The 71280-nt window shown below is 48.8% G+C and overlaps 4 protein-coding genes across 5 annotated transcripts; all 4 read right to left on the bottom strand.

The window, feature by feature from the left end:
• Window positions 1-28562: 28562 nt before the first annotated feature.
• Window positions 28563-31152, bottom strand: LOC100821524 (L10-interacting MYB domain-containing protein). Of its 2 annotated transcripts, none has more exons than XM_014900222.2 (4): window positions 30833-31152; window positions 29930-30049; window positions 29326-29623; window positions 28563-29240 (listed from the first exon to the last, which is right to left on the bottom strand). In XM_014900222.2, the coding sequence occupies exons 3-4, from the start codon at window positions 29620-29622 to the stop codon at window positions 28851-28853; spliced, it is 687 nt and encodes a 228-aa protein (XP_014755708.1). In that variant the 5' UTR covers window position 29623; window positions 29930-30049; window positions 30833-31152; the 3' UTR covers window positions 28563-28850. The 2 variants fall into 2 exon arrangements, with proteins under 2 accessions (XP_014755708.1, XP_010234721.1); XM_010236419.3 differs by having other exon boundaries at window positions 29930-30044.
• Window positions 31153-34053: 2901 nt separating this feature from the next.
• On the bottom strand, window positions 34054-46424 carry LOC100821223. The gene is made up of 18 exons (XM_024461404.1): window positions 45648-46424; window positions 44908-45052; window positions 44640-44710; window positions 43526-43587; window positions 42986-43423; window positions 42816-42908; window positions 37688-42738; window positions 37420-37517; window positions 36465-36546; window positions 36139-36218; window positions 35917-36001; window positions 35416-35575; window positions 35056-35335; window positions 34870-34969; window positions 34602-34763; window positions 34526-34532; window positions 34148-34224; window positions 34054-34075 (listed from the first exon to the last, which is right to left on the bottom strand). Exons 12-18 carry the CDS (start codon window positions 35572-35574, stop codon window positions 34054-34056), a joined length of 807 nt encoding a protein of 268 aa, XP_024317172.1. The 5' UTR covers window position 35575; window positions 35917-36001; window positions 36139-36218; window positions 36465-36546; window positions 37420-37517; window positions 37688-42738; window positions 42816-42908; window positions 42986-43423; window positions 43526-43587; window positions 44640-44710; window positions 44908-45052; window positions 45648-46424.
• Window positions 38333-39640, bottom strand: LOC112271663 (ATP-dependent DNA helicase PIF1-like). Its single transcript, XM_024461403.1, has one exon. It carries the CDS (start codon window positions 39638-39640, stop codon window positions 38333-38335), a length of 1308 nt encoding a protein of 435 aa, XP_024317171.1.
• On the bottom strand, window positions 40036-43595 carry LOC112271662. The gene is made up of 4 exons (XM_024461402.1): window positions 43526-43595; window positions 42816-42908; window positions 41821-42738; window positions 40036-41735 (listed from the first exon to the last, which is right to left on the bottom strand). Exons 1-4 carry the CDS (start codon window positions 43593-43595, stop codon window positions 40036-40038), a joined length of 2781 nt encoding a protein of 926 aa, XP_024317170.1.
• Window positions 46425-71280: the final 24856 nt, after the last annotated feature.

Below are 71280 nucleotides of genomic sequence, written 5' to 3'. Positions count from 1 at the left end.
TGCAAATCCAAATCCAACGCTCCTATTCTCCCTTAAATACACTCTCCCCCTTTGGCATCAAGACACCAAAAAGGGAGGAACATCCCAAGATTTGCAATGAAGTGAAATGAAACCAAACTCACCAAGGGCGAGGGCGGTGGCCTAGGCCACTATATTTGAGTATATATGACCATGACACCACGAATATAGATTCTTGGGCTCAAGACTCAAAACTCACATTGAAGAACAATGTATAAGATTAATGTTAGCATTGTAGAAGTAGCATTTGCTCATGGATTGAGTTATGCTCCCCCTACATTCATGCGCACATCTAAACTAGACAAATGTTAACCGTGGGTACGGGTGCAAGTTTATCAAGCCACAACACTAGAATCTAGGATATTTAGCTCATGCCTTAACTCCCGAAATCTTACTTCATCAAGTGGCTTCGTGAAAATATCCGCTAGTTGCATACCGGTGGCAACATAAGAGAGATCAATATCACCACGGGCCACGTGCTCTCGAATGAAATGATGATGAATCTCAATATGCTTCGTCTTGCTATGTTGCACGGGGTTGTGGGCTATCTTGATTGCACTCTCGTTATCACATAAAAGAGGCACACTTTCACAAGTGATTCCATAGTCCAACAATGTTTGCCTCATCCATAATAATTGTGCACAACAACTTGCGGCGGCTATGTACTCGGCTTCCAAGACCTACCAAGAAATTGGCATGTCCCGGAAGTTGACTTCCTATCCACTTTGTCTCCTGCCCAATCCGAATCCGAATACCCAATTAGCTTGAAACTTGATCCTTTAGGATACCATAAGCCAAAGTTTGGGGTATGAACCAAATACCTAAGATTCTTATGACCACTACTAAGTGTCGCACCAGTGGCACCCGGGGTACCTGAAGCGATCCTCCCCCTTACTAGGGTTCGATCTCTGTGCTTACAGTGCTAGTTCCTGGATCGACTCGCTAGCACACACAGTTTCAAGATGTAATATCAAGATACAAAGGTCAAAAGTATATTACATCGCATTGATCTAGAACCTTACATATTGCATAACCTCGTGGGTTAGCTCAGAAGAAGATAAAATCTTGTAGCGGAAAGCAGAAGATGTAGGAGCACCATAACAACTCCACAGTCGAAACATGTTGGAATGTAAACTCGTAACCCTAACAATTCGCACCTCACTCTTCACCTGGTTAACCTGCAACATTTAAACGTTGCAGCCACTAGGGGGTCAATAAATTGAATGTATTGGCAAGTTCACAAAAAGGTTATAACAGATCCTGTCAAGTATATGCAGTATTTGGCAAGGTGGGGTTTTGGCTAATTGCATAAAAGCATCAACATTTCATCCTATCATTTTATTAAATAGTTTTATCACTATTAGACACGGGGTAGAAACACCCATGCTCCTATTAACCTAGAGCACGTTGAGTAGAAACATCAAGTGCCCCTACCTTGTTCAAACCATTCATTTTATTTAAGAAATTGGAATGAGTGAGACCTTCCTTACAGCCCCAATATCTAGTTGCTCATAATTGTCCGTAACCGGGGACACGGCTAAGTACTTAGTTTGACACTCTCGAGAGGTTGTACACATTCCCCACAAGAATTTGACGTGTTAATCCCTTGCTGTCCTCCGGGTGGAGTAGCAACGGCATCGACTTCAAGAATTTTCAGAACATGTTCACCCAAACCACCTGAGGGACCCGCGCTCCCACCTACACAACTACCACAGTACAATCCCTCGGATCTGGGTAAACATTTCTTACTCCATCCAGGCAGAGCCCATATTACCATGTGGTTGTACTGGAAGCTACTAAACAGGAAACTAGTCCAGTCTCTGGTTATCCCGGGTGGCATCCCACATTGTGACGAAGGCACTCCCCGAATCCACGGGAGAGATGTCCATGGACGATCCATCTCCGAATCCACGGAGACTCGACTCAGAGGGACCCATAGAAATGGACCTAACGTCACGACATCCGAATACTCAAAGCAGCCCACCCAGGATGGTTCATTGAATTACTTGTTTTGCCATACACTAGGAAAACTATATTTGTAATTCAATAGTATCACATTGTAAAAATGCCACCCTCGTATATTATCATAGCATAGCATTTTACTACTATGATGGCAATTGGTGGTAAGGTCAAGACAAAGGGTATCCTATACTACTAGGACAGATCATAGCTAGCATAGATACAATAATAACCCTAACAATGCAACTAATAAAATCTAGTGCATAATAAAATAATGGGTAAATGATCAAAGTGAACTTGCCTTTTTCACAGTAGTTCGAGTTCAAACACTCGTCACACTCGCAAGGTTCGCTCTCTGAGAAAACTATACGAGACAAACAAACATACACATACATAAACACACAATTCACATCACGACAAATTAAGATATGTTATGATGCAATGCAACATGTGACATGATTTGGTTTATTTTATTTGGGTGATCAACTGATCCTAAGCATTGGTACTTAAAAGTAATGCAATAGGGTTTTAAACAAAAGGCAAAAACAATTGATTAAACCCTAACTTAGTTTTATTGGCAAATCCCAAATAATTTAGTTCAAAATATTTATTTCTCTATCCCAAAGGACAGAGGATGATTAAACAAAATTTTAGGCGCTGGTTTCAATTAAAAAGGATTTCTAAATAAATAGTTATGATTTAAATGGCATAAAACTCTAATCTGTAATTTTTATGTGATTAAAATATTCAAATTTGAAATTGGATTCCAAAAAGGTGTGGATCGTGAAATTTGGACAAGTGGTTTAAAAGTTATGACGGTTTGAAACATTTTTCTGCAAATGTGCACTTTTATTTCGGCCGAGCAAATAAAGAAAAAAAAAACTAAAAAAAACTGAACCTGCCACGTGGCGGCCGGGCACTGGCGGGCGCCTAGGGTTTTACCCGGGCGGCGGGGGCTCGCCGGACGGCGGGGGACGGCGGTTTGGGGCGCAGCGCAGGGCAGAGCGCAGGGGGCCGGCACGGCGCGCGGCGGCACGCGGGGGCGGCAGGCGGCGGTGCAGCGCGGGGCGCGCGGGCGGAGGCGGTTCGCGGGCGACGCGGGGGCGGTCGGCGCGGCGGCGTCGGGGCGGCTCGGACGAGGGCCGGGCTCGCGGAGGCGGGGGGACGAGCGGCGCGGGCGGGCACGATGCGGGCGGCGGCGTCGACGGCTCAGGCGGCGCGGGTCACCGGAGCTCGAGGAGGAGGTGGCGGCGGCAAGGATCTCCGTTGAGAAATTCCGGTGAGCCGAGGGTGAAATCGGGAGCGGGGAAAAGGGGAAAAGAAGGAGGAGGTCGAGGGCTTTATAGCGGTGTGCTCGGGCAGCGACGGGGATCACGGGATCGCCGGAAATCCGGCAGAGACGGCGCGGGCGGTGATTCCGGCCTCCTTCCCTGCAGGGAAGACGACCCCGACAGGTGGGGCCCACTTGTCGGTGACCCCGCGCGGGCGCGCGGTCTGGTTCAGGCGCGGTTCGCGCTGGCTGGGCCGGTTCGGTCCAAGTGGGCCGGACCGGTCCGGTTTTCCCCTTTTTTTTTCTTTTAGCCCTTTTCTTTTTCTGTTTTTTCTCATTTCTTTGATAACTTTTGATTTTGAACTCCAAATTGGTCCAAATAAATTCCAGAAAATTTGTAAAATCATGTTCTACCATGACACAACTTTTGGAAGTAGTTTCTCTTCAAAACAAAATATATAAAAATACATTTGCCCTATAAATGCCTTTAGGGCCATACATCTATTTAAATAAAATACTTTTTCAACTCCAAATAATTATCCAAAAATTATGGGATAGCTTATATATGCAATAAACCCCTTTTGTAAATAAACCTTATTGGTTTGAAAATCCAGAGCTCAAATGAGTGAAAACTCTAGGGTTTAAATTGAAATAAAAGGAGGACCCATGCCAATGGGAAAGGGGTTCCACATCTTTCTTTGGCTCAGTTCAGTAAGTTCACTCAATCTGGCTCGGCAGAAGCTTAGGGTGCTCTAGTAGACAGCCAGCAGAGAGCAGCGGGGAGTACCTAGCCACAGAGAGAAAGCCCGGGAGCTTGCCCGGCAACTTGTAAACGTTTGATCCACGATCAATATCAGCGCAGACAAGTAGAACGTAGGGTTTTACACCTCCGGGTGGCCCAAACTTGGGTAAAAAACGTGCGTATGTTTGTTCTTGGATTAGCGCGCACCACTAGTACTCCATCTCGCCGGTCCCACAAGGGCCCTATCGGCCGTGCCGATGATCGCCGACAACACAAGGCATGACACGCAAAGGCTAAGGGAACTGCCTCGCGAGGCATTCTCGGGAACAAGGGACAAAAATTGAGCGAATTAACAAGCTTCATTGACTAAGTGTCGAATGATTACATGGACTAATCAAAAGGTGATTGTTCAAACGGCGCTAAGCGCCATACTTGCAGGAAAAGCAAACAAAGCAAGATACAGAGGGAGCAACGAGCACGGCTGGGGGCTGCGGCAACTAGTTGTCGCCATCTTCGGCCGGGGGGTTGGCGGGGAGATTAGGCTCCGGCTTCATCTACATTCGCTCGACGACCTCGTCAACGAACTCGTGCACTGCTTGGGTGTGCGTGGGCTCGTCCTCACTGTTGGACCAAGCGTCCAGCAAGGACTCGAAGGGAAACTCCGGGTCCCAGAGGTGAATCCGCGGGAGGATTGTCCCGGCAACCTCCCGAGCGCAGTTGGCGACTTCGTTGGCGCCGTACTTGGCAATCCAGACATTGAGCGCCCCGAGCTTCCCCACCAAGTCGGAGAAGAAGGGGATCAGCGTCGTGACATCCGTGCCGTCCACCTCCACTGCCTGCAGCTCCAACTTGGGCAGCAGGTCGCGCAGCGACTGGGCGATCTTCGTCAGCTTCTCCGTCTCGATCTACCGCTGCCCGATCAGCGTGCCATGATGGAGTCGGGCGTCGTGCGCGGCCTTCTTGGCCTTGCTGACGAGGCCCTCCAACTTCGCTAGCTCTGCAGCCTTGGCCGCGTTGTCCTCGCCGGCCTTGACGAGCTCCTCCCGGACGGCGGCCAGCTCGGCCTCGAGCCTGGCCGCTCTGTCTTTGGCGGAGTTGAGCTCGGCCTCATGCCGAGCCGCCGCTCTCACCGCATCCTCGGCAGCCTTGACCTGCACCTCCAGCATGACGCGGAGGCCTTAGATTTCGCCGCGGTAATTGGTGATCAGGACGCTCTTCTCATCCAGCCGGGCCTGGGCCGCCGCGACCACCTCGGCGTGTTCCTTCCTGGTCGCCTCGAGGGTGGCCGACATCGAGTCGAGCTTCCCTTGGAGCTCCACGCGCTGGGCCTCAAGCTGTCGGTGGAGCTGGGCCTCCGGGACCACCGGCTCCTGGGCGTCCTCCAGGGCTTGCTGGGCCAGCCGTGCCTCCTCTTCCGTGAGGCGCGTCTCCTCGCGCAGCCGGGACAGTTCACGCTGTTCTCTCTCCATGGCCTCCCGCACTACGCCGAGTTGATTCTTGGCGGCAGTGTGGTGCTCTCTCACCTCGTTGAAGGAGGTGACGAAAGCCAATTGCTGGTCCCTGACGGCGTCTAGGAACCGGTGCCCCCGCTCAAAGACGTTCGGATCCCAGGTAAGGGGGTTCCAAGCGACCCCAGCGAGGGTGCCGAGGTCGGTGCCAGGAAGTGCCGCCGAGGACGATGAGGCCCCTGCTGCAGATGTGGGGCTGTGCGCCGGGTCGCCAGCTTGCTCCCGGGGGCCTTGCTATCCTCCCCCGGCAACCTCCCCTGCGCCTGCGGCCGGGGACCCCGGGGCTGGAGAAGCTTCCCTGCTCCGGGCGGGGGTTGCCCCCTGCTGGGTGGCAGGTGAGCCTACACCGGCCGCGCCCGTGCCTACGAGCGCGTCGCTGGGTGCAGCCGTCACGGCGGTGGCGGTGCCCTCTGCTGCCGTTGAGTCCGCCACAACGGGATTGGATGTGCGAGCCGGTTCCTGCTCCACCTCCGCCCCCACGGCCTCGACGATCGGGTCAAGATCGACCCTGGCCGCGCCCGTTCCGGGCGTGGGCGTACTTATGCCTGCAACAATGAGAAGCGTGAGGATCGGCAAAGGATGGCACCTTCAAAGGCGGCCGAGAGCAGTCAGGGCGGTTACCTTGTGCGGCCGTCGGGCTTGCCGGGGCAGCCTCCTCTGCTTCGCCTGCGCCGGCGGGAGCATCCACGAGGATTGCCGCGGGCGAGCTGCCGCTCACTACAGAAAGAAGGTATGTTCATGAGTTTGGCTAACGAAAATTGCGATTGCGGAGGAGTGATAAAGACATACCGGTTGCCGGCCCTGCCTCCGTGGGGGCTGGGTCCCCAAGGGGCGCGCCCGCGCCGCTGCTGACCCCTGCGGCGATGGGGTCAGCGGCGCCGTTGGTGTCGGCGCGCGTCCTCTTGCTGGGTGTACCGAGCGGGGAGTCGCTCCTCGCCCTTTTGCTGGTACCCGCCGGCGGGGAGGACTTCGGGGGGTTACGCCGGAGCGCGAAGCCCCGGAAGACCCCACGAGCGGGTGGCGCCGTGGGCGCCCTCGGAGTCGTCGTGACCCGGAGAGCTCCGGGTGTCAACGGCGAGGCCGCCGCGGCGCAGGGAGCTGAACTCGCGGAGGCCCCGGCTGCCGGGGCGAAGGCCGTCGCCAGGGCGCTGGTGACCGACGGGCACCCCGGGACCGGCTCCTGCCACGGGGCTGGCGGCTGCCACCAAGGCAGAGGCCGCCGCCGAGGCACCCCCGGCCCTAGTTGCCGCGGATGCCGTCGAGGTGCCGACGGGCGCCCCTGAAGCGGCCGCCGCCGCGAGATTGGTTGTCGCTGCCGGGGCAGACGTTGCCGTCGAGGAGGTAACCGCGGCCGCTGCAAACGCCGTCGATCTTCTCACGATCAAGGGCACGCTGTCGCTCCTTTCCTCGTCATCGTCCTCCACGGCGACAACCTCCGGGAACGCAGCCACCTGGCTCACCTCGTCGTCCAGCGAATGGAGGGAGGGCCAGCTGGGATCGGATCCGCCCCCGCTCTCCTTGAGCACCTGCTTCTCGCGGGGTGCTTGCGGGGGAGCGTGCGGGACCCGGGTGGGAGTGTTGTCCATCAACCCCCACTCGTTGCAAGGCAGGAAGGCGCCGACGATGTCGCTGAGCGCCTTGACGCCGGCGTGAAGAGAGGAAACCCCCGGCGGGAACTCCGTCGATTGGAAGATCTCGCCGGAGATCCCCCTCACCCATGTCCTGAGGGTCTCCAAGTCCATGCCGTCCGCCTGGAGGCATGTCCTGTCCCCGGAGCCTGTGTACATCCACGCGGCCGGGAACGTAGCTGCAGTGGGGCAATGCGCCGATGGACGAAGGTGCGTGCCACGTCCACATCGATGAGCCCCGCCAGCCGTAGCGCCTTGATCTTCTCCGCGATGGGGGAAAGGTCGGCGTCGCGGTGGTACCTGTCCTGCCAGCCGTTCTAGGGTACCGGCAACTCCGTCGGCGACTGGATGAACTCCTGGGGGTCCTCCACTCGGACCCAGCACCAGTCGCCTCGTCACTCTTTTTCAATCTTCTTCCCCGACCGGACGATGAACTCGGACTTCATCTAGTCGCGGGCGCGGAAGACCACCCCTGATGACTTCGCCTTCGCGTTGTCGATGCGCGGGTAGAAGTAGTGGCGGAAGAGCCCCACCGACGGCATCACCCCCACGAACGCCTCACAGAGGAACTGGAAGGTGGCGAGGAGGAAGAGCGAGGTGGGGTGGAGCTGCGCCACCCGCAACTGATAAGACTCCATCAGTGCGTGGAAGAACAGAGAGAAGGGCGGTACCATGCCGCAGAGGAGGAAGCGCGCGAACACCTGGAAATCGTTGTCCTTGTGCTCGACGCCCGCCGGGAAGATCTGCGTCTCCCCGTGCTCGTTGAAGCTGGAGGCGACGGCGTGCCGGAGCTTCCCCAGCGCCTCACCGTTATAACCGGGGCGGAAGAAGGCGACTGTGGCGCGCATCTCCCGCCTCTTCTGGTCCTCGGCGGCGGCCGCTTTGATCGCCGCCTCAGTCTTGCTCGTCGCGGCCTTCTTTGAGGTTTGGACCTCCCTCCCCTTTCTGGTGGTAGGAGGCGCCATGGAAAGCGAGGGGGGAAGCTAGCAGGAGCGCAGGGATGCGAGATGCGAAAGAGGATGGAGACGAGGGGGCAGAGTATTGTTTCCCCTTTTCGCAACAGTGGTGGCTTTATGACGCCTGGGTGTTGGTAACGGCCGGTTCCGTACCCTATGGGTGCGCGGGGATAACTCCTAATCACTGGGAGTAATGCGCGGAGTGGCCTTAACTTCCCTATTTAGGGGGGCAGTTAGGGCTGAAATCACGCTCACGCGTCCACCGCTCCGTTTGTAACGGCTCCGTACAGGAGGAGGCGAAGGGACGCGGGCCCGCAACTGATCGGGGCCCACGCGTCGGTTGGGGGCGTAGCCCGGTGATACGGGTGCGGGTGGCCCGATCTTTCGATGAGATTGGTAACTCTCGATTTGGGTAGGAGGTGACGTTGACGATCCGACTACGGCCTAGGAGGCAGCGCCTTAGCAATCGATACACCAACTCCAAAGGGTTATTGATCACGCGGGGGCACGATCAACCTGACCACGAAGGTCTTTGTTCCTGCAAGCAATCGAAGAACAAGCAAGAACAAGATAAATAGCGGATGCAATCTGAAATTGCGAATATACTATATCAAACCAATGTCTCAACGAGACGATAAGTTGGGGTTCCGAAAGCGGTAAAACAGGTGGTCTAACCGACACACGCGATTACACGAAGTAGTAGCGATGGCTAACTTTTAACTAAACAAAACCCAAAGCTCCTTAGGGGGGCTCATGGGGTATATAAAGGAGGAGGGAGAGATATTTTCGTCCACCTTGAATAAGGAGTCCGAAATCCAACTTTATCTCTAACTTTCCTAACAAACTACAACTCTTTAGGAAACAGAAAAACAGATCCGTCATCTTGTTTTGTCCGCCACGGTCAGCACGAGTCGAATCTCTTGATGGGGCCAGATCCGTTGGAAAGGTCTTGTAATTACCTTTCCAACAAGTACTTGTTTGCTTGATTTGGACTCCGGATGCGGCCTGGGTGATTAAAACAAATTCGGGTCTCCTGACAGCTCGGACCCGAATCGGATTCAACTTTAATTCGTGATATCTTTCTCTAGCAAGCTCCGAATCATGTGCCGTTTGATTTGTTGGAAAGTAGACTTGATAGGCTTCACTTTGAATCTCCCTTTGCAGGCTATAACACTTCATCTTCACTTTGGACTTCTAAAGTTCAATAAGATGCCTACATAATAAGATTACACAAGATAGTAGCTCCGCCTCTTTGTAAGTAACATATTGAAAACATTTTGTAATTGAATTCACCTGATTATAATTATTTGAGACACCAACAATTAGGGTTCTAATGGTCGTATCCATGGTTAGCATGTCCATATCATCCTCCCTTTCTTGAAAGGAAAGCCGTCCTCGGCGTCGTTTATGCTGAAAATATGCTAACAAAAGAGACAAGGTATGCGCATGGTATATGTATATATCGTTATTTTTAACTCTACTCCCATGTTGCACAATTAATGTTTTATAACACAATCTCATGAGATAATTAGTCACACAATCATCATGAATATCATTCCAGCAAGAAGATTGACAATATGTTTTGCATATATAAGTGAAACAATATCTTGTATTTGGTTTGCACCGCTCACCATTATACCATCCCAACACTGGAGAATAATAATTAATAATGTTACCCAAATTAGTTACTACAAGATGCTGAAATTTAGAGCATGTCAAAGCACTAATATTCGAACAATCGTGTAAAGAACTAATTGGCAAATAATCAACACTAATATTGGAGGTCATATCAAAATGGTTAAGCATATGCAACATATTATTTTCTCTCAAATCAAGAAAGTTATCACAAGCAATGCAAATCTGATGCACCCAAAATTTATTGTTCACGTCATGTTCTCCAATTAATTGAATAGTGTATCCATGGGCATTAGCAAAAGATTTTGAAATTGTTAACTCAGAACCTTTATCCATTGCATGTGACAAATATATAGGTGCATCAAGTTTAATAGAACACAAAGAATTATTAGGCGGAACCGTAGGAAACACTTCTTCATGTTTAATTAATTCAATGCAACATAAATCAAATTTAATCATCGCGTCACAAGTCTGTTCCAAGACAGCAGGTAACTCATCACATAAATCATTATCATTTGAATCAATGGGTGCGCTCAAATCAGCATGTAAATCAACAATTTCACATGGTGCAGAAAATTCAACGGGTATCTCATTTATTTCATCACATGTCATATTTTGTTCAGCAACACAATCATCTTTATCATTACCTTGTAGGCTCAACACGTTTCTTGTACACCTTCTCTCCAATTTCCTCTCCGCTTCAAGAGCAAGATTAAGTAAACACAATAGAGAGTCGTACTTTCCGTATTCAATTATGTAAGAAATATCAAAGTTAAGCCCACAATAAAACCTATCCATTTTTCTTTGTTCGGTTTCATCTAAACCAGATCGCAAGGTTAAAATTTGGAACTCATGGTAGTAATCATCAACAGTTTTATCATCTTGTGTCAAACGTCGTAATTTGGAACGCAACTCATAAGCATAACTTGGAGGAACATATTTTTCTCTCATGATTTTCTTCATATCAATCCAAGTGTGAGGTATTTTGTTTTCTCTAACTATCTCACACCACCATGATAATGCATCAAAACGAAATTTACTACTAGCAATTTGGACCTTACGACTATCTAGTACATGGAAGCATGTGAATTGTTCAGTTAAAGCTAGCTCCCAATCTATATACGTTTCAGCATCATTTTCCCCCTCAAAGAAAGGTACACACAATTTAATTGTATTAGAAGGATTGTTTTGTACCGTTGCCGTGGCATTATGAACAAGAGACGTGGAGGATGGTCGTGGTGAAAATCACTCATCGCGGTCACGGGATAGCATCGGTCTAGTTGCCATGCTTCGTGTAAGTCCTGTCATGGTTAGTAGAAAACAAGAAACAAATCACAGTAATATGTTCCTATCAACTACTAGGATGGCTACAAGTCGCTCAACTCTCAAACTAAAAATCAAGTTCTTACAAGTTCTTACCATGCAAAACAGGAAGGTGATGGGCAGCGGCGTGACCAAGCCCTCCGAATATTAAATGTATCGATGCCTCGGTAACAAACCAACCTAGGTGTAGAATCTGTGGAGCTTGGAGGCTTTTGTGAGTAGCAAAGAATAGCAAATAATCAAATCAGCAATGCAAAGTTGAAAATATGCTCAATAATGCTAGTCCTAGCTGCTGGAGTCGATAAGAACGAATTACAGAAATAATCTAAGCCTAGATACTGAAGAAGGTAGGATAGAAAGATGGCACAAGAAGTAAATCCCTGGGATTTTTTTTCTTTTTTTTTTCTTTTTGTGGCCTTCTGTTTGGCTTCTTATTCTTTTCTTCTTCTTTTTTTTCTTTTTTTTTTCTTTTTTTTTACCCCAGAAACTCACGCAAAAGAAGGACCGGAAAACTGTACGTCGGTCTGTCGAAAAACAGCAAAGGCTGCAGTAAGAAAAATTCAGAAAAATATGGAAAAATATGGGTTAGAAGCGTATCAAAACAAGCTTTCCAACAAGTGCAAGATCACTCGAAACGGAGGTCGGACGGTGGAGAAAACTGAGATATACTGCGCTGCCCCGGTGCCGTAAAACGGGTGCAGAAACTTTGGAGCTCGAAAAGTCCACCTTAGATGCCGAATTTGAGGGTCAAAGTGCAGGGCAAAGCCCTGGATATTTCCTGATGTGCCTCGTCGTGACCTTTCCAAAAAGTCCAAGAACGTCCAAATCCGAGTTGGTATGCAAAAGATACGTCCGTTTTACTGAACACAGGTCAAACCCACCCGAAACTAAAATTCTACTCGGACTCGGGTCCGAAACTGACTCGAACTCTTTCTCTTTTTTTTTTTCCTTTTTTTTTCTTTCTTTCCTTTTTTTCTTCTTTCCTTTCTTTTTTTTTTCAAATTTCCAAACAACTTGATCTCTAAACAAAATTCGATCTATGATGAAACACTTTCCAAAAGCACTCCTTATTGGACTCGGACTCGGATTCGCGGCTGAAAACTATAACTTGCCGACTCGATGTAGGACTCGACGAGGGACTCGGTGTAGGACTCGAAGAGGGACTCGGTGTACGACTCGATGAGGGACTCGGTGTAGGACTCCAAGAGGGACTCGGTGGAAGATATGGTGGCGGCGGGAGATTATGGCGGTGGTGTGGCAGGAAGTTTGGCGGCGGAAGATTGATGAAGGAAACCTGCGTCACACGAAGAACAAGAAAACCAAAAGCAAGTTCGATCTAGTAGAAAAAATCTGAAAAACGATCCAATCTAATCCAGCAACTCGACACGATTAATGCAGCAAAGATTCAACAATGCAAATACTAAAGTGAAAATTGCAAGGCTCAGATTGGTTCTAGGACAAGGTAACTAATTCTAATTTTTATTTGGCTTTTTCTGGACGATAGGTAAAAATAGATCTAAACTACGGATAAACTGGAAAAATCTCACCGAGCAACCTTAAGCTCTGATACCACGTGATACGGGTGCGGGTGGCCCGATCTTTCGATGAGATTGGTAACTCTCGATTTGGGTAGGAGGTGACGTTGACGATCCGACTACGGCCTAGGAGGCAGCGCCTTAGCAATCGATACACCAACTCCAAAGGGTTATTGATCACGCGGGGGCACGATCAACCTGACCACGAAGGTCTTTGTTCCTGCAAGCAATCGAAGAACAAGCAAGAACAAGATAAATAGCGGATGCAATCTGAAATTGCGAATATACTATATCAAACCAATGTCTCAACGAGACGATAAGTTGGGGTTCCGAAAGCGGTAAAACAGGTGGTCTAACCGACACACGCGATTACACGAAGTAGTAGCGATGGCTAACTTTTAACTAAACAAAACCCAAAGCTCCTTAGGGGGGCTCATGGGGTATATAAAGGAGGAGGGAGAGATATTTTCGTCCACCTTGAATAAGGAGTCCGAAATCCAACTTTATCTCTAACTTTCCTAACAAACTACAACTCTTTAGGAAACAGAAAAACAGATCCGTCATCTTGTTTTGTCCGCCACGGTCAGCACGAGTCGAATCTCTTGATGGGGCCAGATCCGTTGGAAAGGTCTTGTAATTATCTTTCCAACAAGTACTTGTTTTCTTGATTTGGACTCCGGATGCGGCCTGGGTGATTAAAACAAATTCGGGTCTCCTGACAGCTCGGACCCGAATCGGATTCAACTTTAATTCGTGATATCTTTCTCTAGCAAGCTCCGAATCATGTGCCGTTTGATTTGTTGGAAAGTAGACTTGATAGGCTTCACTTTGAATCTCCCTTTGCAGGCTATAACACTTCATCTTCACTTTGGACTTCTAAAGTTCAATAAGATGCCTACATAATAAGATTACACAAGATAGTAGCTCCGCCTCTTTGTAAGTAACATATTGAAAACATTTTGTAATTGAATTCACCTGATTATAATTATTTGAGACACCAACAATTAGGGTTCTAATGGTCGTATCCATGGTTAGCATGTCCATATCACCCGGCAACCGACCGGGGGAGAGAATCTTCCGGGAACAGGTGATGCCGGCTCACGCCCGAGGGCTACTGTCGCACTAGTGGCACCCGGGGTACCACCGCTGCGCGACGCGTGGGCCCCATTTCCGAGTTCCCGAAAAGCTTTCATCCCGGGCCGCGGCTACGGGCGGCCCAGCAAGCTACCAGCCCGGAAGGGGCTAGCCGGGCTTCGGAGAACATTCCCGCCTGGGTACCTCCCGGGAAGCTGCTTCCCGGGGGAGGTTCCTGGGTGCTCCCCGGGGTCGACTTGCGGGGACTGGAGGTTCCCGGGCGCATGCCCCCGCCTCAGGCGCGGGGCCCAGTGGTCAGATCAACAGCGGGCGTGGGATGCGCGGTCCCACCAGGGCAGGGAGTGAAGCGCACGGCTCAGTAAACAAGTCGACCGACGGGTAGTTATCCGTCCGATCGAAGGAACAGTGGCTGTCCAGTCCTACCCTAGGGTTTTAGACCCCTAGTGGCGGAGGTGGCACCCATGTACGCCACCAACTCACCAAGGGGAGTTGTGTGCCTCCCCGTTGGACACTTGTAGCCCATGCACCGTGGCACTTGTGGCATCCCCTTGTGTATAAAAGGAGGACCCATGCCAACAGTAAAGGGGTTCCACATCTTTCTTTGGCTCAGTTCAGTAAGTTCACTCAATCTGGCTCGGCAGAAGCTTAGTTGGCTCCAGTAGACAGCCAGCAGAGAGCAGCGGGGAGTACCTAGCCACGTAGAGAAAGCCCGGGAGCTTGCCCGGCAACTTGTAAACGTTTGATCCACGATCAATATCAGCCCAGACAAGCAAGACGTAGGGTTTTACACCTCCGGGTGGCCCGAACCTGGGTAAAAAACGTGCGTATGTTTGTTCTTGGATTAGCGCGCACCACTAGTACTCCATCTCGCCGGTCCAACAGGGCCCTATGGGCCGTGCCGGTGATCGCCGGGGCTCTGCCCAGACGCCCCTACCGAACCTAAAAGGGGCCGTAGCCGCACGCCCCCGGTGTCGAAGCACCGTGCGATGACACTAAGTGGCTTTCTTTTGGTGCGGATTGATATCTTGCACAAATACCCACACTTAACATAATATCCAGTCTACATGCACAAAGGTAAAGCAAAGAACCAATCATAGAACGACATACCTTTTGATCCACATCTTTACCATTGGGATCGAGATCAAGAGAGCTTGATGTAGGCATTGGAGTCTTGGCACTCTTGGCATCACTCATCTTGAATCTCTTGAGCATGTCTTGGGTATATTTGGCTTGATTAACAAAGATTTCTCCTCTCAATTGCTTGATCTCAAATCCAAGGAAGAATTCCAATTTACCCATCATAGACATCTCAAACTTTTAGGTCATTAACTTAGCAAATTGATCATTGAACACACCATTAGTAGAACCAAATATGATGTCATCAACATATAGTTGGCATATAAGCAAATCACCACCAAACATCTTAGTAAAGAGTGGGGTCCACTAGTAGCTCCTTTAGGTGCTCATACCAAGCTTGAGGTGCTTGTTTGAGTCCGTAAAGGGTTTTATCAAGTTTGTACACGTGGTTAGGAAATTGAGGGTCCTCAAACCCCGGTGGTTGTTTGACATATACCAACTCATTTAGTGGTCCATTTAGAAATGCACTTTTCACATCCATTTGTTCTAAAGTAATATTATGATGCGATGCATATGCAAGCAAGATACGAATAGATTCAAGGCGAGCAACGGGAGCAAAAGTTTCACCGTAGTCAATACCCTCGACTTGGGAGAAACCTTGAGCCACCAATCTTGCCTTGTTCCTTGTCACTTGTCCAAGTGCATCTTGCTTGTTCTTAAATATCCATTTAGTGGCAATGACATTCTTGCAATCTTTTGGTCTCTCCACCAATGTCCAAACTCTATTGCGCTCGAAGTTATTCAACTCTTCATGCATGGCATTAAGCCAATCCGGATCCTTGAGTGCTTCATGTACCTTTTGGGGCTCAACACAAGAGACAAAAGCATGATGTTCACAAAAGTTAGCTAATTGTCTACGAGTAGTTACCCCTTTCCTCACACTCCCTAGGACATTGTCCAAGGTATGTTCTTGACGTTGAAGTCGTGAGGCAATCTTCATGGCCCGACGTTTCATAGCTTCTTGAGATTGATCTTGAGGCTCAATGTAAGCTTGAACATCTTGAAGATCTTGATCTTGAACATCATTTGGTGAAGAGTCACCAACATCAACATTTGCTTGATATTGTCCTTGATCAACTTGTTCATCAACATGAGGGACTTGTTCTTGTTCTTAGCTAGCATGTGGATCTTGTGGAGATGAGGGCTCCACTTGAATAGAGCATTGTCCTTCTCCTTCTTCCATACGGGGATTCTCAACGGGCATAATTGACCTATGCCCATTCTTCGTATGGCTTGGGGAGGAATTTCATCATCTACATCCACAACATCAACTTGCCCCACATGGGAGCCATTATTCTCATCAAACTCCACATTACAAGATTCTTCAACACATCCGGTGGATTTGTTGTAGACTCTATAAGTGTGGGAGTTTGATGCATAGCCAACAAATATGCCCTCATAAGTTTTAGGCTCAAATTTAGATAAACGAACACCTTTCTTAAGCACGAAACACTTATAACCGAATACCCGAAATTACTTGACGTTGGGCTTGCGTCCTGTGATAATTTCATAAGGTGTCTTGTTCAATATGTTGCGGAGATAGAGGCGATTAGTAGCATCGCAAGCGGTGTTGATTGCTTCGGTCCAAAAGTTGTATGGAGACTTGAACTCCGCCAACATTGTCTTTGCCGCATCCATCAGAGTTCTATTCTTCCTCTCCGCTACACCATTTTGTTGAGGGGTATACGCAGCGGAATATTGTCTTTTGATATCCTCATCACTCAAACTCAATCAAGGTGTAATTCTTGAATTCGGAGCCATTGTCACTCCTAATAGCCATGATCTTTGCATTGTATTGGCGTTGAACTTCATTAGCAAAGTCGATGACGGTTTGTTGGGTCTCACTCTTGTGCTTGAAGAAGTATACCCAAGTGTACCTAGAATAGTCATCAACAATAACCAAACAATATTTATTACCACCAAGACTATCATATGTAGGAGGACCAAAGAGATCCATATGAAGGAGCTCCAAAGGCCTCGTTGAAGTGATAATTGTCTTGTGGTGATGTGCCTTCTCATGTAACTTCCCTTCAGTACAAGTACTACACACACAGTCTTTATTAAATGAAACATTGGTTAGTCCTAGCACATGCTCACCTTTGAGGAGGCTTTGCAAAGATCTCATATTGACATGGGCTAGACGGCGATGCCATAGCCAACCCACATCAACCTTCGCCATTAGAGATGTTTCTTCTCTAGTGGGTTTCTTACCGAAATCTACCACATAGAGACCATTTTCCACATATCCAACAAAGGCTACTTTAAGAGTCTCGCTCCACAAAAAGGTCACACTAGTTGCGCCAAAGAAGGAATAAAAACCCATATGTGCAAGTTGAAGTATCGAAAGTAAATTGTATGAAAGAGACTCAACAAGCATGACATTCTCAATTGATGTATCCGGAGAGATGACAACCTTGCCTAGTCCCAATACCGTTGATTGTGAAGAATCTCCAAATGTAACTTTCTTGGATCTTGATGTACTCATTTTGGCATCCACAAGCAATTATTTGCTCCCGGTTATATGATTAGTGCATCCACTATCCACTATCCATGAAGACCCACCGGAAGCAACCTCCTACAAGTTTAAGCTTTGGTTTTAGGTACCCATCTTTGAATGGGTCCTTTAGCGTTAGCAACAAGGGTCTTAGGAACCCAAATAGACCAATGAACATATTCATAAGGAGAACCAACAAATTTGACATAAACATGCCTATCATTAGTACGACAAAAAACATATGAGGATTGAAATCCTCGGCACTATTATCATAGGTGGCCTTGCCACCCTCCTTGTTCTTTGGCTTGGCCACCTCTCCTTCCTTCACAAAATAAGCATTAGTGTGGGGAGGCGCCTTGGCCTTCTTCTTGTTGTTACTCTTCTCATTGGGGTTGTAACCAATTCCCTCCAATCCAAAAACTTTTCTATGATCAATCAAAAGATCATGGAGGTTCTTCTCGCCTTGGTAGCAAGTGGCTAGACCCTTTTCAAGTGGGGCCTTCAACCTAGCATTCTCCTCAATCATAGATGTATGCTTACAACAAGGGTTAGTTGAAGCATCTTTATCATTAGAGATTAATTCTTTCACAAGAGAATATAGAAGATGATCACAAGACTCTTTCAGAGACTTGTACTCACTTGTCAAGGACTTGTGGTCCCTTCCAAGATTGGCAAAGTCCTCGAGAAGTTTCCTATGACCATCCTCAACTTCACATATTTTACCTAAGTACTCATGAGCAAGGGAAATCGCATTATCATAGGAATCTTTCATTTTAGCAAGATCCTTAGAAAGTGACTCCTCAATTGCTTCCCTATTAGCTTGTTCTTCCTCAAAAGCTTCATTAAGCTCCACAATTTCATGAGCGGCAATGCACTCAAGTCTTACCTTTTCATCCATGAGCTCATCATGATCATCAATGGTAGCTTGAGCTTCACCTAGTTTTTCCAAGAGGTCCTCAAACCTCTTTTTGGTCTCACCTTCCAAGCTAGCCATGAAGATCTCGAACTCATTCATGCTTTGCTCAACAACACTACTCTCCTCCACACAATCAAATAGAGATAAACTCTTAGAAATGACATGTTTGGTGGGAGGAGGAATTACGGAAGAGGTCTTGGCCATAAGGCACTTGGGTGAGCGGTTCTTGTTCTCATTGGGGGAGTCGAAGAGAGATGGAAGTGAGGGAGCAATGGCAATGTTCGCCCTCTCCGTGGACTCTTCATCATCATCATGTTCTTCTCCCAAAGTATATTCCTCTTGAACAAAAAGCATTCTTGGTTGCCTCTTCTTCGTTGCCTTCTTGTGGAAGGAGGGCTTGGTCTTCCCCTTAAGTATAAGGCGTCCACCATTCTCCTCCCTCTTCTCGTAAATACACTCTGCAACGAAATGGTCATTGTTACCACAATTATAACATTTACGAGATTTTTGACCTTTGAGTTTGGAGCTTGAAGCTCCCTTGTTGTAGTGGTTGTTGGGGTTGAAGGAGTTGGATTTGACAAACTTCTTGTTCTTCCAAAAAGCTTGAGCCGCAAGAGCCATGTGGTCATTGAACTCGTAGTGGCAATTTTCTTCCGTGATCTCAACCTCTTCTTGTTTGGGTGCTTCACTTGGAGTTGAGGTGGGAGTCACGTTGGCCTTCAATGCAAGGCTTGAGGTTTGTGAGAGGAACTTGGCTCGAATGAGATTGTCCTCGGAGGTCTTCTTGAGAATATCCATAGGTACAAATTCTCCCATTACTTGACTTGGAGTCAAACTATAGTAGTCTGTTCTTTGCCTTATCATTGCGGCATGAACCTCTCAGTGTGGGGAGATGGCTTCTATGAATAGATGCTTGAGCCATTCATCATTGATGTCACGACTTCCGTGATCCTTCATCTTGGCTCCAAGGGTGATGACTCTCCTATAAAGCTCATCCGGAACCTCTCCATCCTTCATGAAGAAGTTCTTACACTCATTGATGACCACTTCAAACTTTGACTTCCTAACACTCTCATTGTTGTCAAAGTGATCACCAATGAGCTTCCAAGCATCTCTAGCGGAATCAACACCACGGACAAATGTTCTATACTCCAAGGGTAGAGCCTTTAGGAGTATTCCAATGGCGTGCTCATTGAGTTGATTGTCCACATACTCTCTTGGTGACAAGTTCTTTGGATCATGAACATAGTAACCTTCTTCAACAATCCTCCACAATTCCGTTGACGTACTCTTGAAGTGAGTCCTCATGGAATGAAACCAATCAACGTAATTAGTAGAGGTTAGCATGGGGGGTTCACCTTGATTATACATAGGTGGAAAATTATGGTGGCGATGATTATAATGAGGTGGAGTTGCCACCTCACTATACAACCCATAGCCACCCCTACCTTGGGATTTGGAAGCACTCTCTTCGCTAGCCTTAGCCTTGTTACGGGCTTCGACATCCGAATCTTCCTTAGTCAAATCCACCGCACTTGGTGGCTTGACATAGGAAGGCTCGGTAGTAGACGAAGATGCTTTGTTAGGTAGGTGCTCACTAATCTTTTTATCCACACTATCTAGAATAACCTTTTGCATGCTATCCAAAAGCAATTTGATGGATTTGAAAGTTAGTGGAGCATTATCATCTATCAACTCGGTTTCTTGGGGTTTCACGGTGGGTGCCCCATCATTGCCGGCCATACTCTTAAGAGCGGTAAAGCCCTAATTAAAAGACGAGGCTCTGATACCAATTGAAAGGTCGGTATGGTCGGCTAGAGGTGCGGGGGGGGGGGGGTGAATAGGCGACTAACAAATTTTAATCTTTTTCCCTTTTTTTTAGAAAGATACACACACTTAACCTAGGGTTTACTAGATTCTCTAATGGTAATGCAACCCTAGGATGAAGTGCAATAGCCGAAGCAATAGCCGAAGCGACTAGATAACAAGAATGTAAAGGGTAAGAATGGATACCACACAAGAGACAAAGATTTCACTAGAGTTCCACCGATTAGGGTAGGTGTATGTCTCCGTTTGGAGGAGTGCTCTACCACAAAGGTAGAGACGTCACAAAGGCTCACTCTATTCTCCTCTCACGGCACCACAAAGGTGAGTGAGCTCCACTAATGGCTTCCTTGAAGGCGAAGACCTTTACAAACTTGACCGGGGCTAGCTCCACAACTCAATTGAAGGCTCCCAATCCAATCCTCAAGCTCCACAATCCCCAAGGGAAGAGCTCAAGGCAACCACTTCCGTCTAGGGCTCCCAAATGCCCAAGAGAAATGAAATCCACAAGAGAAACAAAGGGAATCAACTTTGTGACTTGGTGAAACCCTAGATCTAGATCTTCTCCTCAAATCCTCAAAGAATCAACAAGGGGGAAGCTTTTTGGAGGGAGATCTAGTAGAATGAAGCTTAGGGAGTTCTTGGGAGAGAGGGGGCTGTTCTTTGCTTTGTGCTCGGGGAAGAAAATCGTTGGGGACGAAGAGGTATCTATTTGGACTCCCCAAAATCTAACCCATATGCACTGCGAGTTCCAGGGGCGGAACTTCCGCTGGTCACCGGAAGTTCCGGCCTTGTTCCGGCTCAACTTCCGGAAATCCACAATGGATTCCAGTAGTGTTGCGGACCTGGTCCGGAGGTTGGGCGGAAGTTCCGGTGTTCCGGAACCCCACCGGAACTTCCGGACCTGGGCAGGCAAATGCACACCAGTTAGGCTCTAGAGTTGGTTCTCTCTCACTTTTTGGGTAGGCTTTATGTGGATGTAAGATGTTTGTTTGTGTACGTGAAAAGCGATTCACCCATTACCTTCCCATGTGGACTCCCTCTTAATAGTACGGAGTTCCTACGACTCATTAACCGAAAAAGCCGCTAAAACTCCACTACTCTTCGTTTTCCAACTTGAGGGCATCGAATCATTTTGCGCCATTTGATATCAAATCTGAAATACTTAACGCACGATTAGTTCACAACACACGTTGTCATCACCACCAAAATTAACGAGGAGAGAAATGCCCTTTCAGGTTAGCCGCGGAGGCTTCCCCGGGTTGAGCTGCCTTGTCTTTGGTTGACTGGTCCGACCCTTTCGGGTCCAGACCAGTCGATTCAGCCTCGGGAGACTTTTTGCTCTCGCCTGAGCCACCTGTATGGCTGAACAAGAGTTTTCGGAGGTTCAATAAAATCTCTAGAATGCTGAAACAGAGTCAGCAAATTCCTTACCTGCCACGGTCAAACCGAGCAAGAAGACCCTAACGACGAGGTGCAACGGGTCTGCCGGACTTGGTTCTTTTAAACGCAGGTACGGACACCGACAACTCGACATTCGGGTCCCTCGTGCTCGTTGATCGGGTCTGTACCAATGGACTACTATCTTCTCTGTCGCGCTTCTTTGCCGATGGAGAAACATTGCTCGGCTCATTGTCGGGTCCCTGGAGTCAAAACGCATAATCAGAAATACAGTTCAGATCAAGGTTAATGGATTTTGTTAAAAGTCTCGGAGACTACCTTTTCCCGGGGCCCTATCAGGTCCATAAGGGGCCACTGGTGGGTCAATCTCACATGGCTCTGACTTATCCAAGTCAGTGAGCCATCGAACCCATCGACACACCTCAGTCGAAGGGAACTCTATTGTGCTTATCCGGGTCGAGTCACGAATCCCTTGATATGCCCACATGGGATGAGCACGAGCTTGCAGAGGTTGGATTCTCCTCTGGATAAAAGCAGCAATGAGGTGGATTCCCGTCACCTTCAATTGAGGAGTCTCCATGAGAGATAAGACTTGGGACATCAGAGTTTCGGCTTCTTCGCCCTCTGCCCCACTTAACTTGTGGCTCCAGGCTGCCGTCTTCTTCACGGAAGATGTTGCAAAGAATTCAGGAAGGTTGAAGCCGCGCCCCTCGGCTGGCGCATCCATGACATAAAACCACTTCAATGTCCATCGAGAGAGAGACTCCCTCACTCAGAGGTCGAAGAATTTGGCATTGGCATGAACTTGAATATCCACGCAGCCAATTGCATCTTTTCCTTGATGCTTGATCGTGAACATCTTCTTCCAACGACCCAGATGTGGGCTTATCCCGAGGAAGCATTCACACAGCATAAAAAAGCACGCAACGTGAAGATAGGAGTTCGGAAAAAGATTGTGAAGTTGGAGCCCGTAGGCAAAAAGCAAGCTACGGAGGAAGTAGTGAACCGGGAAAGCTAAACCGCGAGTGAAAAAATCGTAATGCACTACCCATTCTCCATGCATGGGGCGAGGGATTACCTCCTCGCTGGGGAATCGCATTTGTCCGGGCCGTGAGCACATCATCCCTTCTTCTTGCATGCCAGCAACCTTCTCACGATTCACAGCAGACAACGGCCAGGCGTCCGCGGTCTTCTTACTCTTCCCCATCTCACTGGGTCGAAAGATTTCTTATCCTTAGCAGAGGACGCGAAGGGTTATTGGCTATGGAGGCTAAAACCTTGGGCGACTGAGCTCTGTTCGTGGGGAGGAAGAAGGGTTAAACTAATTTACCCTACCTTCGTTTATATGCTCATCTTCAACAGGAAATCCGGGTCACACGATTCCGTTCGTGACCACATGTTCCGCATCAGCCGGAATATGAAATGGCAAGGATGGAAATAACCACCTTCTTCATGGGCGCGGGGATCAATGAGATCATCATTGTGCCTTATTTTACTACGCGAAGTATGATCGTTTCTCCACTAACGCACGCCAATAGTGCATCTAGCTGTCAGGCTAGACTGTGCACCCAGTCACATCGGCTGACTAAAGCGATCCTCCCCCTTACTAGGGTTCGATCTCTGTGCTTACTGTGCTAGTCCCTGGATTGACTCACTAGGACACACAGTTTCATGATGAAATATACAGAAACAGAGGTCAAAAGTACTTTATTACATCGCATCATCCAGAATTTAAATAATACTTACAACCTCGCATGACCCCTTGGGCCAGCATAATCAATTACTGTTTCAATATCATAAAACAATGTTTCAAAACTGCAGCAGAAAAGGGTAGAACAAAAAGGGCCACACTACTCCAAGGTGGGAGCATGTTGGAATGTAAGCACATGACCCCTGACAAAACGACGAACCTCACTCATCGTCGGATCCACCTGCATTGTTAATTGCAGCCACTACGTGGTCAATACATTGAATGTATTGGCAAGTTCACCTGTAAGTTATAACAGATCCTACCAAGTATATGCAATTGAGGTATAGTGGGGTTCAGGCTTTATGGCGTGATAGCAAAACATAGTTTATCCTACTACAATTGAATGTTACAATATTGTTAACTAATGGACACGGGGTAGAAACACCCATGCTCCTATTAACCTAGAGCACATTGAGTAGAAACATCAAGTGCCCCTACCCAAGTTCAAACCATTCATTTTATTTTGAAATTGGAATGAGTGAGACCTTCCTTACAGCCCCATATCTAGTTGCTCAAAAATTGTCCGTAACCGGGGACACGGCTAAGTACTTAGTTTGACACTCTCGAGAGGTGGTACACTTTACCCATAAGAAATCGACGTGTTAATCCCTTGCTGTCCTCTAGGTGGAGTAGCAACGGCATCGATTACAGGAATTTTCAGAACATATTCCCCCAAACCACCTGAGGGACGCGTTCCAACCTACACTGCTACATACCGATGTCACCTCGGATCCAGGTTAATATTTCTTACATCCATCCTGGCAGAGCCCATATTACCATGAGGTTGTACTCGAAGCTACTAAACAGGAAACTAGTCCAGTCTCTGGTTATCCCGGGTGGCATCCCACATTGTGACGCAGGCGCTCCCCGAATCGCACGGGGAGACGACCATGGACGCTCCCGAATTGCACGGAGAGACGACTCAGCAGGCCCCATAGAAATGTACCTAACGTCACGACATCCGAAAACTCAAAGCAGCCCACCCAGGACGGTTCATTAAAGTTGTTTTGCCAGGTTTCCAAAATACTTTATAATAACACTTTCATGGTAATTGAGATTCCCTCCCACGTATACTAACATAGCATAGCAAACCAACTACTTACGATGGCAATTGGTGGAAGGGTAATGGAAAAGGTAATCCTATCACTAATAGGTCAAGTCATAGCTAGCATAAGTACGAGTAATAGTCCTATCAATGCATTTCTACAAACAACTCTAATGCATAAATATTTTAAAAATAATAATAATAGGATATGATCAAAGTGAACTTGCCTTGATAGCAGTTGGTATTCAAACACTCTTCGCAATCACACAGATCGCTCTCCGAGAAAACTAAATCAAATACAAACAATACATACATAAACATACAACACAATCAAATGGAAGAGAGTATGCTATGATGCAATGCAAAACATGTGTCATGAGTGGGTTGATTTTATTCGGGTGATCTACTGGTACTAAGCATTGGTAATTATAAACACATGCATAGGGTTTTAAACAATTAGCAAAGGTTGGGGTTTAAACCCTAAAATGAGGTTTTATTGGCATCAGCCAAACCAATTGATTCAAAAATATTTATTTCTCTGTCCCAATGGACTGAGGACATTAAAACAAAATTTTGGGCATTGGTTTCAATTAAAAAGGACTCCTAGATAAATAGTTATGATTTAATTAGCATTAAACACTATTCTGTAATTTGAATGTGATTCAAATATCCAAAAGATTCTACATTTCCAAACGAGGAAGAAGCCCCTGACAGGTGGGCCCCACCTTTCAGTGGCAGCGGGCGCGCGCGCGGGGCGGTGGGCCGGCTCGGTCGGTTCTGGACCGGTTCGGCCCAAGCGGTTGGACCGATCCGGTTCACCCCCATTTTCTTCCTTTTCTTTTTCCCTTTTTCTTATTTCTTCGATAACTTTTGATTTTGAACTCCAAATTGATCCAAATAAATTCCGAAAAATTTGTAAAATCATGTTCCACCATGATACAACTTTTGGGAGTAATTTTCCTTCAAAATAAAATATATAAAAATACATTTGCCCTATAAATGCCTTTAGGGCTATATAACTATTTAAATAAAATACTTTTTCAACTCCAAATAATTATCCAAAAATTATGGGATAGCTTATATATGCATTAAACCCCTTTTACACATAAAACCTATTGGTTTGAAGATCCAAAGCTCAAATGGGTGTAAACCCTAAGGTTTAAATTGAAATAAGAACTTTTAAAGCCTTTTGAGATTCAAATTTGAATTCAAACATGCAATTGTGGCATGATGCTTATGGATGCAATGCATATGAAAGGTTTTGAATTTTTGGGATGTTACACTGACCAAACGGCTCTTCACCTTCAACAGGTACGTCATCCGTGACGAAATCTGACTCGAATATCATAACTCGAAACTATCTTTCATACAGGATAATAAAGTTTACTATAAGATGTTAAGACTCGCCTCGAGTCTCGCTTGTGAATACAAGGACTCACATTCGAGTCGTTTACTAACCAGTGGTTGGTTTATTTTTATTAAAGACTTCGCACAGTCAGCTTCTGTTTATCTTTACCTAGACAGGTAAAACCAGGTCAACAACCTTGACATAAAACAGTCGATTTCGTATAGTCGACACAACTAGGTCGCACCAGCTGCGTCATCTCAGTTATTTGTGCTCATTTGCATGACAATAAGCCTCATGGATTTCATCCACAGAGCCTGGAGCTGCACTAACTGCATCGCTCTAGTTGATCGATGCTGATTGCATGAAGATAAGTCTCATGGGTCATTCCATCGAGCCTGAAATCGCATCAGCTACGTCACTTCAGCAAATCCTGCTCATTGCATGAAGATAAGACCCGAAAGTTCTCTATCGGGCCTGGAATCGTACCGACTACGTCATTCCAGTCGAATCCATACTCATTGTATGAAGGTAAGGACTAAAAATTAGGCCTGGATATGCATCGACTGCATCCCTGCTGTAAGAATTCTTATCTAAGGGTCGCTCGCTAGAACCATGTTCATTACATGAAGATAAGACACATAGGCTTCCTGTAGGGCCTCGAAACGTACCTGCTGCGTATTTCTAGTACATACAGTGACAAAAATCTTGACGAACGAGTCGAGTACTTGAAAACTGGAGTTTGGCTCTATAAGACCCCAGCAGGCTAAGTCAGATTTCACCAGTTGCCAAGTTCGAGCCTGGGGACTCGAATGCTGATGAAAACTGGTGTTGCATTTGCCCTAGAGCAATTAACTGGACTCGACTTCTCGAGTATCTAGGCACATTAAGCATATATCCCTATGATCTCTCCTCATTGTATTTGATTTGACATGCTATCAAAATCAGATTGTGAAACTGTTACTTAACAGTCGAACATTAAAACATCGGCTCGAACATTCTCTGAGTCGAAACGCTTCTCATTTGTAGTCTAACTCGATGAAATACCAATTCTACAGCATTATGCAACTGGCTCAACAGCAAATTGAGTTTATTCTTTACGAGGAAAGTCCCTACTCAAGTCTTCGACTCAACTAGGCACTTGGGGGCTACTGACGTGGTTATGACTAACCACGTACTCGACTCGAGTATACCCGTTATGGCCCAGCTGGGGGCCCAGAAGGAAGCCTACTACGACTCCAGGAGTCTACATGCCAAATCTTGTGACTCAAGATAAGGAAAATTAATTAGATTATATCTCTTCATTGTATCCGACTTGGACTCTACCTTAGATCTGGGTTCCTGCATATATAAAGGACCAAGAGGGGGAGCCAAGAAGAACCCAACTTAGCTACAAGTCACCTTGACGCACTCGCCAGATCGAATCTGTGCATCTAGCCTCCGCGGCAATACAAGATCGGACAAGCAGGACGTAGGGGTATTACCTCATCGAGGGCCCTGAACCTGGGTAAATCGTGTTCCCTGTGTCCTTGTTAGCCGACGAGTTCGCCAACACATACACTCAATTTTTCCTAAATACAAGTCCACCAATATGGACATTGTCAAAGTCACAACTTCGTCACAGATCGCAGCTTTTTGGTGGACATGGAATTTTAGGTCCCGGTATCCAGGCTGGACTTTATCCTTGCCGTTCGTTTGGGCCATCGGGATTCGACTTTGGTCCAGAATACGGTATAGCACAGTGGGGTGTACTGGTCCATTTGGAGGTAGGTCCTGGGCCATTTCAAACATACTCGCCATGGTACAGGTCCTATAGCACCGTGTGATCATCCTGATCCCGGCCCCACCCTCAGCCGATAAAAATATCCAGCCCTCGACCCAGTCCCCCGTGAGGCTGCGACGCCCCAAACAACGACCGATCCAGCGCCGAGGGCCGGCGGCCCTCCCTCCTCACGTATCCAGTCGACGGCGACCTTCCTCCTCACGGATCCGGTCAGCAGCGGCCATCCCCGCACGGATGCGGTCGCGACGGCCCTCCTCCTCGCGGATCTGGTTGCCAGCGGATGCCCAGCCCCAACCGGCCGTAGATCCCGCGACCGTGGCCCTCCTCCTGGAAGATCATGTCGCTGCCGCATTGGAGGACCGGTCGGCGGCGGATGAGGAGCTGGTGCCTCCGTCGCCCAGTTCTGCTTCCTCATTTTTCTTCCATCTTTGTAAATCAAGGAACAGTAAGGGTCCGTTCGGTAACACTCCTAGCTCCCTCGATCCACAAATCTGCGATCCGGCTCCCGGTTCCCGACTCTGCCGACCGATCCGGGAATCGAGCATAGCGTTCGACCAGGCTCTGGTTCCGTCTTCTGTCTTGGGCCGGCCTGCTATTCTTTTTCATGGGCTGGCCTGTTTCTGCACCTATACCTTCTTTCTTTCAGCATTGGTTTTCATCCAATTATGGGCCTACATGTGTTGGCTGCTGCAGCCCATCTTTCCATCATCTATTTGATCGATACCCCAAAACAATACAATCGTTCGTACGTTCTCGTTCACTAGCGAAATACATACAACTATACAAAAGAGGTATTTTATAAAAGAATTTGCCATTTATTCTTCAACACTCCGAAAGCCCTCTCTATGGCATTGCGTTTTGAAGAGTGAAACTTGTTGAACTTCTCCTTACGAGTATTCGGTGCCGCACCTCTGTGGAAGTCAGGAACATGGTACCTCTCTCCTTTGTATGGGGCTAGATAGCCGGGTCGATTTGGATAGCCAGCATCTACAAGATAGTACTTGACTTTCGGAGGATGAGGGAAGGTGTCCTTGTCCTTCTCCAATGCATGATATAAGACACTTGTATCATGCATAGAATCAGGTTGTCCAATTGATGCATAATATAATAGTTAGCACAAATAATTAGACATCACACAAAAAAATTTAGCAGCAACAGGCATCACACGTAAGCACCAATGAACACACATAGGCAGCAATGGACATCAACAAAAATAGTTAGCACAAATAAATATAGTTGAAATCGTTATTACAAGTCAAATAGATAAACATTGTTCAAAATTAAACTACAGTACACATAATTATTCAGACAATACACAACAGCTACTAGTGCCCATACTTGATTCGGTACTTCCTACTGAGCCACTCAAATCTAGAAGCTTCTCTCATATGGAGAAACATCTCCCTTTGATCTCTCTTGACGAACAACTCAGTGGCAATGAAATGCTCATCGGTACCTTCTGTTGCCCCACAAGCAAGGACGGCATTCATAACAATAGAGACTGAGCGGCATCATCATCTTTCATGAATGACTCAAATGATGCTTGAGACCTCTCAGCAATGTTACCTATCTTTGTAATCTGTTCCTGCATAACTTGGGCTGTCTTAGGCTTTCTGTCCTTGTCATTAATGAACCTACCAAGCCTCTTACCTGACTTTGAGCTAGCAGGTGACACCTCTTCTATCTCATCCAAATCAACATCTTGGATGGCATCAACATTGAGGATATTAGCTACTACTGCACTTGAAGGGGGTGGAAGGCCTGATGCAGGATTCCAATGATCAGTACCATCACTAGTAATGTCTTCAAACATGACGCGCAAATTCTCCTCATTGCGAAGGCCTTGCTTCCTGAACTTTCCATAGCCTTTAATGTCCTGTAATACAAACATGATACGAACAATTAACATTATGTGATATGTGTTCCTTTTATGATTGCAAAACAAAAGAATGAGACCTCACTTTCTTGGCATGTTTCCACCATTCACCATCGTGTGTGACTGTCCCACTTTCCCACCCACCTCCAGTCTCCCGCTGTTTCAATCTCTTGAAGTTGTTGTAATCAATCTTTAACTTGTCCCATTTGTTCTTCAACTGGGTATGCTTCAAATCCACACATGTCCTTCTTTTGAATTCCTTGGCCACCTCCTCATAAGCATTCGGTGTCAAGTGGGTGTTTGGCCTATTGCCAGCACGCACTTGATCGGTAAACAAGTCGGTAACAATCCTAGTGTTTTCATCACTCCATTCGGCAGCCATACTTCACATGTAGAAGAAATTTATAAAGCAATTACCAAATATGTATCAACTTGGTGCATTTTTCATACTAGCTTTTCACACTTCACAGATCCGAAGAGAAATAGTATACAAAATAATACCATGGTATCATTGAAGCAAGACAGTACAGGAAACAGTATCCAATATCCACAGCTTGCATTTAGGAATTTTCATATGCACAACTAAAAGAGAATTGAACCCATGCTTAAAACAGTAGTGAACTGAAAATAGAAACAATATGGACATCATTTGATATTCAACATCTGCTTGAAGGTTGGGGTGGGGTTACCTTGCGTGGTTCAGGGGGTTGGAGAAAGAGCCGGCGAGGAAGGGTAGCCACCACAGCCGCTGGTGCTCAAGTTCTAGGCTATACCCGTCGGCGCCACTGGTGCTGAACTTGTAGACTGTTCTGGAATTAAAATTAACAACAAACAAGGAGGGAGAAATTAAATCGGTCTGAAGTAAAACACAGCTTTTGAAATTAACTTGTGCAAGTAGTACTTCTAGTTCATTAAGTGCTATGCATCAGCAAACTATTCAGTATTGTTGGCATGAGCACGACAATAATTTTGTTTCAGTCGTTTTTACTGTACTGTATGTATCAGGATGTTCATATGTGCAGATTCTTCAGTGAGCTTGTTCACATGAAAGAAACTGTTGCAAGTCATTTTTGTCAGACTGAATGAGTTAGATGCTTGTAAATAGACTCCTAGACAAAACTATCAAATCATTTACTTCTTTGTCTCGGATCATTCTTTTTTCTAAGCAACCTGGACCTGATATAATTATCAAAGGACCTTCAAGGTTAACAAAAACCCTGTAATCCAAGGCAACACCTGCTATGAAAGAAAATGATCCGAGATATTTGCATATGAAAAGAGCATTGCTCTGAAAGAAATGCTATGAAAGAAATACTATGGAACAAGAACCACGTAGCAGCTGTTAAAGAAACAAATCGGTAGATTAATTTGGTTAGGATTGACGCCTGATTGTGTGCGTAATTGTAGCTAACCATGTACTTGCCATATGTACAATGTATCTGTTGATATATATAGAAGATATTGGCCTAAGGCTCTTTACGGCAAAACACTATTTCTAACTGCAGCAGCAGCAGCTCTCTCCCTTTCCTTCCTCTCTCTCACGCACAAGGTGCAGCCAACAGAGAATCAAAGAAGGCACAAGTGAGCTTCACCTTGGGGGCGACGGCGGAGAGGACCTTCACCTTGGTGGCGACCACAGGAGTTGCTGCTGTTCGTGGAGGCGACGGCGGCAGCGACCTCGAGAGGGATGAAGCCGACGACGGCAACGACCTTGGCGCTGTAAGGGATGGAGTTGGGGCGGCCGCTCCGATGGAGGAGAGGGCGGAGAGGTGCGGAGGAGACGGCGGCGGGGCGGAGGCGGCGGAGAGGGGCGGAGGCCACGGCAGAGGAGGGTGGCGGCTAGGGTATCGCCATGGGGATGGACGGGAAAGGAGACGGTGGCAATGCAATGTAAATTTTCTGAAAATGCAGCGTACCGGTTCGGGCGTAAAGTGTCGGTGCGGTGGCAAATCAATGTAATTTTCTGACCGATCTGCTCTATGAATCCGGGATTTTGCCACTCCGCCAAAACTGCCTGCAGCCCGCTCCGCTCTGGTTTTCTAGATCCGAGATTTTGAAACGTTCGGCTCCGCTCCGGCTGCTCTGGCTGCGGATCTGAGAGCTGGAGTGATACCGAACGGACCCTAAGTTCTGCCTCCAGATCTGTCCTTGATTTGGGTTCACGACTACAATTTTGGGTGGATCCATTTTCCTGCGGTTCCATTCTTAGTTCAAGTCAAAAATTTGGCTCGGCTTGTTTATTTCATTTTCGGTTTACTAGCTTCTACTCGGTGGATTGACATTTGACCAGATTTGCATCGGTAGCATTTGTGTGTCACCAAGATTGATGCATATGTTCTGTAATTTGTCTGGGTGGAAATGATGCATATGAATTTACTGAAAAGCTGTTTTCGGGTGTGGTATTTAAATTGCCAATCAAAGTTTAAACCCCCTAGAGTTCTTACTTGATATCTCAGTGACCTATTGATCCACGAAAATGCCGATTAGGTCTCGAGCTCCTGGCAACGCGGAATCACCATCGCTCCCAACGCGTGAAGATCCGAGTTCCGGGACCCCATGCGAATGTATTCAATCCGTCCCAGCCCGTATTCACGATGTATTGAACGGTAATTTGGCCCAGTTTGTCGCTGCACATGAGGGGGGGGGGGCTAACACCCCATCGGTAATAATGGGGCCAGCAACGGTCACTTGGCCCACGAAGGGTCGATCGAGGTAGGCCTCTTGCCTGACACATGTGCTACGATCTGGTTCATGAGATGGCGTTTTTCATGGGCCGTTCGACCGTTGACGAAGCCCGCGACAGCATGGGAGATGGGGTTTTGCGTTTTCCTAGCCCAACAAATGTGCGATCGTAGCACATGTTAATAACAGGGCTCTTGGGCCATCCCATGTCCCATGGCACACGGTGTTGCGTTATTTGGGCCAACAAAACATGCGAATATTGTTAGCGCAAAGATCTCATGGGCCATGGGACATTTTCACGTAAAGATCTCATGGGCCATTGATACCGCAAAGATCTCATGGGCCATTTGTTGCGCAATTGATCTGGTACATTTTAGCGTAAATATCTCATGGGCCATCCGAACGTAGCCTGCCCAACAAAGCAGCACATGCGCCAGATGTGTGGCTTCACCCTGTCCGCGACGTTCATTAACGGAGATCTCATGGGCCATCCGACCGTTCTCTACCCAACAAAGCAACATGAATTTATTGAGATAGCCTGCATTAACCATGGGGGCGGACCCAGGGACATAAATAGCTCAACCTGGCCATCAATTCACCCAGATGTGCCCGCGCCCTGGATTTTGTTGTGCTGCCCGAAAGTACATTCCGGGGGACCGAATTTATTGCCCTCTCACAAGTACAAACCTGTTTGTCAGAACGCTTTCAGCACGAATTCCATTCAACTCCAACATCTTTGAAATAACCTACCACCCTCCATCGCTGCCAATGTATTAACCTTCCTCGTAGCAACTATCACACACACACGCACGCGCCGCTCAACGCCCTCCTTCCAATGCCACCCAAGAAGCGAAGTCATGGCAAAAGATGCCCTGGTGGCTCAACTGCTCTGGCACATACTCCACCGGCGGTACATCTGCCTCCGTACCATCATCTGGCCCGGCAACTGCCGCTAACTCTACACAAGCACCTTCATCGTTCTCTTCTGATCCTGTCCTCTGGCCAAAAGAGGACGAACCTTCAGACGACGACGGCTACTTCATAGAGAACGAGCTCCAAGGCTTGTCCTCCGACTTCCACACGGGTTTCGTCGCCCCCATGCAGCTAGAGGTACACCGGTACATTCGTATTCCTCGAACTACTATCGTCATCTCATTAACCATCTTCGTTTTCCGTTACTCAAGATGGGCACCACGTATGCCCAATGCCTCGAACAGGCAACGAACCACTCCCTCGCAGCCAAGATGGAAGCTGCCGATGCTCGTATGCTAGAGGAGGAAGCTAGGAGGAAGGTGGAACTTGCAAATATCGCGCTAGACGATGCCCAGAAAATCACACAGGAAGCTGAGCGTCGGGCAGCGGACGCGCGCAACCGGCTTCGCGCAGTCAGGATCGAGGACGACCTCGCTGCAACACTCAGCACCCCTGGGTCTCACCACAAACGCGACAACCCAACGCCGCGGGATACAGCACGCGCACGTCCACCGACGGACCAAGTTCTGATTGTATTCTCTTCTGGCGACGAGGATTAGCTATTGAACTTAAATTGTAAAATCGGGCTTTTTATTATTACTAGTAAGGTGCCCGTGCGCTGCCACGGAACCACCTTGCATTGCTAAAAAATCATAACACCTATTCTCATATTTGATTGTTACCAAAACTATTTACTTTATTTATTTAATCCCTGGTGAGCTATCTAACACAAAGCAACAAAAAGTAATAAACAGACTCTTAAAATAAAGCTCATGTCCATTTGCAATTAGACTCACAACGAAAAGTTTCAAAAGATTCTTATCCTTACTCACAAGGAACACAGCTATTTAGATCACAAAATAACATAACTTGTGATAAAGTAGAATTACGACATTTTCATCCATAACAGCGACGGCATTTTCCAATCCACCATAACATGATTTAGGCCACAAGTAGTGCTAAGAGGCCATAATAACAAAATAAACATATGTAAACATTGAAAGGTGGTTGCAAAAGGTTCATTTTCATCGATGCACACACAGCTGGTGTGTTTTGTGTTTGTCTCCTAAGGCTTCAACTTCTTACTTCTTCTAGCATCCTTGGCTCAAAAGGTGACTACAAAAGGCTCCTTCCACTGTTTGTGCTGACTTAAAGTAGATCAACTAAGGTCATTGTTGATCCTACAAAATACACAAATTTAGTCAAGATATTTTAACAATATCCAAATAAGAGTAAGCATCACAAGTCATCACCTCTTTTTCATCTGACGTGCAACATCAACATCTGGACCAAAGTGCACCCTACTGAAGGTAGTAGTATGCAGACATTGCTCAAGTTAAGTAACAACAATCACATATTAGAGAAATCCATTAGTTATATGGTACATACATTTAATTTGTACCCAGCCAAATCCACGGCCATTCAATCTACTTTCAGACCTGTGCATGTTCTAATTGTGGTGAATTTTGAATCTATCCTCTAGCATTAATCTCAATGTACCATGCCAACATTTGACTCAGTTTCTTTAGTGAAATAATTAGTTTTGATACAGAACGCCACCCTTATTTTATTGGCACTGCTTTATGAATTTAAATATTTTTCTAGGTGGTGCTAGTATCTCGCTAACATACATTGCATCTGAAAGGACAATTCCTGGGTAAATAATGTTCAAAGATTTATGGTGATAAGCTATCAATCTATCCTTACGAACTGAAGCTGCAAACAACCACTAACATATCGTACTTACCAGCATGCTTTACTCTCAGCATGGTAACAATAACAATTGTACACTCCTCAGCACTTCTTGCCCAAGCACGAGTGTGGCCACTTTCCATTTTGTCCTTCACACATACGTTCACAAAATTAAACCTGTAGATGCACAAAATAGTTCAGCCAAGACATAGAATAATTCTATATTAATTATGGAACAATTCAAGATTCATGAATACAAATATAAACAACTAAGCACACATACTTGTCATCCATCAGAAGAAGATTCCTAAATGGGATTCGCCTATTATAGATGCCATCCGCAAAGGCCACTGAGCTTACATACAAAACCATTCCAATGACATCTAACATGGGATAGACAGAAAAGAGGTCTAAGAACATTTTTGTTTCTTACAAATACACTAAATCAGTAGTAAAGTACACAACTTACCGACATAGATGTCATTATAAAGAGTGGATGGGAAAATCCGATCACATGGAAGGAAGGGAGGAAAGAAAGGGATTGTCCCTTCACCCATGTTTCTCATCTCAAACACTTGAGTGACGGAAGTGAAATGACATTCATAAGGATTATCAGCAAACATTCGTCGTTGCGTACTTGAAATTGGTTCAACAGACATCATCGACACATAATAGGCTATGCCTTCTTTAAGCAATGGATCTAAACGATCAACTTGGTCATCATATATGGTGGCAGCCATCTTTGTGCCCTATCGGAACGAAAAAAAACTTACATACTGCATGATTTATAAATATACAACTCATAAGTGGAAATATGTGCACACATTACCTCTGCATCCAACAGAACAAAGTTGACCCTCTTCCTACCATGTCCAATTCTCTCAACATGAAACTTGTGGTATACTCGGAGACATAAACTCCATCTGGTGCCGTGATGGACATCCTTCAGAGTTGGGATATGTGGTGCACAAACTCTTTGGCGCTTCATGCTAAAAAAACACAAGCAATGAAAATGCTGAGTCCATATATGAACAGGCAATACCAAGCATGGGAAGGACAAGAAGATAATAAAACACATAAAAGTTTAGCAGGTAACTTTCCATGGAAAAATTTCATGCATCACATGGTAAAATTAAACCTGACTACAAACACCATGAGTTATACTATGCAGAGCTCTTCAAGAGATCACATTTGAAAAAGATAAGAATCATCTAATAGACAATGAAGTTTTCAGATAATAGCATGCATCTATGAAATGTAATTCATTGTTATACTGCTACAAATCAGGAATGAATATGCCGATGCTACAGAAAAGGTGAGAGGAGACGACCTGTTATTTGGTGATGGTGCTGCAGTGCAATGGAGAGAGACACTCTACTTCGGTGGTGCTTGTGCACCTGAGGAGGAAAGTGCTCCTGAGGAAAGGAAGGCAGAGGTTAGCACCATTTATATAGAAGTGTGAATGTGAAGATTGGAGCGTGCTAATGGCATGGTTCAGGGAGAGAAGATGTAGACTGAGCAGAAGCAAAAGATATGGTTAAGATAGACTTACCAGCTAGCAGGAGCTCCTTTCCCATCCGCAGACTACTGCCTAGCTAGGTCGATTCATCCTGAGTGATTGGTGCTCTACCCCTGCAAGGAGAGAACAACATATTGGGGAAGGGAGCACATACATTGACAGGTCGAAGTTGTTGACAGTTCCCATGGAGAGACAGATAAGGGGGAGGCAGATTGGGGAGGGGAGCCAGAGCAGGAACCAGATCTTCGATTGGACACTGAAGAGAGAGAGAGGGGCTGGGGAGAGACTGAGGGGATCTATTTAGATTTAGAACTGGCTCAGGAGAGAGAGAGAGAAGAGAGAGAGAGAGAGGGACTTACTTGGATTATATAACATCAGGGGAGGGGGGAGAGAGAGAGAGAGATTTGATATTTTGGTTCCATCGAAGTCACTTTCACTGTACTGAAGTTTAAAAACAATTGTAAGAAGGGTTATAAAATATTCTATTTGGGTTGGGAACTTGGGCCTACATAAAGCTAATCGATTGCAAACATGGGGAAATGGTAAAACAAAAGAAAGGGCAATGCAATACCATGTCAAACCAGACTGTAACATAGCTATAGCCTGTAGGGACTCTTTCTTTTTTCAAATGGGAAACATAGCTATAGGCATTCAAGTACATTGTGTCAGCAACATCTATATACACGCCAAACTTTTTATTTTTGTACCAACTTTTTTGCAGAATAGGTAAAGACACTAATACCAAAATAAGAATGTTGTGTTTTTGGTTTATGCCAATGTGTTTTTGGCTAGTAGCACCACAAAGACTACACGCTATCTAAGAAATAGTAGGACTAAAATTAGCAGAACAGAGGAGGGGGTTGTAGGTAGATAACCAGAGGCCTGCTAAAAGCTATAATCGATTGCATGCCTAGGGAAGGGGTGAATGAAAGACCATGAAAGAGAGAGGAAGTGACTGAGACATGTCATACTGTACCATAGCTGTAGGCATTTATTTATTTATTATTGAAACAGGAAACATAGCTATGCATTCAAGTACACTGTGTTACCAACATCTAGGTTCAGATCCAGCAATGTGATAGTGCATTTTTTGCTTGTATAATGGCACTGCAACTGTGCAACTGCACAAGCATTTGTAATCTAATACAGTACACAATACGACATTGATCTTAATTAAGATAAACTAACAACAAAAACATTAGAGAAATTGATTGAATAAAAGAACTAATAGCAGGCAAGGCAAAATTATTACGTTTCCATGATCTGCACGCTCTCTTTGTGCATATAGCAGATCCATAAGGTGGCTTTTCTTACCTGCCTCATGTACAAACTCAACTCGAAGGCAATCACACTACTTGACCCCATTCTTCCAACAGCCAGGAATATGTAATTCTCAAAGTCAGATGCATTCTCTGTATTTATTAGAAATCAACTCAATGTATTTTACAATGCAAATTAAAATTGACAAAAGAATTGCAACGTGTCATAGGAAAAATAATTGGACAACTCAAAACAAGTCAGCAGGACATGAATTATCAAATGATAGTTTGATCGGACCAAAAATAGAAAGAGCCAAACTCACTTTCGCATATACAAGTGAATGGACATAGCTCCTCCTCGAATATCAACCGCAGTCCAAAACAGAGGACCTCCTTAATTGGAAGTACAGAGTTCGATGACCTCTAGCACATTTTGGTGTCCCTCATGAATGCTCCTGTGAAACAGATACCATGCTCTACTTTTAGAAAATGACGGTCTGGAACTTACAAGATGAGTTGAATGAACAAGCTTCTCTAGAGATGAGAGAGGAGAAAATAACTGCAAGGTAAAGTTCAGTTCATGTGTCTTCTAAATCTTCTAAAGATAGCAAAGTACACAACAAAATTTAAAGGCTAGCATAACATGTTTTTGTCACTTTTGTTCAGTTCATGTATCTCTATTATGCTTTTGTTATGTACATATCTCTCATTCCACCAAAACACTACAAAATCTGAAAGCACATAGAAATATAATAGCACATTCGATCATTACTGCCATAAAGAGATTATTGAGCCAGGGAATGAGAAAGCTCCCAATTAATAGGATAAAAAAAAAGGTCGTTAAGAACATGACACATTACGGAGAATGTACATCAAAATCGAGCTCCCTTGTACATATATGAGTAAAAAGTATGTACAACTGCTTGTGGCCTTCTACATGGTAACCTTTTTAGAATTCGCTCAAATGTCTATGTTGTGAGAACTTCCCTGTACACTATGTTTCGCGTAATTGTCCCTTGAGACTTGGCTGACTTGGACAGCAAATCGTTGCCCTTTTTGCCATTTCCAGCGGTGTCTAGGATCTTTCGAGTTTTTGTTCCTCTAGACTTTCTAGATTTGGATCGGACATCCCTGTCGCAATTAGAGATGGCTAATATCTTTATATTTCTTCTAGCGGTGGCTCTAGACAGTGCGACGTACAACTGGCCGTGGGAGAAAACAGGATCAGGCAGGTAAACACCAACATTAGGAATGGTCTGCCCTTGTGCCTTGTTGATTGTCATAGCAAAACTTAGCCTTATTGGAAATTGCTTCCTCTTAAACCGAAAAGGGAACATCTCATCATCGGAGGGGCACAAGGGTATACGAGGGAGGAACACCCTCTTTCCAGTATGTTGTCCTAGCACAATCTCAGCATCGATAGCGTTTTTTTGAAACCCCCGAACAACCAACCTTGTTCCGTTGCATAGTCCATTAGCAGGGTCGATGTTCCGCAGAAGTATAACTGGACAGTTAATCTTCAGCTTTAGAACATGTGGAGGAAGCCCATTTGGAGTGAGTGAGTTGAGAAATTCAGAGGGGTAGTAGTTGTGGGGATCATCCTCCGCCCGATCGAAGCTGTGATATACCATCTCTTGACCTTGGAAACGCTCTATCATCCTCAAGTTTATCGTGTCGATATTTTCATTCTTGGTCAATAGAATTGCTCGAGATGTGATGTAATTCGGGTCGGTCAGGTTCTCATCTAGACAAGGAAAGACATGTTCAATTAGCTTGTCAAGGTCAGCGTCCTTCCCAGTACACGGCACACAAATTTCTTGAGGCAGGCAAATGTTGCTGTCCTCGTCTGTCTCCTCGGTGCCATTCCCGACACATAGCAAGAAATCTGCAAACCACTCATCGTTATGTGCCCTCATGTTACGAATGAGCTTGAGTTGTCGCATGCTTTCCCATAGGTATGACATGCGCAAAGTCGCGTCGGTAATCTGGGGCCTTGTCCCCTTCCGGACAACTGGGAGGACCTGCCTAAAGTCCCCGCCAAACACAACGGCCTTCCCCCCAAATGGCAGGTCATGTCGGCCCATTATATCCCGCATGCTATTGTCGAGTGCCTCAACTGCCTGGCGCTTTGTCATGGAGGCCTCGTCCCATATTATGAGAGATGCCATGCGAAGGAGCTTGGCCGTCCCACTCTGCTTCGTAAAGCTACATGTTGCGCCTTCGTCAATGTTGAGCGGGATCTTAAACCTTGAGTGTGCGGTCCTGCCTCCAGGCATGATAGATGCTGCACTCCCGATGTCGCAGTTGCCACGGCCATCTTGCCCTCGCTACGAACCTTCGCAAGTAATGCTTTATATAAAAAAGTCTTCCCAGTGCCTCCCGGGCCATCTACAAAGAAGACACCTCCATTGCCACTATCGATGGCGGATAATATCTCATCGTAGGCGGATTTTTGCTCGAGGTTAAGGGAGGATGCTAGAGAAGCGTGCTCAATGTCTACCTCGATTGAGGACTCCTCAATGATCTCTCTACCCTCGCCACCGATAGTGTCATGCGACTCATCAATGTTGGGCAAAGGGAACAACGTTATGTCTTTTCCCATCGATTGCAGCATGTTCCTGATGTCTAGCAACACCTTCTGCTCCACTATGTGTGGGCATGTGTGGATCCGTCAATAGTCCTCTGACATTGCACCTAGGTGCTTATCCCAGAGCCCGCGCACATCGCTAGCCTCGCAAAACACCAAGATAGTTGCAAAGAGCCTACGCAACGAGGATGGCATCTGGAATAGCTCAGCCTCTGTAAGACATTCGTTAAGGGTGTTGTCAGCCTCAACGAGACCCCTTCTTTCAGCAGCTTCTCGGAAGCTTGGGCAAAGGACACCATCCACCGTCCTCAGGTCTTCGAACGATGTCGATCCGGTCACATGGTTTAACAACACCCTCATGTAGTACCGTTCTCCCTCAGCAGGATGAGCCGACACGATTCTACCAACCTGGAACTGTTTCGTCCTCGTTTTCCATATTTTCAGGGTCGCGTGCCATACAAACTTTTCTGGGAAATCCTTGTATAGAATTCCTCGAGCCTCCGTAATTGTCCTGTTAGCCTCAAAATACTCTGTGAGCATTGTCTTGGATGCACCCTCACGAGTGACGACGTCATTCAGATCATGGTCCGCGTTAAACGAGATCATGTGCATGTCTGGGAGATGAAGTTGCAATTGCTTCACAGATGGGAAGTTTTCACTAAGGTGGAAGCCATAAATCCTCCATAGTGCCTCTGGTGGTGTAACCCACCTCGCATCTAAGTATCTCTTGATCTCATCAATTTCGCCATTACTATCAGGCTCATCAAGAGAGACCGAAGTCCGATCGTGGCCCTTGTATATGTACTTGTAAAGGTACTTAACGGCCTTTATGCTAGAGCACACCTCAACATTGATATGACAATTGTACATCCTCAGGAGGTAAGGGTTATATGGCACAACCCACCTGTTATCTAGAATTTTCCCTCGAACTTGTGCTCGACGATGGTCGTCACGTCTCCGGTAAATGGGGTACAAGTCCTTTCCTTGGACGGTAGTCGTGTTAAATGGACGTGGGTACCGATTCTTGCAACATCCATCCTGCATGCACACGTTCTTGGGGTTTAAGACCCCGCAAGGCCCGTGCATCATATGCTTTATTACCATCGCATATAGCTCCGGATACTTATGCTTGTCTGGAAGCTCAGCTAAGATGAGGCGATCATATTGCTCTGGAGTTGTGAGCTTGTATCCGGACTCCATGATCAACAGGAAGTGAGCATGTGGGAGGCCTCTCTTTTGGAACTCAATTACATACACATACGCAATTACCTTGCCGAGGATGTGCTTCTTGAATAGCTGCTTCTTTAGGTCCTCCAACTTAGCTTTGAATACTCTAACAATGAGATCAGGGCGGTCTTGTGGGGTTTGGCCAGGTTCTAGTGCACAAACTATCTCTTCCCAGTTGGGATTGCAGGTTATTGTAAGGAGGATATCTGGCTTTCCATACTTTTGGACTAATGCCATGGCATCCATGTGCCTCCGCTTCATATCCCTACAGCTCCCTTGGAATGATCCAGGCAGTACCGTCCTCTTGCCCACCGCATTTGCACGACTCTCTCCGGTAGTGATGCTATCCATGACGCCTTTATATAGGTCAGCGCGTATCTCTTTTTGGTGATTCCTGATCCAGTCCAGCCTTGTGCCCTCCACCTTGATATACATGTCAACAGCGAACTGTTGGAATAGACGCTGGCCATGCAATATGGGGTTGAATATCCCAGGACATGTCTGTAACCTATAGCAGTAGTAGTCCCTAACAGAGACGCATAGGCGGCTATTCATTTCTATAAAGTGGGTAGCACAAAATTAGGTGGACATTCAATATGGAGAAAAAAAAGAAACTACACATAAGTACACCAAATGGTTAACCTGGGTCGTTGTCTTCATTTTCATTAGACTGGAGCACCTCATCTAAGGAGACACCAACCTTTGGGATCTGAGGATGCCAACCAAGCTCTCCCCTCGGGAAGAAGAGGGGGTACGATAGGGGGTCATAGCAACCGTAATATGGTTGTATACCATACTTCGTGTTGTCATTTCCGTACAAGATAACACTTCGTTTGAACTTCCTAACAAGGTCATTGCCCTCGACCCAGACAGCAGCCACCTCTGACGATAGCGGTACATTGTACCTTCGTTGGTCCAACCTTTGGTCAGTGTTCAAGGATATTCTATACTCCGCAAGGTCCTCGGTTTGGCCTAGGCTCCTAAAAATTTGGGAGTATGGGTTGTCCCTAAGGATGTTGACCAACTTTGTAATGACCTCTTGGTCAAGGCTAGGAGAATGCCGAAAGCGATGTTGCAAGGTGGGGTCGTCATCATAGAAGTACAACTGCAAATGGTCCGGTCCGAAATCCCTTGGACCAAATGAATGCACATTGTGGTACATCTGGCCATGAGCCCGAAACGTGTACACCCCTGACCTCATGTTGGTGTAGTTATTATCAAGGCTGACACCAAGGGTTGTGAAAGAAAAGTGACCATTGAAGAATCTAATGCTCTCCCGAAAATGCCTTGCATCAGAATCTTCACTCGACCAGAGCCTCATAAGTTCTGGGATGGGTGCTACATTTGCCAACTTGATTTTCCCCAACCGACAACAGAAACCCTTTGACTCATACTGAAACCTTTTTGCACCACAGTGTTTGCAGCTTGCAACAGGTTTTAGGGAATGTGTATTTTTAGGTATGTTTGAGTAAACGATATCATAAGGATCCGGGGCATTGGAGCCTTCTACAAAGTCATCGACTTCTTCATTAAAGTTGACGTCCTCGCTAACATTTCCACCTGTACGCATTTATAATGAGTGTGTTACCACATCGCACTATATATAAAATGGATTGAACAAACAATGTCAAAATTACCTTCACCACTGAAGATGTAATACTCCTCATCCATGTCATCCTCATGGATGGTGTCCATACCTCTGATACCGTTGAGGAGGGATTCCATATCATCTAGCATGTGGATGAGAAAGTAAAGGATGAAACATTATATTTCGGACAAAAAATGGTGAACAGGTTGGAAACCTTACCATCATTTCTAACTCTGAATGTTGGTGTGCTCGATGATGGGTGGTCTACTTGTAGAGCACATGGCTCGGGGCATCGCATTGTGATGGACTCCGTGCACGGAGTGTCTCGCCTAGCTGCATAGCTTGCCTTACGATGATCTAGTAGTGCCTGCCTTGCCTCGGGTGATATGTTTTTCCTAGCAACCCTACGGCGAGCATTGGCCTCTTGTCTCTCCTCAATTGGCAAGTTTTTCCGAGCCACCCTTCGGCAGGCATTAGCAGCCTGCCTCTCTTCAAGTGTTAAACTTTCCGTGTGCGCTCTTCTGCGAGCATTTATCTCTTCCCTAGCCTCGGGTGTCAAACTTTGACGGCGCTTTTTATCACGTTCCCGCCTTGCTTGTCTTTTTTGTTCTGGTGTGAGGCCAGCAGAGCGACCAGAACCACGAGGACACTTTCGTCCTAAAATAATCCCATCAAAAATTGGGTCAACAAAAGATGAAACTTTGTACACATAATAAAGTAAGCATGCCATAAGAAATATATCCATCTAGAGATTAGTACCTTTTGAGCTTTCTCCTTTCTCGAACATGTTTACCGATGTGAAAGATAAGACTTTTGTAACCCTAGCCATGTCGCAAAAGGGAGTTAGTCCATGATTTTGTTCATGGAACCATAAAGTTGCAAAAATAGGAAACACAAAACCAACAGCTATCATCCAGTAATTGTAACACCACTGAAGTGATATCTGAAATTGAATAACAATCCTAGGTTCAAAAAATGCTATTGACAGAACAGACTTGCCTGTACTGACCTTGGTGTGCACTGGATAAGTAAAAAAATAATCTAACAAGTTCTTCTAAATATTATTCCTCATTAGGTGTTCTTTGTTCATGAATTTTTTTGCTTAATCTATTCGCACTAAATTCTCAAGCTGATCCATAATGTTTTCTCAACACATTAAATGATTATGTTAGGAGCAAACAAACTTGCTGGTGCACAGACTGAGACTGAACCCATTAAATTAAATTAAGCATGGCACAAAAGAATTAATCACATATAGCATCTGATCTGAACTGAAGAAGGCAGACACCACCAGATTCCCAAAACAAAGGAAGATCACATGCTTGCTTCCAATTTATGAATCTATTTCTGTGTGTGTGCATCATATTGATTCAGGTCCTGTATCACAACATGGATAGACGACCTACAAAGAGCTTTGACACAGTTGACTTACCATTTCCCCTATACTCTTGACGTTTTTTCAGTAGTACTAATTACTTAATTAACTTCAGATTGACCAAGTCGATGATTGGCTTTAGTTTGTACTGACAACTACTCTAGAACCAATGGCCTATGTACCTAATCTATTTAACATTATGACAAGTTTGGCATTTAGCATATGTAATGCGGGCGCATCAGTACATGCAGACACCAGCCTTTGATTGATTATGTAAAATAAGCAAATCAATTTGCATTAGTTTAGCCAGCCATTGGGGAGAGTACATTCATCCATATACAATACCTATGTGTTATGTATGTATGTAGACATGTGGTATGAGAATAGTATCTTTGCTTGCACATTCAACCAGCATACATAAAATATGTTTATTTCCACTCTATGTTAATTCAGAATTCCCATAAGATGTAATTTTACCGGTGGAGGTGGAGAGCTCACCAGAGCAGGCAGTGGTGGAGAGGGATTGCTCACTGGAGCAGGCAGTGGAGGAGACTTGACTGGTGGCGACGCTAGCAATATTAGGGCAGTCAATAAGATATCAGATCTTCACCAATAGAAACTATCCAATAAGGTGAGCAATAAAATGTCAAAAACTACTTGAAGAATCAATTGTGAGACGCTTCCAATAAACAGAACATGGTGCAAAAAATGAGAGGGCTGTTATATGCTTACATTGTTACAATAGAAATAACAGAAAAGTACTCACAGGAAAACTAAGGATCTCAGCTTGCTGAGTTCTATTGGTATTGTCCCTGCATATATTGCTGTTATAGAAGTCCAAGATAATAAGGCTCTTGAGACTCCGAAGCTCAGCTGGGATAGTGACCTGAATATTATTTGTGTACAGCTCTCTGCAACAATTTTTCAGGAGGATATTAGAGCATTAACATGAGTGCTAAGCCGGTTACATTAGAATGCCACTGAAACTAAATGACACTGAATATGGTCACAGCGTAACATATGTAGAGTCAATGACACAAGCTGAGTTCAATTCACAAGAGCTGCAAACAAATATCTCTTCTCTGTTTTCACCGAGGAAGTTTTCATGTGGCATACATAATTAAGTTGTTGAGAAAATGAACCAAGGCAATGGAGGAGATTATTCAACAGGCAACAGCATAGTTACAACATTTAACCATGGTAAAAAAATTACTTCTACCATTGTGCTTGACAGGCTAGCTGCATGATAAGTGATTGTTACTTCTTATCTTAAGATGTCAATCAGCAGCGGCGCTCCCTTCACCTTTGGGCCGATACAATTTATGATATTTCATACCAATTCAACAAAACAACATCATGAATGGTGGTATTCCTAAAATGCCAGCACATTTTCATACCCTATTAGACGAAGTGCACCAAGGACTTCCAGGCTATGCATCCAACAAATCCTAAAATTAGAAATTTCAGTGAACCGTGACTCGGAACTCAAATTAGGCAGTACTAAACCTGTAAGTTGTGTGCCCGCGGTGGAGGAGATTTCAATGGGCGTGGGCGGCGGCGGCAGACTCAATAGCCCCAGCCTGACCCGTCCACACCCACTGCACGGCAACTCGCCGGCCCCGGCGGCCTCCTTTCTCCCCTCGCTTCTCGCACTTCTTCTTGGCCGTCGACTGCAACGAAGGTCGCCTGGAGGATCTGTGGCGGACCAGCTGCGTGAGAGGAGGGGGCAGAGTGTGCTGGGTTGGCTAGGGCAGAGGGGAGGCGCTGTGAGGGGAGGCCGGCGAAGGGGCGAGGTGCTCGTCCGCGGCTAGGGTGGAGGGGAGGCGCGGTGTGGGGAGGCCGGCGAATACGCCGGGGCGAGGTGCTGGTGCGCGGCTAGGGCGGAGGGGAGGCGCGGTGTGGGGGCGGCCGGCGACCACGCTGGGGGCGGCCGGCTAATACGCAGGGGATGGGCGAGGTGCTGGGGCCGGCCGGCTAGGGTGCAGGGGAGGCGCAGTGTGGGGAGGCCGGCGAATACGCCGGGGCGAGGTGCTGGTGCGCCGCTAGGGCGGAGGGGAGGCGTGGTGTGGGGGCGGCCGGCGACCACGCAGGGGATGGGCGAGGTGCTGGGGGCGGCCGGCTAGGGCACGCCGGGGCGAGGTGCTGGTGCGCGGCTAGGGCGGAGAGGAGGCGCGGTGTGGGGGCGGCCGGCGACCACGCAGGGGATGGGCGAGGTGTTGGGGGCGGCGGGCTAGGGCGCAGGGGAGGGACGAGGTGCTGGCGGCGGCCGGCGACCACGCAGGGGAGGGGCGAGATGGGGATTTGGATTCGAATTCCTATCGGTCAGCGCAGGGAGACACGGGAGAGAAACATATAGATGGCAATCGGAGAATCGGGGAGAGTTGATTGGGGAGACCGACGGTGGCAGGTCCCACACGTGAGAGACTGGTGGGGTCACTACAACCAAGCTTGTTGCGCGGAAAAATAAAATCAGTCTTTCCGACATCCACGCCACACTAGCAATTAACATATATGTGTGTCCCCACTGTTAGACCAAATTTTAAGGCAACAGGTGTGTCGACCGTTCACCCACTTAATTGTCATACCTTTCTCCACGTTCGGTTCTTTATATACACCCACTCCAAGCACACAACAGAGGACGGCAGCCACAATGCTATTCCTAAGGAGCAGAGGCCATGTCTACCTCCTCCCTCAACACCAACCAAACGCCTGATACCTCCATCTTGCCCTTAATCAACTGCCCGAGGTGTGGCCAGGCTCTGCTCGAGACGTATATCAAGAAGTCCAAAGGACCGCTTAGGGGGCACCGTTTCTACAAATGCCCAGTGGAGGAGGTATTTACGCGATTCATTTCTTCCATAGCTCTTCTATAGTAACACATTTCGCACATATCAGCGAAACCCCTTCATTTTTCTTGCACTCGCAACGCCAGGCCGACGGTAACTGCGGCTACTTCAAGTGGCAAGATCAGTACAGGTCCATACTCAACAAGATGTCCGTCGCCGGATTAGATCAAGCGCAGCATCACTCGTCACCGCCCGCTAACACGCCAGCAAACGACCGGCCGCATGGTGTGAGAGCCGGCATCCCGCAGCAGTCATACATGATGCTCACCACTCTAATTCTCGCCGTCCTCAACTTGGTTGTTTCCATCGCAATCATGGCCGCGAAGCAGTGACCCCCCTTATGCACTATATTCCTTATTTGGCAGTTCTATCTGTAATAAAGTTGTATCAACATTTTCATTCCCAGGAACACGTTCTGTTTAAGCTATGTCCTCCATTCTCAATTATATCGACAAAATAGTTATAGCAAAGTTCCATTAATTAACACATAGAGAGGCATCGAGCATCACCGCACTAGATGGTATACACGACCATGCCATCATACACAGCTAGGGGCTGCAATAAATGCCGTGCTAACCACCTCCTCCCTCGCACCAACCTCCGCATACTACATTAAAGCTCCCACCTACCACCTGGAGCATCTATATTTTTCACCCGACACGGTGTGCTGCCGATTTCCTGGTTAACACACTCACAGCGAACACACAAATTTGACGTCTCCTTCCCACATCGCCGGACATCCCAAACCTAAGACGGCGTCTCAAGCTTCGCATGACGACATGTTTTTACATTCTCTTCTCAGGCTTCCCACATCACTTAGTACGCACTCGCGATTTCATATGCGCACTCTCTGATAGTTCACGGGAAGGCTACCATCCCTGTGATTTCGCTTCTCCCTGATGATGTTTTATACCTAACGATTCAAAACTCCACGTCCCTGGGATCCATAGCCTAAAGGCTGCGGAGCTGCATCTGTTGAAGATATTGACCCCGAACTCTCCACGAATCGACCAAAGCTGCTTGAAGATAGCATTCGTCGTGTACGTGGTTGGTCATTTGCTCGCACCGTCCTCCAAGAACGATTACGTGAGCTTAGACTTCCTTGGCGCTCTAAACGACCCGTCATGCATCACAAATTATAATTGGTCCGAGTATGTGCTCAAACACATCGCTGTCGCAACACGGAAGATAAAGTCAGACATGTCTAACGGATACAGCAACGTCAACCTCGGGGGGTGTCACCTTCTTCTGCAGGTTCATCCTTATTTTGCATGATAATTTCATTTGTTCGTTCTCACGGTGCGCGGGTATTATGTCCTGACAATTTCATTTTCACCTGAGCAGGTTTTCTACCTGGAACAGATCGATCTTGGAAAGCTAAGTCCTCCGAAAGGAACTTACCCCAGGATCCGCTCGTTCGACTACGAGTCAACCAAATGCATGGTTGATTACCTTGTTGCTGAAAACCAGGGTTCGACATTCTTCCCGCCAACATCCCACCACACGCAGGTGCGTCATTTTTTAGTTTTGTTTGCGCACCATCTTAAATGTATCCATCAAAATTCCCACACGTATCACAAGAACTGATCGTTTCTTCTTTGGGGGGTGGGGGGTCCACATGACCGGTACAGAGCATTGGGCCGAGCACTGGCTGCAGCAGTCCGATTCGAACGAGCGCAGTACCCAAGGAAGACCTGTCCAAGCAAGCTCGATCAGTCCAAGATCCCGTCGAGGCGCAGCCTCTGCAGCAATTACCGCCGGATTAGATGGGACACACGAGGGGCCCACAGCCCACCATGGTGTCCAGGGCTGGACCAAATGATTTCTCCAACCACCTACGCACAAAATTCCCTAATCAGGTAAGCCGCGATAATGCAAAAACTGATTTCCGCCATCAAGAAACCATCAGCAACACATGTCTTCTCCGCAGGCTGGAGCACGGACCGCCATACTACTCAAGGAGCATAACGCTAGGTTGATCCTTTTCGTCAACGAGTTCAAGAACAAGTGTCAGGAGGAAATGTATTCATTCGCCGACAAGACCATGGGTTATGTACCGGTCTCGGGTTATGCACCAAACCACCCTCCACACAACACATGCAACATAGCAGGTATATGAATAAAACGCCGTCGCTTTTTTACATGAAACAAAGAGCGACTACTAATGTTTTTCCATTTCCACCCCTCAACAACACCGAGCTCTTACCGCACTCGAAATGATTCAAAGCTGCCCGTACGCCCTTCAAGCCCGCTTGACTGTGACGGTACGTCCATTAAAACTGCCCAAACCCTTCCACAGTTATGCAAAGCTGCTTAACGGCGATGAAAAATTATGAACAGAGAGCTCTACAGGCCACAGCCCGTTGACACAGAAGAGATCAGCCCAATGCGATTTCCTCGAGAACAGTACCAACTAGCGCGACTCCAACAATTACACGTCAAAAGGCAAGTACAAACTGTCATTGGAAGCTAACGTGCCTGATTGTTGATGACTAACTCCGTCTGCTTTCGCCCGACAGACGGCTGCAACGTAAAAATACAGCAGCCGGTATTTACGAATGTTCGTCCACAACAATCCCCCGCCAGCTCAGTCGGAAGGAACCCAACAAACTCGCACAAATCAAGCGACGACCCCAAACCTCAAGAAGATACGCTGGCAACCAGGATCCAGGACTTCGCGGACGAGATGTGCGCCATTCTTAAAGTTGCTTACGCACAAGAAACTGCAACCGAAGGAGTTCCTTTGTTTGGCCAGGGGACCATGTCATCCCCCAACATGATGTCCACGACACCTGCCAAATTCGCCCAGGATCCTTGGTCCATTGGTTCATTCCCAACCGGACCTGCCACGACCGCATCCATAGCTATTGTTGATTGGATGACTCGCGCACCGGGCTCCATTTTCACACGGTAATTCCTTTTACCCCCATGAACACTGCGCGTATATTCATAAATTCCTTGTTATTTTCCATTTCCTAACTGCACCAGCAGTTTGTGGATCAATCATCGGACGCCACGAGCACTGCGCATCGACGGAACCATGATCAGAGAACAACTGGTGGGGTCCCACCCCATGACACACGAAATCGGCACGCTAATCATGCGTCGTCTCAGCCAAATAGATGCCCAATCATCCAAGGACTCATACTGGTTGCGATGGCGCAAATTTCTAGAACCGGATTTCTCGGTAAGCCCACTTCCGGGACTACAATTTGGCTTGTTACGTTTTATTATATACGCGCCATGCGATTTGATGACAAATTAATTTTGCTCCAGACCCTTGTCTTGTCGAGTGTGGACCCGCTCGATATAATGTCCACCCATAACCAGTTCATGGCCGACCACGAGGCGTTCTCAGTCACCTCATGCCGAATGGTAATCAAGACAAGCCATTTTTTTTGCTAACCCAGCGAACGTCTTCCTTCTATTGTGCCTACAACTGATTCCGCTCTGCTAAACGTATAGTTCTCCGTGCCAGCCATCCTTGAGTTGGGGTGGTGCGTCTATGCGCTTGACATGCAGGATAGATGCGTCCACATCCTTGATCCGATGGCTGGACCATATGGGTTCTCAAATCGTCGTGTCAATATCCACCATCTCGTTACCGATCGTATCATAGACGCCTTCTTCAGATGCGTGCGCTCGTTTTTCGACAGCTGGCCATGCGGCCATGTGGACTGGACCAGGCGATTCCCAATAATCATGACAGACAAATTTACAAGGTAAGCTAAACTACACCATGCATCTGTTCATTCTTCTTGCCAACATTTCCGTAAGCATAAATTTCATGCGCCGCGAGGACTCCGGTCTATGCGCCTCCTTCCTGGCGCGAAACTACGACGGCACAAAACTCATGAAGCCCCTCACCAAGTTCAGGCGCGCTAAGCACTATAATGATATCATTGGGCTTACCAGATTATTGGGACAAACACCGGTTCATAACATTCAAGTTTTCTGTTTCCTTTTTTTTTTAGAAACTGTTTTCTGTTTTTTCTAATGCAGGAAAGCTACCGTGCACACAAAAGGACAACACTCTACGAAATAATGCGACTCGAGGACAACTGTTCTCTCATGCCGGCGAACACCCTGGAAGCAATCAAGACCTCCTGATCAGCGTGCCGTGGTGGAGTCGGGCATCCTGCGCGGCCTTCTTGGCCTTGCTGACGCGGCCCTCCAGCTTCGCAAGCTCTGCGGCCTTGGTCGCATTGTCCACGCCGGCCTTGGCGAGCTCCTCCCGGACGGCGGCCAACTCGGTCTCGAGCCTGGCCGCTCTGTCTTTGGCGGAGTTGAGCTCGGCCTCGTGACGAGCCGCCATTCTCGCCGCATCCTCGGCATCCTTGACCTGCACCTCCAGCAAGACGCGGAGGCCCTGGATTTCGCCATGGTAATTGGCGATCAGTTCGCTCTTCTCCTCCAGCCGCGTCTGAGCCGTTGCAAGCACTTCGGCGTGCTCCTTCCGGGCCGCCTCGAGGGTGGCCGCCATCGTGTCGAGCCTTCCTTGAAGCTCCACGCGCTGGGCCTCCAGTTGCCGACGGAGCTCGGTCTCCGGGACTACCGGCTCCCGAGCGGCCTCTAGGGCTTTCCGGGCCAGCCGCGCCTCCTCTTCGGCAAGGCGCGTCGCCTCGCGCAGCCGGGAGAGTTCGCGCCGCTCTCTCTCCACGGCCTTCCGCCCCTCGCCGAGTTGATTCTTGGCGGTGGTGTGGTGCTCCCTCACCTCGTTGAAGGAGGTGACGAAGGCCAATTGCTGGTCCCGGACGGCGTCCAGGAACCGGTGCCCCCGCTCAAAGACACTCGGATCCCACGTAAGGGGGTTCCAAGCGACCCCGGCGAGGGTGCCGAGGTAGGTACCCGGGCGAGCCCCCAAGGATGATGAAGCCCCTGCTGCCGAAGTGGGGCTAGGCGCGGGGTCGTGGATTTGCTCCCGGGGGTCTTGCCGTTCTTTCCCGGCAACTTCCCCCGCGCCTGCGCTCGGGGACCCCGGGGCTGGAGAAGGCTCCCTGCCTCCGGCGGGGGTTGCCTCCTGTTGGACGACAGGTGAGCCCGTGTCGACCACGTCCGCGGCTTCGGGCGCGTCGCCAGGTGCCGTCACGGCGGCGGCGGTGTCCTCTGCTGCCGCTGTGTCCGTCACAGCGGGGCCGGACGTGAGAGCCGGTTCCGCCTACACCTCCGCCCCCACGGCCTCGACGACCGAGGCAGGGTCGACCACGGGGTGACTGAAGGAGCCACTTGCTTCTGACAGAACAGCCCCGCTGGAGGCTTCCGGCGCTCTTCTGCCATCTTGACCAGCTCGTAAGCAGCGAAGTTATCCTTCCGCTTGACGTGCTCAAAGCGCAAACCTTTGAACTTTCGTTCCAGCTTGCAATCGTAGTCCTTGTTCACCTGGTTATTTACGAGCTGGGAATCGCCACAAACAACCAGGCGCTTAATGTCGAGGGCGACCGCTGCCCGCAACCCCGCAAACAGGCCCTCGTACTCCGCCGTGTTGTTGGTGGAGTTGGCGAAGTCGAGTTGAACAGCGAACCTCAACTGGTCCCCTGTTGGTAACTCGATGACGACCCCGGCGCCCGCTCCCTGAAGACTGAATGCACCGTCGAAGTAGAGGACCTAGTGGCCCTCGTCCAACTTGCCGGGAAGGCTGGTCTCCGGCTCACTTTCTTCCACGCCCGTGGACGTCCATTCCGCGACGAAGTCCGCCAGGGCCGTGCTCTTAATGCTTTTAGAGTTGGCGAAGTGGAGGTCGAACTCCGACAACTCCATCCTCCATTCGGCCACCCTCCCGGTGGCTTCACGGTTGGTGAGGGCTCGCTCAAGGCAGAACCCGGACACCACCGTGACGCGGTGCGCCTGGAAGTAGTGGCGCAGTTGCGGGACGCAAGGAGAATCCCCAGAAGGAGCTTCTGTACTTGCGGGTACCTTGTCCGCGCGTCGCGTAGCACCGTACTAACGAAGTACACCGGGTGCTGCACCAACCGCTTCCGCAGTGCCGAGGTTGCCGGCTCGGGGGCGGTCCCCGGGTCTGAGGCGGTTGCCGAGGGCCGCCCCGCCCCCTGCCCCGCGGCCCCAGTCCCCGGGACGTCTTCCTCCCTCTTGGCAATCAGCACCAAGCTGACCACCTGGTCAATCACCACTAGGTAGAGTAGCAGCGGCTCGCCCAGCTTGGGGGCGACGAGGATGGGCGACGACCTCAGGTACTGCTTGAGTTCTTGGAACGCTGCCTCGGCCTCGGGAGTCCAGTCGACTGGACCCTTCTTCTTCATTACCCGGAAGAAAGGCAAGGCACGCTCACCCAGCCTGGAGATGAAACGTCCCAGCGCGGCAACACAGCCGTTGAGGCGTTGGACATCTTTCACCTTGCGGGGGGCCTCCATCTTCTGGATGGCTTCTATTTTTGTCGAGTTGGCCTGTATCCCCCGGTGTGAAACCAAGAAATCCAGAAGCTCCCTGGAGTTGACTCCGAAGGTGCGCTTATCAGGGTTCATCTTGAGCTTGATCCTGCGGAGGTTGTCGAATGTCTCCCGCAAGTCATCAACCAGCGAGTCCCTACGCTTCGATTTGATGACGATGTCGTCCATGTAGGCCTCCACGTTGCGGCCTAGCTGGGGGCCCAAACATTCGCGCAGGGCGCGCTGGAATGTGGAGTCCGCGTTCTTCAACCCGAAAGGCATGCATGTATAGCAATAGCAGCCAACCGAGGTGATAAACGCTGTCTTTTCCTCATCCTCGACCGCCATCTTGATTTGATGGTAGCCGGAGAAAGCATCCAGAAAACTCAGCAAATCACAACAGTGGTAGAATCAACTATCTGGTCGATACGGGGTACAGGGAAGGGATCCTTGGGGCATGCACGATTAAGATCGGTAAAATGTACGCACATGCGAAGCTTATTCCCTGCTTTAGGCACTACTACAGGGTTAGCCAGCCAAGTGGGTACAAAACTTCCCTGATTGCCCTGGCAGCCCTAAGCTTGCCCACCTCTTGCTTGATGAAATCTTTCCGCTCTTGTGCTTGCCGCCGGATCTTCTGCCTAATGGGGTGCGCATCCGGGCACACCGCGAGCCGATGCTCAATCACCTCCCTGGGGACTCCGGGAAGGTCCGACGCTTGCCAGGCGAACACATCGGCGTTATCCCGGAGGAAGGTGATGAGGGCGCTTTCCTATTCGGCGGCCAGGTTCGCACCGACGGTAACGGTGCGCTCCTCATCGCCGGCTTGGAGGGGCAACTTCTTCACTTTGGTGGCCTCCTCCCGGAGCCCCTGCCCCTTGCCGGGGCGCGAGCCCGAGCCTGCACCTCCCCCGGCAAGCCCTTGCGGGGTGGCACGGGACTTCTTCGTTGCCAGGGCATCACCCGGCAAGCCGTCGTCCTCGAGAACATCCTCGTCGCCGGCGTCAGCTGCAGCAGCGGCCCGGACGACCTCGCCAACGCACCAAGCCGCGTCTTTGAGGTCGCACCTGATGGAGAGGACTCCATAGACGGACGGCATCTTCATCACGCCGTAGGCGCAATGCGTAGCCGCCATTACTTGATCAGCGCCGGCCGACCAAGGATCCCGTTGTAGCGCAACGGGGTATGCGCCACGTCGAACACTATGTGCTCGGTCCTGAACGATACACGGGACCCGAAGGTGACCGGCAGCGTGATGCGTTCCAGCGGGCACACGATCCCGGGGTTCACCCCCCGGAACGGTTCGGTGGGCTTCAGCTGCTCCATCGGCAGCTGGAACTTTTCCACCAGCCTGGCGGACAGGAGGTTAAGCCCCGCTCCGTTGTCCACCAACACCTTGGTCACCGTCATATTGCTAATGATCGGCGAGACGACGAAGGGTATTACCCCTGAACCCAACTGCCGTGCTGGGTGATCGGCACGTGCGACCACCTCAGCGGCTATTGCGGTTCCGCATCCGGCAACAGCGCGCACACGTCGCGGGTGAGGCGCTTCACCGCGGGGTGGGAAGGGAGAGCGCAAGCTCCCCCATGAATGCAGGCGACGCCACGAGGCTCCTGGAAGCCCGGTTCGTTGCCGCCGGAATAGTCGGACTCGCGCTGCTCCTCAGCACGCGCCCTGTCGCGTCCCCGAGGAGGGTGTTCCCGCATAGCGCGGGGTTGGCCGCGCCCCCCTTGGGGCACCCTTGTCGGCACCACCGCCGGCCGGCCTCGGACCCACCCTGGGGTCGTTCGGGCAATCTCAGGAGAGATGCCCGATGTCGCCACAATTGAAGCAGGCGCCGGCGGCGCGGCGCTCCTCGTGGCGCTGCTTGATCCCCTTCAGCGCCGATGGCATGCATGCCCAACGTGTAGGTCAGGAGAAAATCCTTGGGGTTAGCGGTCCCGTCGTACGTACTGAGCGCAGGCGCTCGGAACTTACGGGGCCACGCCACCCGCCGCAGATCGCGCGTGAACGCGGTGCAGCCGTCCTCGGGGCCCATGGGAGCATCTTCTTGCTCCTAAGGGCGCTGGCGCTCCACCTCGCGCCTGTGCCAGCGCTCCAAGCGCTGGCGCAGATCCTCCTGCTGGCGAGCATTCAAGATGCCATGCGCATCGCCCCCCGGAACGGTGGGCGATGAGTTCGAGGACCCCTCCGGGCCCCCGTCTCCTTGGCCTCGGTGAGGAAGGGGAGGGTTCTCCCCCTGTCGTGAGGCGGGTGACGCGTCTCCGCGCTCCGGGTTCTGCCCGTGGCCGGAGCCCACCGGGGCGCCCTCGCCTTGCGGCTGCTGGGCGGCCAGGGCGAGAAGCGCTTCCAACTCCTTGCCCCACGTCTCGTGCACCGGCGTGCCCTGCTGCGGCTCGTACCGCACCATGACGCGCGCGGCGACGATGGCTTCAGCCGGGGTTCGCACGGGGGGCAGCCGGTTTCCTGAACGTCTCCGGGTGTGCAGGGTGCGAACCCCCAGGGGTTGCTCGTGACGCGGCGTGCTCCTGGTGCCGCTGCCGCGGGGCGTCCTCGAGCCGCGATCAACCCGTTGGCTGGCCCGAGCGACGTCGTGCGTGCTCGCCCGACTGCCCCCGACACTGGGGGCAGCCGGTCCCCTTGGCCGATTGTCGGTCGACGGCCGAGGAGGCGGCGGAGGCAGCTGCGTTTGCTGCACCCTAGAGGGCTCGGGGTTCTCTTGAGCCCCCGACTCGAGTCTATGCGTGAGTCACCAGCCCGCTTGGGGGGCATGGTGACTAGGCTCGTCGGCGAAGAAGAGCGAAGCCGACGCCGATGGAAACTTCTGCTGCCGGCGATCTCCGGCGTTGTCCACTCCCGTGCCCCCTACCTGGCGCGCCAGATGTCGTCGCTCGGTGCTCCGACACCGAGGGCGTGCGGCCACGTCCCCCTTTTAGGTTCGGTAGGGGCGTCTGGGGCGGAGACTCGGTGATCGTCGGCACGGCTGATGAGGCCCTACGGGGCCGGTGAGACAAAGTGCTAAGGATGCGCGCTAGTCCAAGAACATATGCACACACGTTTTTTACCTAGGTTTGGGCCACCCGGAGGTGTAAAACCCTACGTCCTGCCTGTCTGAGCTGATATTAATTACGGATCAAATGTTTACAGGTTGTCGGGCAAGCTCCCGGGCTTTCTCTCAGTGGCTAGGCACTCCTCACCGCTCTCTGCTGGCTGCCTACCGGAGCCACTAAGCATCTATCGAGCGAGCTTCGTCCGAACCAACTAACTGACCAACTGACTAACCCCCTTGACCGTTGGCATGGGTCCTCCTTTTATACACAAGGGGATGCCACATGTGCCATGGTGCATGAGCTACAAGTGTCCAACGGGGAGGCATGCAACTTCCCCCGGTGAGCTGGTGGCGTGCATGGGTGCCACCTCTGCTGCTAGGGGCCTAGGACCCTAGGGTAGGATTAGACAACCACTGTTCCTTGGATCGGACGGGTAACTACCCGTCGGTCGGCTCGTTTACTGAGCCGTGCGCCTTACTCATTGCCTTGGTGGGACCGCGCGTCCCGCGCCCGCATTGCGCCCGCGTGGCGCTGTCCACTGGGCCCCACGCCCGAGGCGGGGGCACGCGCCCGGGAACCCAGCAAGTCGACCCCGGGAAGCACCCGGGCCCAACGCACCTGGGAACCCCCTCTCGGGAAGCAGTTTCCCGGAGGTGCCCAGGCGGGAATATTCCCCGAAGCCCCGCGAGCCCCTTTCGGGCTGGTAGCTTGCCGGGGAGCTCATAGACGCTCCTCGGGATGAGACCTTCCCGGGAACCCGGGAACGGGGCCCACGCGTCGTGCAGCGGTGGTACCCTGGGTGCCACTGGTGCGACATCGAGCAACTCTGAGCTTGTATTCAAAAGGAGGGAGAATCCATCCGTTCGTACATCCAGCGCTGGACCAACACCAAACACGCTGCTGAGGAAGTCTCCGACGAAAGCGCCATGTACGCCTTCAAACGAGGACTCCGACGAGTCGAACTCAAGGAAGAATTGGGTTGTGTGCAGCCCACAAATCGATGGGCTGACGGTGAAGACTCGGTTCGCAATGAACGCCACCGATCTCCAGAGGAAGAGGGTGATCGTGGCCACGATCGACGAAGGAGCACAAAAACCGAGCCTTCGAAGAATCACACCCTCCTGAATTCATCGCGGCAGCCTCTCCGACAGATTTTGGCTCTTAGGAGACCGGAAATCACGGTGGAGGTTTTCGAGGTGGTGACAAGCGTGGGCAACAAATGGCAGAGAAAAAGAAATCAACCAACCCTTGCTCAGCAGCTAGCTTCCCCTTGCCCGTTTCACGTCTACAGGGATGAGCAAGGCAACATCAAGCCAAGCCACCCTCTAGCCGAGTGCCGGCGCTCCAAGGAACTGCAGGCTGAGTTTGCCAGGACACAGCAGTGGGCAACAAGTGCGGGCTTCTCACAGCTACCTGGGATGCTTCCATACCCTAACGAAGGAGTCAATGCACCCTTGCTGCCTCCCATACCAGGAGCTCTAGCCATCGGTGCTCCTCCTCCGCCTCCGCGCCCAGCCAGTTTCGCCGGAGCAGTGCACCCAGTTGCACTTGACATGGCTGTTCAGCCAACTCGACTACGGGATAGGAGAATCAAAAACCTCCCCCTCAGACTCCAATCCAGAGCCGGGGACTCAAGAAGCAAGGCGCGGAATGCCACGCAATTGTGCCGCCAACGCGCCAGGCTTTTTTTACTCGATTTTATTTTTTAGTTTCTCACCTATTCGTTTTCCTTTTTCTGCATTTTTAAGTACCTTCTTGTACCATCGGTACGTAATAAAACTAATTATGCTCCTCTATTCAGAGCCTTCCCCTTTTACTTACCTTGTTGCGATCGCATCACACTCAGAACTGAGAGATCGATCCCAAAACTTGTCATTGGACGCACTCAGATCCACCTCGTCACTCTCTATTTGTCGTAACGATAACAAGAACAAACAAAATAAATGCAAAAGCAATAAAGTCAAATGAAATAGAAATAAGAGAGCGAATAAACAATGAGGCTGACAATAGGTTTGGAAACGATATGAATAACTTTGATAGGATTGGATGGTGGGACAGATTCTAACAAGTATAATTATATATCCGAGAGGAAGGATATATATGATTGGTCATACCCTTTAGTATAATAATAATAAATACTAAACTATAAAGCTATGCTGCCACTAACCAAAGATAACTCTCAAGCATATTTGTAAATGCACTCCATGACAAAGCAACACACATTATTATGCTAGCATGCAAGCAGCAATCAAACTCCTATCATCCTAGTTAAACAAGCAATTCGCATAATATACAAACTGGCATACAACAGCAAGGATGAGTGAGAGACTTACAAAGCTAACAATTCTCTCTACACATGATAAAAATAAATAAAATAAAAAACAGAAGTAGTTCTAATTCAAGTCAAGGTTGAATACAAATTAAGCATGAACAATCACAACAGATAAATTATGAGTAAAACATGCCACACATGATTCTATACTAGTCAAGCAAGCATAGGATCTATGCTAGTGGCATGAGCATGATAATACCAAAGAGATGCATCTTAGCTATAGGCAACTAAACAATATAGGCATTTGCAAGCCAACATATACATGATGGAGGTCAGAACAAACAATGCTATCATGTGAGAATAATTAATAGGGATAAAGCACTCTAGAATACATATGCTCCTTCAGTGACAATAGGCTATCATGTGATAATATGGACATATGCACTAACAAACATGGCAAAGCTAAACAAATAAATGACATGCATCCTTATATTAGCATATACAGGGACAGGCAACAACTAACATGTATCACTAGCTAGCAAGCAAGAGGCTATCCATGGATGAGCATATATGATGTATAAGTCAAACCATAACAAAGTATGCCAAGCAATAAGAAAGCACATGCATATTATTTGTATCTATAAATACAATCAAGCTCATGGCTTTGGAATATATTGTACTAAAATTGTACAAAGCATTCATGCAATATCGGAATAGCTACAAGAATAAACTATAGCAAATGCATTGCAATTGTACAAACCTACTCTATATGCAATATAGGTAGTGGATAAATGCAAACATTGTTGGAGTTAACCTTGTTGTTTAGAGTTTTTTCATCATGTTCATTTATTTGTGTCGTTCAGGTAGCAAGCTGTGGCAGCGCACACGGAGAGATGTGTTCACGTGTGTGCATGCAAGCTAAGTGAGTTTAGTACTTTAGTTAGTTGAATTAGCTAGTCCAGTGGAGAATGGATGCATGTGTTGGCATCGATAGGATAAGTAGCATGCAGGTAGGTGTGCTGTTGCTGACCGAGTTACATGGCCATTAGAGGCTTCAGGTGTGGACCGAGTAATCAACAAGTTGAGGAGGACTCCGGCTGAATCGTGTGGCCGTATCCAACGTGATTATTCGTGGCTTTCTAGCTACCGGCTAGTGGAGAGCAATTAGCGGATCAAAGCAGCAGTGTGTGCCTATGTTTTTCTCTCTACTTAAGACTTGTAATCAGCTAAGTTTACAAGTGAACAAGAGAAAAAAAGACACGAGGTGTGCGGGTGCCAAAGCCTCTGTGAGTTCATTGTGTTTGTGTGTCTTCTTCTACCTTGGGCCATGGATAACAAACATCATACCATGACATATATATGAACAGCATGGAAAGCATCAAAACAACCCAAGTATAATATTGGACGCTGCAATGTATTAGACAAATAGTATATACATTAACAAGCATTTATATACACTAAACATGGTATATCTATGGAAATAATAATGTTAAAAACAAACTAGCAATCCATAAATACTCAAATAATTACCAACAATACTAGTAAGCATACAAAAGCTATATTAAATCTGATATAACCAAAACAACTATCATGGCTGTGCTGCATAAACAAAAACACAAGCAAGGATGCTAATTTATAAATCTGAAAGCTAACTAGGCATGTGAGAAAATTCTACAAACTTTAGAAATAATTATGTAACAATATATATACAATTTGTTACAGGCTAAAAATACTACAAGCAAGCCAAGACATAAATCTAACCCGTACAAATAAGCTACGCAAAACATATGCAAGAATGATCATTTATTAATCTGCACAAATTAAAATAGATACACTCAACGATCAATAACATAAATATGGCTGAGTTCTAAAATATGTTCATAATACTCATAGAAGTATCTAAGATGTCATGCCATGCATTTTTGTGCAGCAAACTTCATTCACATGATTTTCTGTACCAAACCGATGAACTAGAATGCAAACAATGCTTTTAAATAATAGATAAAACATGCCCACAAATGGAGATTCAGAAGTGACAGTCCAACTAAAATGTGTGCAGGTAAAACTAACTACAAACATGATCTTATAGACATTTATGCAGATTTTTACACAGAAAGAACAAGCATGATCAAAATAACTATTGCACATGAAATAACAACCTTGCAATCTCAAGATCCTCAAATCTACAAGTCCAGAACATGTGAAACTATTTGTATGCAAAGTAAATTAATACTAGAACATGATAGACATCTATATATGCAGAAAGTTTCAGACAAACAAAAATTGATCTAGCAAAGATATGAAATCAACCATTTTGGTGCTAACAAGCAGGATAGGCTTATTTGAGTTTTATTGTTCCCAACCCCTATCCGATTGGTCTAGGACCTGTAACCAGTGGTAATGCTGACTAAAGATGGTTACTAAAGGATGGGAGAAAGATTTGATCGGTGGAACAATATTCAGAAGTGGAAGAAAGAGAATTTGGGGATGCTAAACAAATTGGTTCAGAAATCCACTTGAATCTGCATATGTGCTGGATGTAGAGGCATTCAAAAGGATGATGGTTTGATCAGATTCTCACCAATTCGATGAATAGCAGTAGAATAAAGACAGGAGGATTTGCTGGCGGTTGTAGTCGATCAGACGACAGTCCTTTCTTCCTACTGCATGGCGCTTGGCCTCGATCCCTTCTTGGCATGGCCCTCCTGACATGATCGCTGGTGCTGCTCTCCCTTGTCATCCTCTTCGGTGCTGCACCATGGGGGTCTTCGGTTGGAAAGTGGAGAGGGGAGAGTTGCGTTGGGGAAAATTGGAATGGTGTGGTTGTTCTGGCGCAAGGGTTTGGTCTGCAGCGTTTTTATTCGCAGGATTCTGCCGTCAACATCAATGGCGATTTGGTGGGCAGTGGGGCGCAGGCAGGGACTTGGCGATGCTGCGGGTGGAATTCAGGCTATGGCGTGCAAAAGCAGCAGGGAGGAAAGGAAGGAAGGGCAAGATGGGGTTATTAATTTGATGGCTGTCGGATGACGTTTCTTGTTGCCGGTTTCTGGCTGAGCAGCGCAAAAACTCTTGTCTTCCTCGCGTGAGCTCCCTCTGAATACGATAGTTCTAGGTAGCTCGAGTTACAGTTGGTATCAGAGCCACGAAAGGCTCTAGGCGCCATGGCCGGCAGTCAGGATCGCTCACGCGAGCGGTCTGTCGGTGGTTCGCGGTCGGCTTCACGACGGCCGCGAGGTCAGAGTCCTGGCGCGAGGCGGAACGACAACCGCCAGATAATCGTCCAGGAGAGGGTGGTCGCCGGCGGCGGGGGAAGCACGATCACCTGCCCCGAGCTAACGGCGACGAACTACGTCGAGTGGGCACAGGTCATGAAGGTCAACCTGCGTGCCCAGCGGTTGTGGACGGCCATGATCGCTGAGGAGGACGACGAGATCAGCGAGGTCGACGAGATGAATGCTCTGGCGGCGCTGATCAAAGCCGTGCCACCGGAGATGAAAGGCATCATTGCCTCCAAGGAGACGGCCAGGGAGGGCTGGGAGGCCATCAAGCTCATGCGCCTCGGCGTGGAGCGCGTGCGCAAGGCGGCGGTGGAACGCCTTCGCACGCAGTGGGAGCGCTTCGCCTTCAAACTCGGCGAATCCCTCGACTCGTTCAGCATGCGGGTCAACAGCCATATCAACCACATGGAGACGCTCGGCGATCCGGTGGCGCCGGTCACACGGTGGTGAAGAAGTTCCTCGCGCGTGTGCCGGAGAAATACATGCAAATCGTGATGTCGATTGAGACGCTGCTCGACCTCAAGCAGGTGTCTTTGGAGGAACTCATCGGGCGGCTTCGCGCGGCGGAGTCCCGATACACCCTCGGCAGCAGCTCGTCCAGTGCTGCCGGAGGCCAGCTACTCCTCACCGAAGAGGAGTGGGAGACACGCCGCAGCCAGCGCCAGACGGGCCAAGGCAGCGGTGGCCAAGGCCAGAACGTGGGCGGCACGAACCATGCCCAGAACGCGAACGGCAACGAGCGCGGCAAGGCTCCGAAGCAACAGGGCATTGGGCATGCCCGCGACGCCAACGGAAACATCGACATGTCCAAGGTGAAATGTTTCAATTGCAATAAGATGGGCCATTTCTCGAAGCATTGTCGTGAGCCTAGGAAGGAATGAAAGGGGCATGCCAATCTCGCCCAAGCCGACGACGAGGAGCCGGCGCTCCTCATGGCGCGCACGTGCGCGCTGAAGGTGATCACGGACGACGCCGAGGAGCACGTCATGCTGAATGAGGAGCACTCTAAAGCCCGCGCGGCTCCCGGCGATGGGCGCTGCAACATGTCATGGTTCCTGGACAGTGGCGCGTCGAACCACATGTCCGGGCGCCGTGAACTCTTCTCCGAGCTGCATGCCGGCATGAGTGGACGCGTAAAGCTCAGGGACGGCTCGCTGGTCAACATCGAGGGCCGCGGCAAGATTGTCTTCACTTGCCGGAACGGTGAGCACCGAGTGCTCACTGATGTCTACTTCATCCCACGTCTGGAGAGCAATATCATCAGTCTAGGGCAGATGGACGAAATTGGGTGTGAGACGAACATCCACCACGGCGTTCTCCGGCTGTGGGATCCACAACGGAAGCTGCTCGCTCGTGTGAGGCGAAACCGGGGGCGTCTGTACGTGCTACATCTCGAGGTGGCGCAGCCCATCTGCCTCTCTGTACAAGGGAACGATGACGCCTGGCGTTGGCACGCCAGGTACGGCCACCTGCACTTCGATGCACTGCGGAGGCTCTCCAGGGACGGCATGGTTCGCGGCATGCCGACGATCGAGCGCGTGGGCCAGCTCTGCGACAGCTGCTTGGTGGGGAAGCAACGCCGAGCTCCCTTTCCCCACCAGGCAAAGTACCGGGCTGCAGATCAGCTTGAACTGGTGCATGGCGATCTCTGCGGCCCGGTGACACCGGCAACGCCAGGAGGCAAGCGGTACTTCCTGCTTCTTGTGGATGATTATAGCAGGTATATGTGGCTGACCTTGTTGACGAGCAAGGACGAGGCAGTCGTGGCCATCAAGCGATTCAAGGTGGCTGCCGAGAACGAGTCGCAGCATCCACTCCGAGCGCTGCGCACCGATCGCGGCGGTGAATTTACGTCGAACAACTTCACTGCATATTGCGAGGAGCTGGGAGTGAAGCGGCACTTGACAGCGCCGTACTCTCCCCAGCAAAACGGCGTCGTCGAGCGGCGCAATCAAACGTCGTCGGCATGGCACGCTGCCTGCGAAGGCGAAGGGAGTGCCGGCGGAGTTCTGGGGCGAGGCAGTCACCACGGCAGTGTACCTGCTGAACCGTTTGCCGACGGCCAGCGTTGAGGGCAAGACCCCGTTCGAGGCGTGGCATGGATGGCAGCCGAATGTGCACTATCTCCGCACTTTTGGCTGCATCGGCCATGTCAAAATGGTGAGCCCCAATGTCAAGAAGCTGGACGACAGGAGCCGCAAGATGGTCATGTTCGGCTACGAGCCTGGGATCAAGGCCTACCAAATGTTTGATCCCGTGGCGAGGCGCATCCATGTCACTCGTGACGTGGTGTTCGACGAGTCTGCGGCATGGAACTGGGACGCAGACGGCAGCAATAACGACTCTGGTTTGTCGACAGATTATTTTACTGTTGAGTATGTGCTGCACCCGGCCGCGACGCAGGCGGCATTATCTCCAGTTCCGGCCGACAACACGAACGACTCCAGTCCAGCGCCCATGACTCCAGCAACGCCCGCAACACCAGCAACGCCTGCTGAATCGCCCACTGTGGGATTCGAGCTTGTCTCTCCACCCACGGTGGAACCAGAGCTGTTCGACAACGACGACGACGCTCATGTGCCTCATCGGTATCGCACTGTCAGGAATGTGCTTGATGCCGGTGCGGCCCCGCTGCTGAATCTCCTCATCAACGAAGAACCAACGAGCCACCGTGATGCCATCCAGTATGCGTGGTGGCGCAAAGCAATGGAGGAAATGCATTCTATTGAGGCCAATGATACTTGGGAATTGGTCTCGCTGCCGGAAGGACAACGTCCTATAGGATTGAAGTGGGTGTACAAGGTGAAAAAAGACTCTCGCGGCAAGGTGGCCAAGCACAAAGCCCGTCTTGTCGCAAAGGGCTACGTGCAGCGGCATGGCGTGGACTATGACGAAGTGTTCGTGCCGGTCGCTCATCTGGACTCCATCCGGCTGCTGCTTGCTCTCCCGGCGCATGCCGGGTGGACTGTGCACCACACGGACGTGAAGTCCGCCTTCCTCAATGGTGAACTAGAGGAGACGGTGTTTGTTGCTCAGCCACCGGGCTTCGAGGTGAAAGGGCAAGAGCACAAGGTGTTCAAGCTTCGGAAGGCCTTATATGGTCTAAAACAGGCTCCTAGGGCATGGAATGCAAAGCTGGATCATTGCCTTACGTCAATTGGCTTTGTTCGCAGCAAGCTGGAGCATGCTGTCTATACCAGAGGTGAAGACAAAGCCAGAGTTTTGGTCGGAGTTTACGTGGACGACCTGATCATTACTAGAGCCAACGAGCAAGAGCTGCAGTTGTTCAAAGCAGAAATGAAGCAGCTGTTTGAGATGAGTGACCTTGGGCCACTCAGTTTCTATCTTGGCATTGAAGTGCAGCAAGACGCTGCCGGCATCACCATCTGTCAGTCCTCATACGCCGTGAAGATCCTTGAGCGCAGTGGGATGACGGGCTGTAATTCTTGTCAGACGCCGATGGAAACACGCCTCAAGCTGAGCAAAGCTAGTTCAGCAGAGCCAACGGATGCTTCTGAATATAGGAGCATCGTGGGGTGCCTCAGGTACCTGGTTCACACCCGGCCGGATATCACTTTCTCGGTGGGCTATGTGAGCAGATTCATGGAGTCCCCTACTGTCAAGCACCTTGCAGCAGTGAAGCACATACTTCGCTACGTCGCGGGGACCCTGAACTATGGCTGCAAGTTTGCACGAGGAGCAAACGGCGACGCCAACCTTGTCGGTTACAGCGACAGCAACTTGGCTGGCGACATAGACGACCGCAAAAGCACCACGGCGTCCTCTTCTTCCTCGGAACAAGTCCGATTACCTGGCAGTCAACCAAGCAGAAGGTGGTGGCGCTCTCATCTTGTGAAGCCGAATACATTGCGGTGACCACTGCTGTCTCTCAGGGAGTGTGGCTAGCTCGTCTTTTCGGTGAACTGAAGAAGGAAGAGGCGGCCTGCATCAAGTTGTTCGTCGACAACAAGTCGGCGATCTCTCTCAGCCGGAATACTGTGTTCCACGACAGGAGCAAACACATCGACACTCGATTTCACTTCATACGGGAGTGCGTTGAGAAAGGCCAGGCTGAAGTGGAGTTCATCCGAACTGAGGCGCAGCTCTCTGATATCCTGACCAAGTCCCTTGGCCGCGTCAGATTCCAGGAATTGCGCTCGAAGATTGGTATGATCCAAATAAAGTAGGTGCACGAGTTTAGGGAGTGTTTTGTTAGTAAACTCGTGCATGTTAAACATCTTTGCTTTCAGTTGTTAGTTTGTTTTCTGTTAGCATAACACGTCCCAGCATGTCTGCGTACGTTTGCATGGGCGTGCCTATAGTGTGGCCGTTGTGGAGGAGCGGGATGTGCGCCATGACTCGGCCGTGGGATGGCGCGGGATCAGCGGATCATGGCGCGGCTTGCTCTCCCCATTTTCTGTTTTGCATGTAACGTCTGAATAAAAAGGGGAATGAAAAATGCCAGAAAAGCTGCGGAAGTTTGAGCAGCGCAAAAACTCTTGTCTTCCTCGCGTGAGCTCCCTCTGAATACGATCGTTCTAGGTAGCTCGAGTTACACTGGCGTCGAGGAGATGGCAGTTCTCCTTCGTCCTCTGGAGATTAAACACACGCGGGAGAAAATAGAAGCAAGGCACGGTAGTCTGGAGCAGTTCGGCCAGAAGTGGGCTACGGGAGAGAGAAGGAAGATGGGTTGCGGCTGGGGATTTCAGCCAAAGCTAAAAAGAAAGAGGAAATGCTTTTTTATTTTTACAGAAGCTAAGAGATCGAATGAACTTCTCAAACATCAAATCAACTTCGAGATGAATTCCAGAGAGATTTAAAAGTGCATATTTGAACATGGAGAATCCAAATAAAATATAAGCAAACCAAATGAGAAAGTGTATAAATCAAATTCATATTTAGTCGGTGTAAATTCAATTTAGAACCAAAGATTCAAGAAATTTCCAGTTAAGCTTTGTTTAATTCAGCGAAATTTTCAAGTAGTCATTTTTAGGAAATAGATTTTGGAAATGCCGAGAACCGGTATGTTACACGTCCAATCGACCCAAACTTGTCATTGGACGTACCCGACACTCGGGGACTGCGTCCAATCGACCTAAACTGTCATTGGACGCACCCGACACTCGGGGGCTGCGTCCAATCGACCCAAACTTATCATTGGACACACTCGACACTCGGGGGCTGTGTCCCGTCGACCGCAGACATTGTCATTGGTCGCACCCCACGCTCGGAGGCTGCGTTCAATCGACTTTAAAAAACTCTCGTTGTATGCAGCCGGCATTCACGGGCTATCGCGTAAACAAACATCAGCACAATCATTCAATGGTCGGCAGTTTCCAAGCAAGCAAAATTGGAATCATAATGTTTTCTCATACAAGATCAATGGAAGTACAGAACAAGAAGGTGCGGCATCTTCAACGATGCTAACAGTTTTCAATTACAAAAGATTTCAAAGTATTTGGGTCTCCACATGACTGCAAACCAGTCATGCACAGACCCGAGGGCTACTCCCACCGGGAGCGCTGGTCGCGCACCCGGTAAAAATACTACTCAGACAACTACGCCTACATATTTAAACGAGTATCAAAGCCTACTCTACTCCAAGGCCATAAGAGTCACCAGCTGACATGTCGTGTTCTCCATCATGTCGTAAATCGGTCCAAGCTGAGCATCGTCTGGAATGTAAGAGGGAGTCAAATGCAGGGAGTCCAGATTCAATGAGGGGTAGCGAAAACGAACAAACGAGAGAGCCAGCACAACACCCTCCACCAATTGTTCATGAGTAGCCCCCCTCACTACTGCTCCTTCACAAAATCTCTCGATTAATCCCTTCAGGTCAACAGGGACACGAAGCTCCGGAAACAAGTTATGGTGAACCTCTGTCAAACAGTGACTGCAGGACTTCAGGCAGATCACTGCTCTTGCAACTCGATCTTGCAGAAGCGCAAGGGCATAACCCTTGTCGCGGTTTTGACTAGAAGGATGGGTTCTCCGAACCAGATCGTGCTAAAGCATCAAGACGACTCTTTACACATTCAGCTTCAACCTTCACATTTTCCCTGAGGAAATTAAATCCTCTCGACCCGATGCGGCCCGATTCTCCGACTTGAGCAAGGAAATCTCCTCCCATGCCTGCGCGAGGTGGTATTCCTCACATGTCCCAAACGGATATGCATAACCTCGAGTGCATCGGAGGAATCCATATCTTCTTCCAAGGCCCAAGTGCTAATCAGCAGGACAAATCCCTTGCGCTGGCTAGTACGTTCGAGTCTGCACTCGGCTATTTATATTCGACTGCGAGGCACTCCCACCAGGAGTACTTCAAATCCGACTCAAATTCGACTTCCACAAGTCGGAATTCGACTCGGCGCTAATTGGCAAGTCAGGGCGCTCCATTCCAAAAAAAGAAGGGGTGCAACATTGCTCAAGGATATCACATTACAACCTTGAGTCCGGTCGCCACTACACACAGTTGCAACCGCACTCGGGGGCTACTCCCACCGGGAGCGCTGATCGCGCACCCGGTAGACTAGTCGTTACAAAAAAAGAGAGGAAAAAAACTACATGACTACCTACGACAGGCAGGGTCTCCTCCTCAGCTGCCTCCCATTGCTGGATCATCTACAGCGCCGCCGCCTGCCCAGCCTCCAGGAATGACTTTATACCCTGGGTGAGAGTAACTGGCAATGTAGCAATTTGCCAGAAATCCAACTCTGGGCAGTTGACTCGCACAAATGCGAGGGCAATCTGGGCACCCCTCACCAGCTAGAGTCGAACCAGCTCCTTCATCTTCTCCTCGTCGTGAAACTTCACCATCAGGCTGCCCGGTTTACGAGGCACCTTCTCCTGTGGCCATAAGGCCAGATGTGTCGAAGCTAGCATGTCACGGCAGGAGGTCAAGTACCTTTTGACCTGCTTGATCCGCTCGATCAACAGCATCAAGTCGTAGCTCCTTGACTGATCCAGCGAAAAGGATGATGGATCATGCACTCTGCGAGCTTGAATGGCGGTATTCACTTTGGCCTTTTCATCGTCAGGGTCAAAGCGAACAACTGCACAGAAGACGGTAAGATCACTTTGCAGACCGACTCGAAAGGCAAAGTCTTGCGATCCTTACCTTGGATTTGGCTGCTCAGGCTGCGAAGCTCTCCAAAGACAAACTCTTCCCGGTTGGTCGCAGCTTTCAGGCTAGATTTGCTACTCTGAGCGTCACCCAGCGTGTCACGCTTCAATTTAGTGAATCGAGCCTCAATTTCTCGTAACTGCTCTGGGCACAAAGCCGACCCAGCCTGACCTTTTCCGCTAGGATCGGCTGGAGCATCGTTGCGAGAGGTTGCCGCTGCACCTGGAATCGAGTGACTCGATGGTCCTTTTTCCCTCTGCGCGGAAAAGACACAAGTTACCTCAGCATTTATCCTGAAGAACCCCTTTCGGGATGGAAATAAAGATTTTTTGATTTCTTTCCAAAAAGGGCTCAGCTAGAGCAGTTCTTTACAAAGGTATAAGAACAGAAGAAGAAGATTCACAAAGGAGAAAGAGAATCAAATATATCTAGTGAAAGATCACCCACCTCTGGGCCGCTGGATGAAGCTAGGTTCATCTCCTCAATTGATCTACGTGGCTGCCGCAACGAGATCTCAGCCAGCTCTTTGCCCTTTCCCATAAGGGGCCCTAGGTTGACCGAGTCACCTGCTCTCGATCGAGAGGTTACTCGATGGAGAGCGTCTTCCTCAATGCCATGCGCAAGAGCAAGCGTAAAGAATAGCTCAGCATCAGTAGTACTCCCCTACCGGGTCATGACTCGCTGCAAAAAATTCAATAAGCCCATTCAGCGACTCCGGCACTGACCCATCAGGAGTCATCTTCCTGATTACGGTGGTCAGAATCTTTGTCGCTTGCCGGAGCTTGCCCTTGGCTTCATCATTGATGACTTCAACATTTTCTAAAACATCATTGAAGCTTCGGCTTCTCTCTTTGAATTGGACCTATGCGGAAGCATCAAGGACTCCTGCAAAAGGACAGAGAAACGGTCAAAATTTTCCACGAGAAGGAAAAGCCACTCGAATAACAGGTTCAAGCGCTCACCAGCAACTGAGTGAGTAGCACTTTCGAGTCGCTCGATCCAAACCTTCTCCCGCTCTTTCTCTGCGGAAATACGGGAGTCTATACGTTCCTGAAGACGACTCTTTTCGGCGGCCACGTCCTGCAGCTCTTGGCGACATTGACTGTAACATCCCAAAATTTCAAATCCTTTCATATGCATTGCATTCATAAGCATCATGCCACAATTGCACGTTTGAATTCAAATTTGAATCTCAAAAGGCTTTAAAAGTTTTTATTTCAATTTAAACCCTAGGGTTTACACCCATTTGAGCTTTGAATCTTTAAACCAATAAGGTTTATTTATAAAAGGGGTTTATTGCATAAATGAGCTATTCCATAATTTTTGGACAATTATTTGGAGTTGAAAAACTATTTTATTTAAATAGTTATATAGCCCTAAAGGCATTTATAGGGAAAATGTATTTTTAGGTATTTTATTTTGAAGGGAAATTACTCCCAAAAGTTGAATCATGATAGAACATGATTTTAGAAATTTTCTAGAATTTATTTGGACCAATTTGGAGTAAAAATCAAAAGATATCAAAGAAATAGGAAAAACAGAAAAAACAAAAGGGCTAAAAGAAAAATAAAGAGAAAACCGGACCGGCCCCGCCAAAATGGGCCGGACCAGCCCCCTCCGACCGCGCCCGACCGAGCCAGACTGGCCCCGCCGCACGCGCGCGTGCCCGCTGCCACTGACGCGTGGGACCCACGCGTCAGGGTCTTCGTTCCCGATGGAAAGCGCCCGCGTCCACCGCCGCTTTCCTTCTTCGCCACCGCGTGCCGTCTCCGCCGAGATCTCTGCGCTCCGTCCATATTTCGCAGCCCCGAGCGCGTCAACATAAAGCTCTGCCCCCCGCCCCCCTCTCTTCTTCCCCCTTCGTTCCCCTCTCTCTCACGCGCCCACTCCGCCGGAATCGCTCGCCGGAGCTCGTCGCTCGCCGCCGCACGTTTTGGTCGCCGCCGGTGAACCCTAAGGTCAAAACTCTGCCCATTTCTAGCCGTTCGCTTTCCTTCGTCCTTGCGCATCTTTTGATGCGTCCGTTTCTCCTTTTTGCGCGCCGCAGCGCCTCGCCGTCGTCAAGCCGAAGATCCGGAGCCGTCCGCCGCTCGCCGCTGTCTCCGCGCCATCCTAGGCGAGCACCCCGACGACCCCGAGGAGCGCCGACCTCGCCCCCGACTTCGCCGTACCGCGCCGTGTCGA

Source organism: Brachypodium distachyon, chromosome 3 (genome assembly GCF_000005505.3).
Source record: "Brachypodium distachyon strain Bd21 chromosome 3, Brachypodium_distachyon_v3.0, whole genome shotgun sequence".
NCBI classification, from domain to species: Eukaryota; Viridiplantae; Streptophyta; class Magnoliopsida; order Poales; family Poaceae; genus Brachypodium; species Brachypodium distachyon.
Note: the sequence above shows the minus strand (reverse complement) of the source record. Positions and strands in the feature narration are given on the sequence as shown.

Coding starts and splice junctions, on each gene's coding strand:
- LOC100821524 (XM_014900222.2), bottom strand. CDS start 29,622: ATGGCTGCCGAATGGAGTGATGAAAACACTAGGATTGTTACCGACTTG. Junction 29,241..29,325: donor GGTGGAAACATGCCAAGAAA/GTGAGGTCTCAT, acceptor TTTGTATTACAG/GACATTAAAGGCTATGGAAA.
- LOC100821223 (XM_024461404.1), bottom strand. CDS start 35,574: ATGAAGCGCCAAAGAGTTTGTGCACCACATATCCCAACTCTGAAGGAT. Junction 34,764..34,869: donor CTTCTTCTGATGGATGACAA/GTATGTGTGCTT, acceptor GTGCATCTACAG/GTTTAATTTTGTGAACGTAT. Junction 34,076..34,147: donor GCACGTCAGATGAAAAAGAG/GTGATGACTTGT, acceptor TGTATTTTGTAG/GATCAACAATGACCTTAGTT.
- LOC112271663 (XM_024461403.1), bottom strand. CDS start 39,640: ATGCCTGGAGGCAGGACCGCACACTCAAGGTTTAAGATCCCGCTCAAC.
- LOC112271662 (XM_024461402.1), bottom strand. CDS start 43,595: ATGGCTAGGGTTACAAAAGTCTTATCTTTCACATCGGTAAACATGTTC. Junction 42,739..42,815: donor TTACATCTTCAGTGGTGAAG/GTAATTTTGACA, acceptor AAATGCGTACAG/GTGGAAATGTTAGCGAGGAC. Junction 41,736..41,820: donor AAATGAAGACAACGACCCAG/GTTAACCATTTG, acceptor CCCACTTTATAG/AAATGAATAGCCGCCTATGC.